General features: G+C 36.1%; 1 protein-coding gene across 1 annotated transcript; it reads left to right on the plus strand.

Annotated features, from left to right (window-relative positions):
* Positions 1–11,122: 11,122 nt before the first annotated feature.
* LOC107531134 (charged multivesicular body protein 1B2) lies at positions 11,123–47,502 on the plus strand. Its single transcript, XM_016205130.2, has 8 exons — positions 11,123–11,262; positions 34,551–34,648; positions 36,641–36,787; positions 37,597–37,665; positions 37,741–37,848; positions 41,681–41,724; positions 44,744–44,816; positions 45,236–47,502. The coding sequence occupies exons 1-8, from the start codon at positions 11,247–11,249 to the stop codon at positions 45,278–45,280; spliced, it is 600 nt and encodes a 199-aa protein (XP_016060616.1). The 5' UTR covers positions 11,123–11,246; the 3' UTR covers positions 45,281–47,502.
* Positions 47,503–72,089: the final 24,587 nt, after the last annotated feature.

A 72,089-nucleotide genomic window follows, 5' to 3' on the forward strand; every position in this document is an offset into this window, starting at 1 on the left:
GATCGAGCCCACAATCCGGGCATGTGCCCTGACCAGGAATCGAACCCCGATCGCCTGGATCCTAGGTCAACGCTCAACCGCTGAGCCATGCCCGGCCAGGCTTGAATAAATTTTTATACCTCAAAATTAAATTACTGGGTGGGGAAATGGAGTGATGCAACAATAGAAAGTATGTCAGGAAGCCACAAAGCATACAGAGTAAATATGCATCAGAGTGCTAGATATATTTTGGCATTTAAATGGATTGTCTAGATATTTCTTAAAATCCTCAGTAATAAAAAGAAAAGCACATTAAAAGACTTTATATTTTTCTTGGATGTTTTTTCAGGCTTATTATTTTATGATTTCAAATTTCAAGGCAAGAAATAATAAACTATAGCCAAAATACATATTTTTTTTTTTTTACTTTTTTTGGAAAGTATTACTGTTTTAAGTGCATTGTAATAAGAGGGTGAAATTCTGAAGTTATTTTATCCAGGGTGGGGAAAAAGTAGGTTTATAGTTGTTGGTATGGAAAATAATATAATAGATAATAATACAAGAATAAATTCTGTTTTGTGTACTCACAACCATAAACCTACTTTTGTCACACTCTGTACAGTAAATAATATTAAGATCTATATGAAAACCAAAGTGCTAGAAAAATAAGACATCTTACTATTTTCTCAATAACACTTATTCCATTATTAAGGCTTCATAATACATTGTGGAATAAATTCCATAAGGAATATACTCACAACTGGAGCTATCTAGTGCTATAAATAAATAATGACACTGACAATTCTATCAACTATTTTTTAACATACCACGAGAAACTATTAAACAGAACAAGTGAGACTTACGAATTAATCAGTAAACTAAATGTCTATTAAGAGATCTAACATTTGCTATGACACATTTCTAGGACAAAAAAAATATGGTGACAAGAACAATACTACTATTACAATTATTCTACTATTGCTGCTGCTTCTCTTAACAATAATATAATAACTCCTCTCTTTTATTGAACATTAGTTGTATTTCTTGTGATCTGCTAAATACAGTCATGTATCATTAAATGACACAGATACGTTCTGAGAAATGTGTCGTTAGGCAATTTTGTCATTGTGGGAACACAATAAAAAACACACAAACCTAGATAACATAGCCTACTACACACCTAGACTACATAGTATAGCCTATTGCTCCTAGGCTACAAACCTGTACAGGATGCTACTGTACTGAATGAATACTGTAGACAACTATAACACAACGGTGTTTGTGTATCTAAACTTTTATACAACTGGAAGCCCCGTAAGTTGGTTTACATCAGTATTACTACAAATATTTGAGTAATGCGTTTTGTTATGATGGCTACGATGTCACTAGTTAATAGACATTTTTCAGCTCCACTATAATCTTATGGGACTACTGTTGTATATGTGGTCCATTGTTGACTGAAACAGCATTATGTGGCACACAACTGCTCTGTTAAGTGTTTTATTTCATTTAATCCTTACAATAACTATGATGAAGGTATAACTACCCTCATTTTATAGATGAGGAAACTAACAAGAAGTCACAGGTAGCAGAGTCAGGATAAAACAAAGCAAAACAAATAAGAGGTGTAACCCTAAAGCTGACAATATTAAAAACTACCTTTTACTGATTCCTAATATCTCTAGAAACTTTAGTTGCAGACTACTATAAATAAATATATAATTTTCCAAAAATCTTGTTTCTTTCACAAATTTTTAAAACAAAAACAAAGCCATGGAAATTTATACAGTGGATAATTCCAATATTTCTTATATAAAAATGAGCAGAATACTTACTCTGTATCAAGCAAGTTTCCTTAATATTAGCTACACTACTAATTTAATTGAAACATTAAAAATGTACTTTGAAAACCTAGAAATATAATTCCTGGTAATCCTTTTCTGATCCCACAAAAATTTTCAGTTATAAAGTATACTCTACAATGTTTTGCTAAGACCAAATTTGAGTACCAGCATATAAGTGTCATATTCCCAAATCTTCATAAAAATAGCCAAAGAAATATGTAAAGAGGGGAAAAAACCCTTGCATCATCACAAATCTCTGGAGTGATATCTATATACCAGAAAGAAATTTTGAGAAATTTCTGTTTGATATAGACTAAATCAAAGGCCAGGCTGAAGGAAGGCACCAAAGACTTCCTGATAAAGAGAAGTGGTATCAAGAAGTGAGAACCTTACCAATAAGTTCACACACAGGATTTTCCATCTGGAAGGAAGGAAGGAAGAAAACAGGAAAGAAGAAAGAAACCTCTTTTGGAGATAAACTATATATTTGTATTTGTAAACATAATCTCTGGAATGATATTTAAAAGTAACAAAAGTAATATGTTACCTATTTGTGGAGGAGGAAACAGAGATTAGGAATTGAGGGACAGAAATGGGAGGGAAAGAGACAGACATATATATGGTGTGTATGTGTTTTCACTTTGAGTCTATTTATTCAAACTAAATAAAACAAAAATAAGCAAACAGGAGGTCCCAGATCTCTCCTCCTCTTCTACAACTACCCTATTCACTCAATTTTAATTCTTCATATGGCTTCTACCTCCCCCACCCTAATTGCACTGAAACTCTTAAGTTCATGCACAGAGTACCTAGTGAGAAACTTAACAGACACTTTCATATATAGATAAATGAACAGATTCAGAAATGATTTTTGAGGTAGAGTCCATAGTACTTGGTGATAGACTCAATGTGGAATATAAGAAAGAGGAAGGTGTAAAGAATTAATCCCTGCTTTCTGGTTTCAGCAGTATGGGCAAATGTTTGTGCCATTTACTGAACTGGAGAAAAGAGAGCAAAACAGGCTTGTGGAGTGTGTGTGTGTTGCAGTAGGGGGAATCACTAGTTGACTTATAGACATGTTAAATAGGAGATGCCTAAGAGGCATCAGCTTATAAAATAGACAGTGGGGTTTTTGAGGCTGGAGTTCAAAGGAGAAGTTTAGCCTAAAGTTCTAAATTTTGGAGTATTCTTTGTATAGATGGAATTAATAGTTATAGAAACGGAAAAGCCAATCAAGGAAGAGAGCATACAGAAAAAAAGAGGAACCAAGACAGATGCTTCATGACCTCTAATTTTATTTTATTTTTTTAAAAATATGTTTTTATTGATTTCAGAGAGAGGAAGGGAGAGGGAGAGAGAAATAGAAACATAGATAAGAGAGAAGCATCAATTGGCTACCTCCTGCATGCCTCCTACTGGGAATTAAGCCTGCAACCCGGGCATGTGTCCTGACCAGAAATTGAACAAGCAACCTCCTGGTGCATGGGAGGATGCTCAATCAACTGAGCTACACAGACTGGGCTGAACTCTAATTTTAGAGGGCAGATAGATCAAGAGGAGCCAGCAAAGGAGATTGAGGAGTGGCAGAGGAGGGAGTAAATCAAGGAGAATATGTTATCATGGAAACTAAGAAAAGAGAGCACTTAAAAAACAAGGGTGTGACAGGCCAAGACAAGGAGACAACCAAAGTGTCCCTCGATAGATGACTGGATAAAAAGATGTGCTACAAAATATACAATGAAATACTACTCAACCATAAGAAAAGATGAAATACACTGTTTGTGACAACATGGATGGACCTTGAGAATATGCTAAGCGAAATAAGTCAGACTAAAAAGTTAAGAACCATATAATTTCACTTATATGTAGGGTATAAAACTGAAAGCAACAAATAAACAAACAAGAACAAACAAACAAAAACTCATAGACACAGACAATAGTATGGTGGTTACCAGAGGGAAGGGTGGTGGTGGTAGTAAAGGCTAAAGGGGGCCAAATATATTGCGAGGGAAGATGATTAGATTTTAGGTGGTGGGCACACAATTCAATATACAGACCATGTATCATAGAATTGTACACTTGGAACCTACATGATCGTATTAACCGTTACCCCAATATATTTAATAAAAAATAAAATAAATTGAAAAATCAAAAAAACCAAGGGTGTGGCTAAATTTTTGGCACATTCCAATGAATGAACAGTAGAAGATATGGTTTATAAAAAAAAAACATTTAATTAAGGCCACTGAAAACATTTTGTAAGAAAAAACATGAAACAATGTACCTTTTGAAGTTACTTTTTAAAAAACAAATGAATGACTTATAAAATTCATGGCAGTAAAGATAAAATTTTAACAGTTATCAAATTCTGCTCTAACCTGGATATATTAAAAAATGACTACCATGCCCCATTTTGTGTTAAGGATACTTATGAATGCAACAGGAAAGTTTGGTTTTATATTCAATGACTTCTAAGTTAATGCCATTAAGTTAGGAAAAAGCAGTAATTGGTAAATTATGAAGTCAATAATATTAACCTGCCATGGTATTTTAAGACATTTGCACACAATACAATATACAGATGATGAATCATTAGAATTGTACACTTGAAACCTATATAATTTTATTAACCAATGTCATTGCAATAAATTGAATTTAAAAATGTGTCAAAGACTTAAATGTAAGGCCTGAAACCATAAAACTCCTAGAAGAAAACAGGAGCAAACTATCTGATGTTAGCCTGAGCATTATCTTTTTGGATATGTTACCATGAGCAAGGGAAACAAAAGCAAAAATAAACAAATGGGACTTCATCAAACTAAAAAGTTTCTGCACAGTGAAGGAAACCATTGACAAAATGAAATGGGGAAACCTACTGAACAGCAGAATATATTTTCAAATATATAAGAAAGTCACACAACTCGGTAACAAAAAAATGAACAATCCAATCGAAAAATGGGCACAGGACATAAAAATATATTTCTCCAGAGAAGACATACAGATGGACAACAGACATATGAAAAGATGCTCAACATCACTAATCATCAGGGAAATGCAAATCAAAACCACAATGAGATACCACCTCACACCTGTCAGAATGGCTATTATCAAAAAGTCAACAAATAACATGTGTTGGGAGAAGGTGGAGAAAAGGGAACCTGTGTGAACTGTTGGTGGTACTGCAGATTAGTGCAGCCATTATGGAAAACAGTATGAAGATTCTTCGAAAAACTAAAAATAGATATACCAGCCTAGCCAGGCGTGGCTCAGATGTTGAGCATCGACCTAGGATCTAGGAGATCAAGGTTCGATTCCCGGTCAGGGCACATACCCAGGTTGTGGGCTCTATCCCCAGTTGGGGGCGTGCAGGAGACAGCCAATCAATGACTACTCTGTCATCATTGATGTTTCTATCTCCCTCTCTCCCTCTCCCTTCCTCTCTCTGAAATCAATAAAGATATATTTTTAAAAAAGGAGAAAAAAGATATACCATATGACCCAGCAATTCCACTTCTGGATATTTACCTAAAGAAAATGTAAAAAAAAAGAAAATATATACACACCCCTCTATTCATTGCACCATTATTTGCAATAGCCAAGATATGGAAGCAATTTAGGTGTCCACTGACAGATAAATAAATATGCATACACACACACACACACACACACACACACACACACACATACACACAGGAATATTACACAGCAATAAAAAAGAATGAAATCTTGCTATTTGTGACAATATGAATCCAGAGGGTATTATGCTAAGTGTAAGAAGTCAGACAGAGAAAGATAAATACCATATGACCTCACTTATATGTGGAATCTAAAAAAAACCTAATGAACAAATAAAACAAAAATAGAAACAGAGACAAAAGGGATGGTTACCAGAAGGGAGGGGGTGGGGATAGTTGAAAAAGATGAAAGGTAATATAGTCAATAATATTGTCATAAGTTTGCATGGTGACAGGTGATTACTAGCATTAGTGGGGTAATTGCATTGTAAAGTGTAAAAAATGTCGAATCACCATATTTTACACCAGAAACTATTATAACTAATATAATATTGTACACTAACTATACTTAAATAAAAAATAAACAAAAATATCCATTTCTACCCTATATCCTAGTAATTCCACTTCCAGTATATACCTTAGAGAACTCTTGCAAATGTGTACAATAAGATACAGTGAGTTACTATAGTATTGCTCATAATTGAAAAAAAAATGAAAGCAACCTATAAATGTTCATCAAGATAGAAATAAATAAAATGCACCATATTTACATGATGGATTATTACATACATATACGAATGTACATACATCAACATGGGTAGATCTCAAAAACAATGTTGAGTAAAAAGTATGGAAGCTAGGCAATATTAGTGTAAATTTCAAAACACATACGCATATTTATGCATAGAAACGAATACCCAGTACTTCATGAAAGTAGTTGACTGCAGAAAGGAGAGCAGAGAATAAGATGAGAGAGTGTGATCTAAGGGGATTTCAACTTCATCTATATTGTTTTACTTATTTTAAGAAGGACTTGACACAAATGTGACAAAATATTAACTGTTGTAAATTCTTAGTGGAGGTGAAAACGTGTATTTAATATATTATTCTTTATATTTTTTATATTTAGAAAATTTATCATAAAATTAAAATTTCTTACAAAACTGCAGAAAATCATGTAATATTGAGAGAATATGCTATTAAAATTCTTTAAAAAAAACAACCAATATTTCCTTCTAATATTGAGGAGGCTGATAACTACATATTACAATCACCATTTATTATTAAATAGCAATGAAATCTTAGAAATCATTATATAAATGGTAAGTATGTGGATGTATTTTTCCTAAGTATTCAAGATTATTTTTCATTTTTTTCTAGTCACTTGAATCTTACATTCAGCTTTTCATCTGTGTTCCTTGTGCTCATCTTCCTATGGAAGGCACTCAAACCCATTCTTCTTGTCTTTGAACATCTGTTCCTGCCTCATCTATTTGCCTCAGCTGATAGAGTTTTACCTCTTCTGCAGCTCTAATCTCTTTCACCTGTCACTTGAAGAGTTCTAGGTTAGACAATTTTGCAAAAGAACAATGAACCTGGCTGGTTCATTCTGGGTCAAGGCACATGCCAGGTTGCGGCTAGATCCCCAGTGGGGGGCATGTAGGAGGTAGCTGATCAATGACTCTCTCTCATCGTTGATGTTTCTCTCTCTCTCTCCCTCTCCTTTCATCTCTCTGAAATCAATAAAAACATGTTTTAAAAAACAATGAAATCAGGAAGTTGTTCTCTGCTTGCCTAGTGAAACAATTTTTCCATCATGAACAGGAAAGACCTTCAGTTTTTACCACTCTAGTATTTCTAGGAAACTGAATTTTCTTATGGAAACCAGAAAGACTGCCAACCAGCTGGAGTAATTCTTCCTTTTACTTTTACACTAAATGGGCACCTGAGCTACAGAAAGCAAGAAGTAGAAGTGGTCTTATTTATGATTCCTCTTTTACAATCTGCTATACACATTAAAAAGTACTGAAAAAAAGGGGACATCTGTAATGTTTTCAACAATAAATTTATAAAAAAGTACTGGATTAGGAATCAAGGAGGCCTGAATTGAAGACAAACTCCGTTTCCTCAAAACTTGCTTGAGCAAATCATATTATTTATCTGTGCCTTGTTTTTCCTCTTTTAAAAAATTGGTGCCCGGCCTGGCGTGGCTCAGCAGTTGAGCCTCGACCTAGGATCCAGGCGATCAGGGTTCGATTCCCGGTCAGGGCACATGCCCAGGGTGTGGGCTCGATCAATGACTCTCTCATCATTGATGTCTCTCTCTCTCTCCCTCTCCTTTCCTCTCTCTGAAGTCAATAAAGATATATATATATTTTTTAAAAAATTGGTGAATAGAGGATAATGCCTACCCTGGTTGCCTCAGATTACTTTAAGTATAAGAAACATTTTGTAAATTATGAAATTCCATCCAAATCGAGTTATATTAGGCAATATGGGATTTATATCACTCTATATTAGAATGTTCATTTCCATTACACAAACAGAAGCAAAATATAGACTTCTAGTCTCAATTCCAAACTTATTCTATCAGAATCTATAGAGGTAAGGCAAGCCATCTGTATTTTTAACAATTTGAGAAATACTATATAATACTACACCATTTGCATTTCTGGTGCACTCCTTTCTTCCTACTTCAGTGGAAGTTTAACTGTTATGTACCATTTAATTTTCTAATCATCTTGAAATAATTTACTAAAAAGTAACAAAAATCTTGTATTGTCACAAAACCACCCAAATTAACATTAAAAATTAAATAATTTATATTTCAATTGCAAATTATTTTATAAAGGTTTTTAACTTTAAAAAAGCAAAGCTTGTTACGTGCAACACAGTGCATTGCAAAATATTTAGAGAACTAAGAATGATTAATCATGAAAATAACTCAATTTCCTGGGGGAATTATAATTTACCACATTAACTTCGTTCATGTCAAACATTAACACATTCAGTAGTGGCTGAGTTAAGATACTGCATTGGTTCTTTACATCTCAATTATCACAGTAAAAATTCACAGATACTTTAAAACACATCTTTCTAACTATCAATTTATCAATACATGACTGATATTGCTTCAGTTAAACCTTCATGTTTAGCGTTAGCTAAGTTCCAAAAGAACAATTTGGGAGGTCCTATGCCTATCATCTTCATAGCCCTGTTATACAGGTGAAAGAGGAAAGTAGTTGCCTGCTTAGGTGAGACAGGGTAGGAGTTATTACTAAATCCAGTAGAGTGTAAGAAACAAAGCTAAGATCCAAGATAACCCAAAACTATAACAAATATGAATAAATTTCCAGATTTCATCCTAACATGTTTAGGAGACTGAAGTTATTGATCTTAAATGTTTAACCAGTGTATCCAATAATAACACTTAATATATTCTCAGAGACTATATTAACCTGAACAACACAAATATCCATCAGGAAAATGGGTGAATAAATTATGATATATTCACACAGTGCGATACTCTCAAACAGTGAAAATTAATGAACTATGGTCACATGCAATAACACAGGTAAAGAACATCATGAGTTACAAAAGCAAGTCAAGAAGAAAATGCAGTATGATTTCATTTACACCAAGTTGCAAAACATGCAACATTAAATAACATAATATTTAGGTACGCAAATACTATGGTAAAACAATAAAGAAAAACAGGAAAATTATAAATTTGAGACAGATTGCCTCTAAAGAGGGAAGGAAAGGAATATGATTAGGAAAAGGGGTACACAAGGGAATTTAAAGGGAATGCCCATTTTCTTAAATTGGGTGACAGGCCACAGGTGATTCCTGTATTGCATTTGTTTATTCTGTACTCATGTTTTGCAAATACTATTTTATAGGTATTCAATATTTAACAAAACAATTAAAATTTGATGTCTTTCCTTTCTATATTTTCTTGTAATAAAACAAGTTTACGATTTTAACAAATTTCAATTCCTTGTTTTCAACAGCAGCAGTTACAATTGAATATAGATATATATTTTAGTTCTATTACTATGCCTAAGATTAAAAAATCTAAATCTAACTTTAAGAAATAAGATATTCAATAAAAATTAGAGTAATTTTTGGAGTCAAAATTAGTTCAGAACTCATTTTTTATCTTAAAAACTTAATCTTTTAAGATATAGGCTATGCATATATTTTTTTCACTTCAGATGGACATAAGTAACAAATTTCCTTACTGAACAAAGGTCTTCAGATCTTGATTTTACTAAAAACCTAATCCTATCCTAAGGAAGCCTTTCTTAAGAAATTCAACAATATGGAAAACACTTTAAAATATTTTTTTTAAAGGCTTGTTCTTATTGGTTACCTAATTATAACTACAAAATATTTACATAAAACCTCATCATGCTTAAGCTTTAGTGGATTCTTCTGGTGTACATGTGGATTTATTGAAAGGACTGTGTTAATACATATTAAGCTCCTAGGGAATAACTTTAAAAAACATTTTTTTACCTTTATACCAAATTCTCAAACAGTGAAATACATTGGTTAGCATGGAAAGTGATAAAACAATGAAACCTACCAAGTTTTGTCTGTCTCTTTGGAAATACATCTTACTTCTCAAATACACACACACACACACAGATAAAAAAATAAAAATAGTATTTATACTGTTTCATCTATGGAAGTGGTTTCCAGATTAACCTTATAGTCAAAAAGGTTTGTTTTCTCAGCATCAAGGATTTATAATTAGGTACTAGTCTGAAGCCAACCAATCATCATTTACTGAAGAGTAAAACAGTAGCTTTTAGAACCATTTTGGATCAATAGGAAAACATCCTAAAAATAAAAAGCAGCTCAGCTTATTATGTACTCATTATTTTCCCCACATATTGAAATTTTAAAGATGAGGGAAATTTTAAAGCCAAACTTATAAAATTCCTCACTAAGAGAATGACTATTCTAGCTATTTCCCCCAAAGTAACATCCCTTATCTCTTCCTTGGAATTTCCAATAGTTCTTAATTAAAATGCAGTGACAACAGCGTCAAAAATCCCCTTCGTTCCCATAAATCTAGAGATGGCGTCTTATAAATTATCTTTAGTTTTAATAAGTCACATATAAAACACCAACTGCTGTTTAGTATCTCGATTAACCTCCCCGCCCACTATAGTTTAGAGATTGAGTAGTAATTTTCGTATTTTACACCATCTATTGTAAAAAATAATAATATATTACGAATATATATATCTCACAGCAACTTTACCTCTTAAAACTAAGTTTACTTTTCCGTCCTCCCCTTCTAACCTAAAAGTTTAAGGATCACGCTCCCTTTTAAAACTTCAACTGAATGAACATCACGTTTCGAAATTGCCAACCCCGTTTATCCCTTAGGTTCTTATTCCATGATTATAACTTTAAAAAAAAAAGTACTTAAAAGCCCTATACCTTTTTCCTTCATCCGTAAGATTTAAGCTCTGAGAACAGAATTGAGGGACCAAAGATAACATCAAATCTGAGGGAAAAGGTGGGGCGGAAGGGTAAGAAGAGTTCGGAACTAGTTGAGCTGAGTGAGGAAAACCGTTAGGCGCAGGTTAGGCTACGGGGCAGGAGGGGGAGGGGCGTGACCTCTGGCCCTAGAGTTCTCACGTCCCCTAAGCGACAGCCTTCCTCTCTAACTGCCTCAGCCGGCGGCAGCCATTTTGGCATTGCCTCAGCTCCGCCCCTAGAGCGCCGATAGCTCCGCCTCCCAGCCCGCCTGCGCAGAAACAGGAAGTGGGCTCTCAAACCGAGCTGCTAGGCGGGTCGCCGGTCTGTACCCTGACGGAACTCCGAGTGCCCTCACGTCAGACCCGTGCCGCTGCCCGGGCTGTCGCCTCTCAAGAGAAGTCGTGGGACCATGTCGAATATGGAGAGTATCCTTTCGCGTCTGAAAAGCTGCTGCTCGGGCTTAGTGAAGGGGAGGCAGGGGCTAGGGCCCTGGGAAGAGCTCGGTGGCGGTCATCTTTTAGGTCTAGTTGTGAAGGGGCGAGGTCGCTGACGCCTATTGGTAAGCGCTAGCAGCTTGTTTTGTTTGTTATTGTTTTCTGATAGCCGCCGCCATCCTAGAATCGGGGGACTTGGAACTGTTTTGGTGAGAGGCAGAGTCGCCGAACTGGTTTGAGAACATTCTTCAGCTTGAATCCTCCCTTGTTGAGGGCTTCTGTCACCTGTTCTTTCAGTGGATTTATCCACTGCTTAGAAATAAATCCGGGGGGATGGTGTGGAAACAGAGGCGGCAGGAGTTTGCTAGAGGTTTGGGGTGGAGGTAGTAGGTTTAGAATGCAGTAGCTTCTGTGGAACTCCTTCCTTTTTCTGGATGGAGGTGACTGGTAATAAGGTGTAAGTGCTTAATATCAGCCCTCCAAAGTAAGTTGAGTGCGTGTGTGTTAATCTGATTTAGCACATGAGTAAACTCATGTAGTTACTTAAAGTATAAAAATTAACCAGTTGTACCTGCGTTCCCACTTAAGCAACGGGGTTAGGAACCAAGCTGTGTGAAACCCTGAATTGAAGAAGGATGAATTGCTTTCCACAACTGAAATACTGTACTATCACAGGTTTTCCATGTCGCTGTAATTCCTCCCTTTTTCCAGGAGTTGGCATTATAGAAAATGGAGTAAGTTGGTATCTTGCCATTGAATGAAACTTGGCAAAAATGACAAAATGTGAGTAATAGTATTTTATAGCTTATTTTAAAGCTCTTTGCCTTCATTAGTTTGTAAGTCTGAAATATGTCTAGAAAGACTTTTGTGAGAGGATTACATTATATAAACCATACTGGGAGTATCGATAACACATACTGGTGTGAACTATCCAAGATAAACCAAGAATAAAATGTGAGGAGGTGCAGAATAGATCATTTTATGAACAAAGTAGATAAGTAAAAGGCTCAGTTATCACTGCAGTTTAAAGGATATAATTTATGAAAGTGTAGCCCTGTTAGATGATCTTTTAAAGCAGTGTCATAAAGGAAAGACCACTGAAGATCAGTTTCTAATTCCAGTTTTGCCTCTTAAGAAACATGTGAGTTAGAGCGAGTCATATAGTCTCTGCAGTCAAAGATGTCTCATCTGTTCATATACTAACCAACCTGCCAACCTTATAAAGCTGTTACGAAGATAAAATGAAGTGGAGGTGCATACTGAATCATAAAGTTTTGAACAAGCTGTTAATTATTAAGAAATAGAGTATTAATTGCTATGTCTTTCCCCAGAACTTTTGGAAGGATTTGAGGTAATAGCTCTAAAATTGCTTTTTCTACTCTGATAATGCAAATTAATTTTCCTCTACCTAAGCCTACCCTATGTGATTTTCAATAACAAGATAATTGGTTACTAATTTCTTTCACTGAAATTTATGTATGCCTGACCATAATTAAAATTAATAGTACTGTTATCAATAGTTTATACCTTAAAATGAACTGTTAACTACCCTTCAGTCTGTCAGAAGAAGTGAGGAGGTCTTGACTGATATCATGTGCCAATGATTCCTTGGTTCCATTTTGTAGATTCCAGACCTTTTCCTTATAGTAGAGGAGGAAAATGACATACTGACTCAGACCTGTTTTTCATAAATAACTTGAACTGAAACTTGAGTAATATTTATTACCTATGTATAATGCAAAAAATTCATTGTTACAGTATATAAGAAGATTAAATGTGCTAACAATCGAATTAGCATGGTAATTGTGACTTCTTTGTTTGAACAGTTAAAACACTGAATTTATCATGGTGGATTAGATCAAATCTCAATTTAAAGAACTCAGCGGAATGACCAAGTTTATTGTAACATGTTCATATAGGTGTTTTATAAGTTTAGAATTAATAGCAATATGTGTGCATTATTAGTGTTTCAGGAGTAGTGTTTGATTAATTATAGGAGTTATACAATTGAAGAGGAATAATTAAGGATACTTTCCTACTCCCCTACACCATGCTCTTATTTATTTATTTTTGCTTCTCTCTGTTATTACCCCTCATTTTGTTGTTTTGTTGGATCAAGAATGTTTTCAGGAAGTTTTCCATGTCATCTTTCTAATCTAACCCACTGTCTCCAAAAAACTAGAAATCTGAGAGCACCAGTTCCCACCAGTTCCTACTCTGTGGTCCCTTTTCCCCCTATGTTTTCCTTTCCATTTTAGCCATTTTTTCACTATTTTAATCAAATGTTTACTTATTTATCTCTTACATTAGATTGAGTTCCTTGAGGATGGGGTCCTTACTTAGTCTTTGAATCCTCATTTCCTTGCACAGCACTCGGCCATTAGTGGACACAAAGTGGGTAAATTACCTTCTGCTAACAATTCATTATTAACATATATTGAGTCTCTTCTATAGGCTGAGCAATGTAGCCAGGCTGTTGATACAGAGGGTTATAAGACCCATTCCCAACTCTGAGCAACTGTTGATCAAACTAAGCCAGGACACACTTGGGTGGGGATAAATAGCAATATAAGGTAGCACATACTAACTTAGATGAATACTAGAACAGTGATTCTTGATCCCATGTGTGGATTTACTAAACTCCTTGAAATTGTATGCAAAATTTTCTGTGTTAGTATGTGCCTTTTTCCTGGGGGAAATATCTATAGCTGACATCTGTTTTTCCAAGGGATTCTAACCTGAAAAAGGTTGAGAAGCAATGAAGTAGGTAATAGGTACTGCATACATTCTGGGAGTACAGAAAGGGATGTGAACTGGACTGGTATCTTTGTCTCCTTTTGTAGTCTCCCAGACAGATGAGACTGTGTTTTAGTCAAATATTGCTAGCTATCTTAAAAATGTCTGTTAACCACTATAAATGGTTTTATATCCTAAAGCAGAAGTAATTCTCCGACGAAGTCACTGAGGCTTTCCTAGTGTTGACAAATGTGATTTTTTTACCAAGATATTAATAATATTTTATATTTTACCTAACAGTAGTCTTATAATTTATGGACTGGCTAGCTAGTAGAATGTTGTGTCTTATAAGAAGTATTGCAAGTAAAGATTACTTATGGTTCATCATTTAATGCCATTTGAGTACCAATTCTGAGCAATTCACTATGAAGTTAAAATGTAAACAAAAGTTGAGCCAGATTGTGTTCGTTTTTATCTTTTATTCAGCAATTGCTCCTCAATTATCCATTTCTAGGCTTCAGTTTTCCCATCTGTAAAATGGGGAAAGTTAAGTGATCTCTAGGGTTCCTTTTTTTTTTTTTAATATGTCTTTATTGATTTCAAGAGAGGGAGGGAGAGATAGAAACATCAATGATGAGAGAGTCATTGATCGGGTACCTCCTGTACACCCCGGACAGGGGATCAAACCCTCAACCGGGGCATGTGCCCTGACCGGGAATGGAATCTTGATCTCCTGGATCCTATGTCGATGCTCAACCTCTGAGCCACACCCGGCCAGGCTCTAGGGTTCCTTTCAGTTTTGATGATCTCCCTGTTTTTCTGTGATCCTCAACTCTACCTTCCAGAAACACACAGGGATGATCAAGATGCAGGTAGCTGAAAAAGGGGAAACTGATATGTCATAACATTTCTCATCAAATGTATGCATAGACATTCTGTGGTATTGGTACCACTGCTTTATTCTGGAGCAGGCAGGCACTAGTGGAACATTTTTATTTTCTTCCTCTTACCTCCTTTTTATTTTTATCCTCTACTTCCCCCCGACCAAAGGATTATATAATCCTACTTTTGGCACTTGGAATCAAAGAGCCTTCTGCCCTACTGTGTTTGAATAACTTACTTTCACTTGGTGTTGCTCCACCCAAACGGACCTGAGATTTTTACTATGAATTTCTTCTAGGAATCTTGAAGCAGATTGAAATCTTAAAGCAAGGCTTGCTTCTCTATACATAATGAATATGTTTAACCCTAATGATTCTTATTTATTTAAATTTTAAAGCAATAATATATTAAGACATAGCTGATTATTATCCTTTGCCTCCCAGTAGTGTAACTGCAAATAAATGAAACCAGATATAATTTTATTTTATTTTATTTTAATTTTATTTTATTATTTTATTTAATTTTATTTATTTTTAAATTTTATTTTATTATATTTATTTTATTTTATTATTTTATTTTATTTTAATTTTATTTTTTATTTTTGTTTAAAATATCACAGATATCCCTTTTTCTCCCGAATGACCCGTTCCACCCCATCCCACCCTGTCCCATCCCCCTCCCCAGGCCCTCTCCTCACCATTGTCTGTTTCCTTGGGCTGTGCATCTATGCATACAAATTCTTTGGTTACTCACTCCCCCTCCACCCACCTGTCCTCCTCCATCTGCTGTAGAATGTTTTAAACAGACAATGGGTCTTTTTATTCCCTGACTAATCACATTACCCAATTAAGATGGATGACTTAGCAAAGTCATGAAGTGGTAATGATGGTTTATTGAACACCTACTATGTGCCAAACTTTGTGCTGGGGATTTTGTATATATTATCTCAAACTCAGAACAACACTGGAAGACAGGTAGTAGTATACTCATTTTATAGAAGAGAGAATTAAAGCTAAGAAAGCCACAGCACTTGTAAGCATACAGTAAAATATCTGGCCTGGGCTCCAAAGTCTCTGCTGTGTTCACTTTTGCACAGTGACTCCACAACTTACAGTGAAATCCTGTTATGTTTGATGGAGTCCTAGGGTTATGTAGAGCTACTTTTTCTATATATTGACATTCAACTTGAGATTTTGTTGAAAAGAGTGTGGAAAACCATGAGTCTCCATAATCACTTTAGGAATAGCCTAGTTTAGATTATCATGAAGACAAGTCTGGATCATAGATATTTTCTATTAAAAGGTACACCTTGATGTAATGTTTTAAATTTTAATTTTGTAGAATTGGAAGGTGAGGAATTATACTTTCAGAAAATTTGAAATAATTGAAATGGTCAGATGATTCATTTGATTTCCTTATTACTTCCTTATCAATCCCAAGGACCAGGTAAATTAGGTTTTTGCTTGTGCATGGGTTTTGACAGGAGGAGGGAAACCTTTTGCCATTAATGGAGGTGTTTGAGAGACCAGTTTCTCAGTCAGTGTTATTGTTTATGTTAGCCAAAAAGCAAGTATGATGTCATGTGCTAAACTTCACAGGAATTAAGAGGAGGGTGGTAGGGAGGGGAAAAAAGAAGGGTACATTAGGCAAAGGAACTATGTATGGAAGCCACAGTCAGATAACCGTTGGAGGCCAGCATCACTGATGCACAGGGTGCTGGAGCCTGGGATAACTCAACACCTAGTTTAGGGCCTTATGCATCTTTCTATACATGTTAATAAATATTACTGTTCAGCCTGACTGACATGGCTCAGTGGTTAAGTGTCAATCTATGAACCAGGAGGTCACAGTTTGATTCCCCATTAGGGCCTGAGTTGTCAGCTCGATCCCCAGGAGGGGGCATGCAGGGGGCAGTCGATCAATGACTCTCTCTTATCATTGATGTTTCTATATCTCTTTCTCTCTCCCTTCCTCTCTATGAAATCAATAAAAACATATATTTAAAAAAATATATTACTGTTCATCTTTTTAAACTTTCAGTCCATCAACAATAAAGTATTTCAGCCATTGCTTTTCCAGTCGGCAAAGAAAAACAAATGTTGTCTTAATACTAATGACTTTGCCAAGTTGAATTTATGATTAGTCAGCGAAGGAGATTATTCTGCCAGTGTTATTTTTCCAAATAGAAAAATACTCCAGGGATTTATGGCCAACTAAAATATTGCACCGTATATCAAGTCTGGTTCATAGCTCAATTTAGTAGCTGAATTGATTCCATTGTTTTTCACATCAGCAATTAATTCCCCCAGCTCAGTATAGAGGATATTCACTTATTGTAGTATACACCAAGGGCTATGATTTGAATTAGCAGACACCTGAATCTAAGAATCTCATAACCTGCATGTAAAAAGTACCCAAGAGTTAGAGGCAAGGCTTTAGATTCAGGGATGTTTTGATTTCTGGTATGGGGCAAAATATTTGTTATCAGAAAAACACTGGTGTTACAAGTTGTCTGGACTAGATAGACACACATGAAGATATTTGGTGGTGGTGATAATCTAGGCTATGTAGTCGTTTTCTGTGTATTCATGTGATTACACTTATTTCTACTTAAACTGTACTAAAACTGTTGGCAGTCTTGTCTCTACCATATTCTTTTGTAAGGTTGAGGTCAGGGTATTCATCTCATTCATTGCTGAATGTATAGAACTATTTGGAATAGGAACTTAATGTACATCTAGCGTCATGATAGTTCCTATTTTTTTGAAAAAATATATCTTTATTGATTTCAGAGAGAGGAAAGGAGAGGGAGAGACAGAAACATCAATGATGAGAGAGTCATTGATCGAGCCTGCAACCCGGGCATGTGCCCTGACCGGGAATCGAAACCCGATCGCCTGGATCCTAGGTCATTGCTCAACCACTCAGCCACGCCTGGCCGGGCGATAGTTCCTATTTTTTTAAATTGAAATTTTAATTTAGCTAGAGAGAGAGGGAGGGAGGGAGAAAGAAAGAAAAAGAATGAGGGAGAGAATGAGAATGAATGTATATACACATGCATTTTCTGCTTTTATGGGACTGAATTGTTAACTCTGAATTTATTACAAGTGTAATTTTCAGAACTGCTAGTAATTATGGTATAATCAAATTTCATGCTTTATTTCACTAATCATTGTTGCATTATATGAAGGACTTTTCATAATTGACATATCCTTCCTGGCAACTAAAAGTAAATTACATTTTAAATCATTTGAGTTCCTTTAAAATTTATAAGTATTCAGGAGTGTTAAGTTTTAGACTATTTACTAAGCCCAACATGTCCCCCCCCCCATGTGGTTCTTTTGCATTTATTTATTTATTTATTTATTTGTTTATTTTTAAATTTGAAAGTAAAACAGATGCCCCGTATTTCCTCCAACTGATCCCCTCCACCCTGCATCCGCCCCACTACTAGGCCTTCCCCATAGCATTGTCTGTTTCCAGGTATTATGCCTTTATGCATATAAGTTCTTTGATGGATCTCTCCCCACCCACTTCCCACCCCCACCTTGCCGCTGAGATCCCTTAATCTGTTCCATGCTTCTATGTATCTGGATCTATTCTGTTCCTCAGTTTATTTTGTTGATTATAGTCCACATATGACTGAGATCATGTGATACTTGTCTTTCTATGACTGGCTTATCTCACTTAGCATAATACTTTCCAGTTCAATCCATGCTGTCCCAAAGTGTAAGAGATACTTTTCTTTTTTTTACAGCAGCATAGTATTCCATGGTGTAAATGTCCCACAGCTTTTTTATCCACTCATCTATTGATGGGCACTTGGACTGTTTCCAGATCTTAGCTATTGTAAACTGTGCTGCTATGAACATAGGGGTGCATATATTCTTTCTGATTAGTGTTTCAGGATTCTTAAGATATATTCCTAGAAGTAGGATCACTGGGTCAAAAGGCAGCTTCATTTGTAATTATTTGAGGAAACTCCATATGGTTTTTCGTAGAGGTTGTACCAGTCTGCATTTCCACCAGCAGTGTACTAGGGTTCCCCTTTCTCCACATCCTCGCCAGCACATGTCATTTGTTGATTTGTTGATGGCAGCCATTCTGACAGGTGTGAAGTGAAGCCTCATTGTGGTTTTAATTTGCATCTCTCTGATGATTAGGGAGGTTGAGCATTTTCTCCTGTATCTTGACCATCTGTATGTCCTCTTTGGAGAAGTATCTATTCAGGTCCTTTGCCCATTTCTTAATTGGGTTGTCTTCCTCTTGCTGAATAGTATGAGTTCTTTGTACACTTTGGAAATTAGCCCCTTATCAGTTACATCCTTGGAAAATATGTTTTCCCAGACCATGGGGTTCGTTTGTATTTTGAGGCTGTTTTCTTTTGCTGTGCAGAAGCTTTTTAGTTTGATGTTGTCCAATATGTTTTATTTTTTCTTTTGTTTCTCTTTCCCTAAGAGATGTATCAGTGAAAATTCCACTACGTGCCGTGGGATGTCTGTGACTTTATTGCCTATGTTTTCTTCCAGGATTTTTATGATTTCATGACTTACGTTTAAGTCTTTTATCCATTTTGAGTTTATTTTTGTGTATGGTGAAATTTGGTGGTCTAGTTTCATTTTATTGCATGTATCTGTCCAATTTTCCCAGCACCATTGATTGAAGAGACTGTCTTTACTCCATTTTATGCTCTTGCCTCCTTTGTCAAATATTAACTGACCATAATGGCGTGTGTCTATTTCTGGGGTCTGTTCTGTTCCATTGGTCTCTATGTCTGTTGTTGTATCAATACCAGGCCGTTTTGGTTACAGTGGCTTTGTAGTACGTGTGATCCCTCCCACTCTGTTCTTTTTTCTCAAGATGGCTGCAGCTATTCGGGGTCTTTTTTGGTTCCATATAAAGTTTTGAAATGTTTGATCTAGATCTGTGAAATATGCTGTTGGTATTTTAATAGGAATTGCATTGAATTTATAAATTGCTTTGGATAGTATGGACATTTTAATTATATTAATTCTCCCAAACCATGAGCATGGTATATTCTTCCACTTGTTTAAATCTTCCTCTGTTTCTTTTTTCAGTGTAATGTAGTTTTCTGAGTACAGGTCTCTTACATCCTTGGTTAAATTTATTCCTAGGTATCCTATTTTTTTAGTTGCAATGGTAAATGGTATTGGTTTTTTAGTTTCTCTCTCTGAAAATTCATTGTTGGTGTATAAGAATGCCATTGATTTCCAGATGTTGATTTTGTATACAGCTACCTTGCCAAATTCGTTTATCAAATCTAGTAGTACTGTGATGGAGTCTTTAGCCTTTTCTGTGTACAGAATCATGTCATCTGCAAATAATGACATTTTTACTTCCTCCTTTCCAATTTGGATACCTTTTATGTTTTCTTCCTGTCTGATGGCTGTGGCTAGGATTTCCAGTACTATGTTGAATAAGAGTGGTGAAAGTGGACATCCCTGTCTTGTTCCTGTTTTTAATGGAAATGGTTTTAGTTTTTGCCCATTGAGTATGATGTTGGCTGTAGGTCTGTCATATATGGCCTTTATTATGTTGAGATATGATCCTTCTGTTCCCACTTTGCTGAGTTTTTATCAGAAATGGGTGCTGGATTTTGTCGAATGCTTTTTCTGCATCTGTTGATATGATCATATGATTTTTGTCCTTCATTTTGTTTATGTGATGTATCACATTTATTGATTTGCGGATGTTGTACCAGCCTTGCATCCCTGGAATAAATTCCACTTTGTTGTGGTGTATGATCTTTTTAATGTATTGCTGGATCCGATTTGTTAGTATTTTGTTGACGATTTAAGCATCTATGTTTATCAGGGATACTGGCCTGTAATTTTCTTTCTTTATAGTGTCATTATATAGTTTTGGGATTAGGGTGATGCTGGCCTCATGAAAAGAGTTTGGGAGTTTTCCCTCCTCTTGAATTTTCTGGAATAGTTTGAATAGAATAGGTTTTAATTCTCTGAATGTTTGGTAAAACTCGCCTATAAATCTATCTGGTTCAGGACTTTTGTTTGCTGGGAGTTTTTTGAGTACCGTTTCAGTTTCATTAGCTGTTATCATCCCATTCAGGTTTTCTACTTCTTCTTGATTCAGCTTTGGAATGTTGTATGCTTTAGGAATTTGTCCATTTCCCCCATGTTGTCCAATTTGTTGGCATATTGTTGCTCATAGTATTTTCTTACAATTCTTTGTATTTCTGTTGGGTCAGTTGTTATATCACCTCTTTCATTTCTGATTTTATTTATTTGGGTCCTTTCTCTTTGTTTCTTGGTGAATCTGGTTAAAGGATCATCAATCTTACTTATCTTTTAAAAGAGCCAGCTCTTGGTTTACTTGATTTTTTTGGTATTGTTTTTTCACTCTCTATGTCATTAATTTCTCCTCTGATCTTTTTTATTTCCTTCCTTCTGCTTCCTGGGGGTTTTTCTTGCTGTTCTCGTTCTAGTTCTTTCAGTTGTTGTGTTACATGATTCATTAGATCTTTTTCTTGTTTCTTGAGATAGGCCTTTAATGCTATGAATTTTCTTTTCAGGACTGCTTTCCCTGTGTCCCATAGATTTTGGGTTGTTGTCTGTTGATTTTCGCTTTCCATGAAAAGAGAAAATGAAAAAGTTATACCAATGGATCGAGAGGAGAGAGATAAAGCCTGGACAGAGAGGGAGTCCAATAAGAGATTTGGGGGAGACTATAGAGGAAAGCAGTAAACTTGTTGGTTATAATGATAAAGTCCCAGTCATTAAGCAGGGATATCAAGATAGTAGAAGCAAGGATAAAACAAAACAAACAAATAAACAAAACAAAGTAGAGAAACCAAACAAAAAACAAGCTAAGCAAAACAAAATTCTATTATAAAAAAAAAAAAAAATTAGTTAAAAAATATTTTAAAAAATAATTAACAAATAAAAAATAATTTTTATAAAATTTAAAAAGAAGGAAAAACATAATTTTTCCCCGTTCTCTTCTTCCTAAGGGAAAAAGAGAAAAAACCAAACAGAAACAAAACAAAACGAGAAAAAAAAACGAAAGAAGAAAAAGACGGTCAATCAGGTGAGTTTCTTCTGGGCAGCTTATGTTGTATGCTGCTCACTATTTTGTAAGCTGATTTCAGTTCTCCTGGGAGGTACTTGTGTATCAGCCAGTGTGAAGTGGTGTCTGGGTTTGGCTCTGGTGTCCTTCGGTAGATGGTTGATCTGAGGCTCTCTGTGGACCACCTCCTCTTGTCAGCTATTTTACAACTTTGTAGTTACCTGGTCTTACTCCAGAGTCTTTTGTAGAGTCTTTAGGGTGCAGGATGGCTAGTGTAGCTCAGGATATCACTTCCCTTAGAGGTTTCACTGTCAGGCACTCACTGTGAGGAAGTTAGTCTCTGCTCCACAGCCAGTTCCTCAGTCCCTACCATATCCTCTGATTCTAATTCCCCATGCACTGGCCTGCTGCAGTTTCAGATTGATTTCAGCCTGTTGCCTTTTCTGTGTGGGCCCTTTCAGCATCCTGGGCTCAGTGGGTTTGATTAAAGAACATTGCAGTGAGCTCATTGCCTGCCCAGCCCCCAGCAGGAGTTTTCAGTGTTTCCTCCAGTTCCCAAACAACAGTCCCTGAGAGTCTTGTTCTTGTAATGTCCTCCTGTGAGCTGTTCTCCCTTCCCCCTCAGGACTGTGTCATGTGGGTGTGTCTGGGGCCTCAGTGATCGGACCAGCCCCTTTCCTGTTGAGGGTGGTGCTCCCAGGCTGCAGGAGAGGCAGGTGGGCTCTGCCCCTCCCTTCCAGGCTCTGGTTGGCTAGTTGCACCAGGCCCACCCCACCAGGCCCACCCCTCAAACAGGCTACTGTGCAGACACCAATACCAGTTCAGCTGGTCTGTCTGCCCAGTGCAGGCACAGAAGGTGAGAACCAGTCCCGTGATCAGAACTCAAAAACACACAAAACAACACACAAGCAGAGAGTTTGCCCTGCAAGGTCCTGCTGCCCGAGTGCCAAGGCACCCAGCAGGAGGGGCCCCAAAGTCAGCTCCACGCAGCTTCCCGCACTGCTAATCTCAGCAAAGCTGGGGTGGCTTCCTGTACCACCAGGGCGCCCCTCAGGGCTGTTCACAAATCCCAACCACTCCACACTGGGAGCTCAGGGAGGGAGGGCTCTCCTCTTCTTCCCCGTCCCACGCTGCTCAAATGGTTTCTGGGGCTCAACCCAATGCCTTATAGGGAGGCAGAGGGTCCCTGTATGTGGCTGCTCAGTCCGACCTCTGGTCCCTTACTACTGGAGTGCCACACACTCTGGGACCCCCTTTCCTATGATGAGGGCCCTGAGCTTTAGACACAGGTCCTGTCAGCTATTAGAAGCTTTGCTTCCCTATGAAGGCACCTTCCCCTCCTTGCAGACTCACCACTTCCCTGGGTCCCTCTGCCTTCCACATGGGGTACACTGCTCACCTCTCCTCCACTCAGGCTGTGAGATCCCCTCTTTTGGAGGCCGGTCCACACTCTTGAGGGGAGGGAACTTTGCAGCCTACAAGCCTCAGGGCTCGGAGCCCAGCACAGACTTCAGGGGGGACTCCCCTTTTCTATGTCCCCCCTCTCTTACCAGACTGTATGATGTCTCTTCAGTGCTCCCTACTTGCACTCTTTCCACTCAGATCTGTTTCTCTGGTTTTTCCAAGCTGGCTACATAGTATTTTAGGAGTAAACAGAGTCTGTGGCTCGGAGTGGGAGCGCTCTGCTGCTTTTCACAGTGCCGCCATCTTCCGTCTCCCTGCCGTGGATATTTTAATGGGGATTGCACTGAATCTTTAGATTCTTTTGGGTAGTATGGTGATTTTAATGATGTTAAATCTTCCAGTCCATGAACACGATATATTCTTCCACTTGTTTGTATCTTCCTCTGTCTCTTTTTGCAGAGTCCTGTAGTTTTCCAAGTACAGGTCTTTTACCTCCTTGGTTAAGTTTATTCCTAAGTATCTTAATTTTGGGGTTGCACTGATAAATGGGATTTTTATTTTTTTTTTAGTTTCTCTTTCTGAGAGTACATTATTGGTGTATAAAAATGCCATTGATTTCTTGGTGTTAATTTTGTATCCTGCTACTTCATTGAATCCATTTATTAAATTCAGTAGGTTTTTGGTGGAGTCTTTAGGGTTTTCTATGTACAATATTATGTCATCTGTGAATAATGAGAGTTTTATTTCCTCTTTTCCAATTTGAATGCCTTTTATGTTTTCTTCTGTTCACTGTGGCTAGGATACTGCGTTGAATAAGAGAGGTGAAAGTGGACACCCCTGTCTTGCACCTGTTTTTAGGGGGAAAGGTTTTAGTTTTTGCCCACTGAGTATGATATTGGCTGCAGGTTTGTCACATATGGCCTTTATTATGTTGATGTATGATCCCTTTATTCCAACTTTGCTGAGTTTTTATCAAAAATGGTGTTGGATTTTGTAGAATACATCACCTCAAGTTTATTGATTTGCAAATATGTACCAGCCTTGCATCCCTTGAATAAATCCTACTTGGTCATGATGTATGATCTTCTTAAAATATTGCTGGATCCGATTTGGTAATATTTTGTTGAGTATTTTAGCATCTATGTTCATCATGGATATTAGCCTGTAATTCTCTTTCTTTGTAATGTCTTTATCTGGTTTTGGAATTAGGCTAATACTGGCCTCTTCAAAAGAGCTTGGAAATGTTCTTCCCTCTTGGATTTGTTGGAATAGTATGAGGAGAGCAGGTGTTATTTCTTTGAATGTTTGGTAAAACTCCCCTCTGAAGTCGTCCGGTCCAGGGCTTTTATGTGCTGAGAGGTTTTGTTTTTTTTTTATTACTGCTTCAACTTCATCAGTAGGTATTGGCCTATTCATGTTTTCTGACTCTTCCTGATTGAGTTTTGGCAGGTTGTATTTTTCTAGGCATTTGTCCATTTTGTCCAGGTTGTCCAGCTTGGTAGCGAATAGTTGTTCATAGTATTTGCTTACAATCCTTTGTATTTCTGTTGAGTCAGTTGTTATTTCACCTCTTTTGTTTCTGATTTTGTTTATTTGGGTCCTCTCTCTTTGTTTCTTGATGAGTCTGGACAACGGTTCATCAATCTTGTTTATCTTTGCAAGGACCCAGCTCTTGGTTTCATTGATTTTTTTGTATTTTTTTAAGTCTCTCTGTCATTTATTTCCACTCTGATCTTTATTATTTCCTTCTTTCTACTTACTCTGGAGTTTTCTAAGTCTTTAAGTTATGGATTATATAGTTTACTAGAGCTTTTTCTTGTTTTCTGAGGTAGGCTTGTAGTGCTATGCACTTCCCTCTCAGGACTGCTTTCATTTTGTCCCGTAGATTTGGAGTTGTGTGTTCATTTTCATTTCTTCCCAGGAATTTTTTGATTTCTTCCTTGATCTCTTTGGTAACCCATTCATTGTTTATAACATGCTATTTAGTCTCCATGTGTTTGAATGTTTTTTAGTGTTTTTATTGTAGTTGACATCTAATTTCATGCTGTTGTGATCTGAGAAGATGCTTGATATGATTTCAGTCTTCTTGAACTTGTAGAGACTTGTTTTGTGTCCTAACATGTGGTCTCTTTTTGAGAATGCCTGACATGCACTTGAGAAAAATGTATACTCTGTAGCTTTGGGGTAGAATGTTCTGTAAATGTCAATTAAATCCATCCAATCTAGTGTGTCCTTTAGGGTCACTATTTCTTTGTTGATTTTTTGTCTGGAAGATCTATCCATTGAAGTCAGTGGGGTGTTAAAGTTCCCTATCATGACTGTATTGCTGTTAGTCTCTCCCTTAAAGTCCTCCAGAAGTTTTTTTATAAATTTCGTTGCTCCTATAATGGGTGCATATATGTTTATCAGAGTTATATCCTATTGTTGGATCCACCTATTTAGTATTATATAGTGACCTTTCTTGTTATAGTCTTCCTTTTGAAGTCTGTTTTTTCAGATATGTGTATTGCTACCCCAGTTTTTTTTCATTTCTTTTTGCATGGAAAAATTTTTTTCCATCCCTTCACTCTCATCCTGTATGAGTCTTTTGTTTTGAGGTGGGTCTCTTGTAGACAGCACATATTTGGGTCATGATTTCTTATCTACTCAGCTACCCTGTGTCTTTTTATTGAAGAATTTAATCCATCTACATTCAAGGTTATTATTGATAGGTACTTATCTATTTCCATTTTATTTCTTTATTCCTATATTTCTCTTTCTGTTTCTGCTTTTTATTACAGCAGTCTCTGTAACATTTCCTGAAATGCTGGGTTGGTGGTGATTAACTCCTTTTACCTTGTTTTGTCTGGGAAGCTCTTTATTTCACCATCTATTTTGAATGGTAACCTTGCTGGAATGAGTTGTCTTGGTTTCAGATTCTTGCTTTTCATTACCTTGAATACTTCATGTCATTCCCTTCTGGCCTGTAGAGTTTCTAATGAGAAATCAGCTGACAGCCTTATGGGAACTCCTTTGTAGATAGCTGATTGCTTTTCTCTTTTTGCCATTAAGATTCTCTTTTTGTCTTGAATTTTCGGCATTTTAATTATGATGTGTCTGGGTATGGGCCTCTTTGGATTCTTCTTGCTTAGGACTCTCTGTGCCTCCTGAACTTGTGTGACTTTTTCCTTGACCAGGTTAGCGAAGTTTTCTGCCATTATTTCTTCAAACAGGTTCTCTAACCCTTGCTTACTTCCTAGATCTTCTGGCACTCCTGTGCTGCAAATATTGTTACTTTCATGTTGTCTCCCAGCTCCCTTAAACTGTCCTCCTGTTTTTTCTTTTTTTCTTTTTGTTTCTCTGATTGAGCGATTTTTTTCTACCCTGTCTTCGATTTCACTGATCTGATCCTCTGCTTCCTCTAATCTGCTGTTTATTCCTTCCAATGTATTCTTATTTCTGCTTTGTCATTCTTTATTTCCTCCATAGTTTCCATATTTTTTCTTATCATCCTTACAGTCAGTATTCTGAACTCTGTATCTGATAGATTGCTTATCTCCATTTCATTGAGCTCTTTTTCTGGAGACTTCTCTTGTTCTTTCATTTGGGGCTTGTGGTTTTTTTTCTGTTTGTTTGTTTCCCCATTTTGGCTGCCATTTTGGGTTTGTTTCTATGTATTAGGTAGATCTGCTTTGACTCTCAGTATTTTTGGAGGTTCTCTGGTGAAGGCCAATATCAGATGCTGTTTTTGACTGGCCTTGATTACCTTTTTTTTGGAGCTGTCGATAACCCATGGCTTATGCTTCCGTCTGCTGAGGCTGGGTGCCTTTGGACAGGACCAAGATGCACATCAAAGTCTGCTTTACCATGGCCAGGGTCCAGAAACAGATTAGGCAGACTCAAAACACCCGGAGGTCTGCATCTGCCTGCAAGCTGAATAATTTGAATCCCTTAATGAGCTTCAGCCTGTAAAGTAGAGGAAGGTGTAAACTTCACAGGGTGGGGCAAAAGGTTTTTCAATGGGTGGGGCAGTTGTTTCTGCCCCAGGCAAGAACTGCCTGGCTTACAAAGGTCTGTCTGAGAAAGATGTCCTATGTAGTGTGTGGGAATGACTCAGCATAGGAATCCAGATTGCTGCCCTCTGAGCTCTATTTCAAGAACCCACATCCCTGAATTCTCCTCACACAGCTCAAGGTGAGTGGCTGTACAGTAATCTTTGTGCATTGACCCTTTAAGAGTGTGCCTGCATTTCTAGCCAGTCTCTCCCTGACAGAAACTGCTGCTTTTCACAGCCAGATATTATGTGGGCACCTTTCTCAGTTCTTGTGCTCTGTGCTGGGTATCCCAGCTTGAGGTTTAGACCCCAGAGTTCTTATTGGGAACCCCCCACAGCTGAGTAATCCCTCTGGACCTTTAGCTGCTACCTTTAGGAGCCCAGCCAGCCCTCTTGTGCCTCCGCACTTCCTGCCAGTCTCTGTGCAGTCTCCACTTTAGGTCCTGGGTTATGAGGATCCTCTCCAGCTGGTAGTCTTCAGTTGATTATTCAGAATGGTTTTTCTATATTTTAATTGTAATTCCAGTTTGGTCCTGGGAGAGTGCCATTGTAGCATCCACTTAATCCTCAGCCCCCTTGGAATCCCAGCCCAATATGTTTTCAAAGAGAAAATATTTCTGGTAGGAACATAGAAATAATTTGTGCAAGGAAGTAACTGTTTACATACAGCTCTTTTCCAAAATGAACATTTAAAAACTGTGTTATTGCTCATTCTTAGGTAATTTTATACTTTTAAGGTATGAACAATTTAAACAATAACCATTTCATATAATGGATAATTGAGAAAATTGCCATACACAGGGAAACAGATTTTGATTTGAGTTGCAATTTGTTTTAATATTCAAATCAGAATTATACTTCTGTATACTTAAAATGCCAATAGGGCACATACGCCATACATTGCATTATATCTTGGTTGCTTTGGGAATCATCTTATAATCACACAATATTTCTACAGTGAAATATGATAAATTAAAGACTGTATAACTTGTTAGTTGAGATCAGGATTTGTCATCATATTTTTCAAGTCAGGTTTTGTTTTGCTACCAAATACTATGTATAACTTTCAGTTTTTAGAACTTTTTGAATTTTGGAATTGTGGATAAGTGATCATGGAGATAGGTAAACAGATAGGAAGGGAGGAAGGAAAGAAAGAAGGAGCAACAGATGCATTTCAGCATATACCTATATATTTATAAGGCTATGTATGTATATCATAAGACTCAAATAGAGATCCATGATCTCTTTTTTTTTTTTTTTAATATATCTTTATTGATTTCAGAGGAAAGGAGAGGGAGAGAGAGAGAGATAGAAACATCAATGATGACAGAGTCATTGATCGAGCCCACAACCCGGGCATGTGCCCTGACCGGGAATCGAACCCCGATCGCCTGGATCCCGGTCGACGCTCAACCGCTGAGCCACGCCCGGCTGGGTGAGATCCATGATCTCTTATCATGTTGCTTATGATAGCAACAGAGACATTACAGTATTTCAACTATTCCTGCAGAAGAGTATACTGAATCAGTATTTTATAAACCTAGATGTTCATGAAAATCACCTGGAAAACTTTTAAAAACTACAGATTTCTGATTCCCATGCCATATCTACCAAATTGTACATTCCAGAGGTTAGGTTCAGAACTCTACTTTTTTTAAAGAGTGTTATTGATAATTATTATATTGCTCATCTGTGATGAGATTTCAAGATCAAGTCAAAATGGGAAAACTAAAACAGGACAGTTGTAAAAAGCATTTTCCAAAGCTAAATGTAATTTTAAAATTCAGTTTTAAAAGCTGTCCTTTATTCTGTGTCTATTAAATTAAGCTTCTTAATAGGGCATTTTCTAACTTTTATATTCTTAGTTTTGTCAGTTACTAGAGAGTTTTGTTAAAATCTTCCAAGCTTGATAATTTCCTCTTTGTCAGTTTTATATATGTATGTACAAAGATACTTGGAGGCTATGTAGAGGTACATGGACATTTAGAATTATTTAAACAACTTGTAAATATACTTTTTATCATTTTTTAAATTTAATTTTTTCCATCACCATTTATCCCATCTATGCCCTCTTCCACCTCCCCCCACTCTCCTCCCTTCTGCAATCACCACGCTGTTGTCCATGTCCATGATTTTTTTTGTCTTTTCTTTTTGGTTCACCCTTCCCTCCAACACTTCTCTACCAATCAGAGCTGTCTGCCTGCTCTTTATCTATGAGTCTGTCTCTATTTTGCTTGGTAGTTCAGTTTTTATAGTAAACCCCGCTTTTTAAAAATTTCAAACACTACTTTAGGTAGTCCATTTTGATTGATACTAAAACATATACACCAGCATTTTAGGTTAATATTTGTCTGTTACAACTTTTTCTGTCTTTTTACATCCAACCTTGTCTTCTTGATGTTTTCAAGTCCTGTTTCCCAGGTACGTGCCCTTGAACGGGAATTTAACCTGTGACCCTTCAGTGCGTGAGGCAACACGCTAACCATTGAGCCACACCTGCTAAGGCAAGAGTAGGGATTCTTGATTTAAGTTTAATGAGAGTATTAGGAGTTGCCAGAAATCTAAATCCTGTATTTCCCCTAGGTGCAATTAATTCATACTCACTAATTCACTGTTTGCAGTGGCTTCATGAAACAACCATGATAATGTGAATCCATTATACATCCTTCGAAAGTTACCTTAGTGGGTTTTTTTTAAATTAAATTTATTGGAGTGACATTAAAATTTTATAGGTTTCAAGTGTACAGTTCTATAGTATATCATGTGTATATTGCATTGTGTTCCCACCACCCAAATGCAAATCTTTTGTCACCATATATTTGACTCCCATTACCCTTTTCTACTCCACCCCCTCTTCCCTCTGGTAACCACCATAGTGTTATCTGTGCCTGAGTTTTTGTTTTTTGTTTTTGTTCATTTGTTGCTTTCAGTTTTTTATCCCCCTTTGTTTGAAAATTCTGCTCAATTTGATTTTTGTAAGTAACCTGAATTTTCACTATGGTTCCTTTAAAGTTATTTTAGTCTTTGGTATTCTGAGGTTTATATGATGTATTTAAGTGCGGATTTTTAAAAATTTATCTTTATTGTTGAAAGTATTAGAGATGTCCTCCCTTTTCCCCCCATTGACCACCTCCTCACTCCTGCCCCCTCCGAAGGCCTTCACTGCACTATTGTCTGGGTCCACGGGTTATGCATATATGCAAATAAGTTCTTTGGTTACTCTCTTCCGCCCCCGCCCCTTCCCTCTGAGATTCATCTGTCTGTTGCATGTTTCCATGTCTCTGGATCTATTTTGTTTGTCAGTTTATTTTGTTCATTAGATTCCACATGTAAGTGAGATCATGTGATATTTGTCTTTCTCTGTCTGGCTTATTTTGCTTAGCATAATAATTTCCAGGTCCCTCCATGTTGTCTCAAAGGGACAAAAAAGAGATCCTTTTTTTACAGGTGCATTGTATTCCATTGCGTAAATGTACAGCAGCTTTTTTATTCACTCATCTGATAGGCACTTGAGCTGTTTCCAGTGCGGATTTATTTTTATTCATCGTGCTTGGGATTTTTTCGGGGGGGGGGGGGGGGAGTGGCGGTGAAATGCTTCCTGAATCTAAAGTCCCCTCATCTGTTATGAAAGACTCAGACATTATCTCACTGAATATAACCTTTCACACACTGTTTATTATGTCTTCATGTGATTCCTAATATTAGACCTTTTTCTGTTTTCTCATTTTCTCTTTAATATAATCTTATTTTTTCACTCTAACCTCAAGTCAGATCTATATTCAGTGTGCTAATTTTCTCTCCAGTTTTATCTAGTTTTCTTTTATCTCCTTTGCTCAACCCCCAGCTGTGAACCAAGGCCCATAATGACAGTTAATCTTGTCATCTCCTTTACTAGGCTCATAAGACTGTTTTCTATCCCACCCTTATGCTAATGTATCCTTCAGGAGTTCTAGCTTTGTTCGGAAAGTTCAGTTCTAGCACCTCATCTTGTGTGGGCCCAATAGAAGACTTTGGTTTCAGGGCCTTCAGTGCTTACCTAGTACTGATGTGTCACTTTTCTTTTTTGATTCTGTTTACTGAGGATTTTCCTTCCTATTTTGTAAGCTAAGTTCTGTATTTAAAAGGCCATTGTTGTAGTTTATCCAGTATTTCAGGGGTTTTTCTAAATCTCTAGGCTTCCGTATTTATGGGAGTGGTTCATGTTTTCTTAGAATGAAGGAGAAAAAAAGCTTTTGATACTAAATGGACTTTTGTAATGGATCTTTTTTTTTTTTTGACAGTATTTTATACCATGATCAATCTTATCTATTAATGTTAAATAATTCAGCAGTCAGTCCTCAGTATTTGCGGCTTATAGTAATTTTCAAGTTTAAGGGAGTTGAAATTATTCTTTAGAAACAACGAAGAATATATTAATTACAGAAATTCATCTAAAATAATTTGCTTCTTTTTTTTTATATATATATATCTTTATTGATTTCAGAGAGAGGGCAGCAGAGGGAGAGAGAAATAGAAACACCAATGATGAGAGAGTCATTGGGGATCGAGCCCGCAACCCGGGCATGTGCCCTGACCGGGAATCGAACCTCGATCTCCTGGATCCTAGGTCGATGCTTAACCGCTGAGCCACGCCTGGCCGGGCATAAAATAAATTTTCTTAATTCAGTGTTTATAGTGACTTGTTCTACAGAGACAGTGATTCTATTTGGAGGATGCTTTGGGAAATGAAAAATTAATTTATTTTCCTTTTATTGCCATGTGTATTAGTGATTCAGATTCTCAACAGGGTTTAATTTTGTCCCCCCCCCCCCCCCAGTAACCTTTGACAATGTCTGTAGACATTTTTATTGTTCCAGCTGCAGGGTAGGGTGCTTGTGTCATCTAGAGGATAAAAGACAGGGATACTCATAAACTTCTGGAGTTCACAGGACAGCCCTACAACAAAATATTTTCTGACCCAAAATATCAGTAGTGTTTAGGTTGAGAAACCCTATTTATAAAAGGAGCTATAACTTTCAGTCATCTAGCTAAAATTGATAAATCTTGTAAAGTATAGTTTCCATTAAAATTACCCAGAAATTCATGCACATATACTTATTTTTTCTTGATGAAAAATACAAAGTAGCAAAGTTATCCCTCTTATTATCCATAAATAAGGTGTTAAATTAGAAACATGAAGCCATTGAGAGATGAACAATGTAGCTTAATTTATGACTTATCTTTGGTGAATAAAAACTAAAATAATTCTTGTTTTCTGATAGTGATATAATCAGTACAGAAGCGAGCCCTTTAAGTTATTTACTACATGTGTACCTTTCAAAAACTTTTATAAATGTCCTGAAGAAATACAGAATCAAAATTAGAAAGAAAGGTGATTTTACCATTTTTATAAAGGGCAGAAAAACACAGAAACTTCCTAACTAGTGATGTAATCATGACACAAACCAGTTGTTTTTTCATATTCATGTGCATGTACTCTGTTTTAGAACCTCTGAATATCAGTACTCTTCCAGGGCTTTTTTCCCCTCTGCATGTAGAGCTTTGGATGGTTTGAGCTCCCTGGAGGCTAACGAATGTGATTAATAGTGTAAAAGTCCAAGAAAAATAGTTCTTGTACAAAGTAGGCCTATAATTACTTGCCTTATAGCTTCTAGAACTATTTTTCATATTTTTTTCTGTGTCATGAAAATGAAAGATTTATGATTTGGCTTATTGAGGTCATTGAACAGAGCACTTTTCTTCCCATAGTTATTATTATTATTTCAATTTATCTTTATTGTTGAAAGAATTACAAATGTCCCTTTTTCCCCCCCATTGACCCTTTCTACCCCATACCCACCTCCCACCCCAGGCCTTCACCACACTATTGTCTGTGTCCATGGGATATGCATTATTATTTTTAATATGTTTTTATTGATTTGTTTTAGAGAGAGAGGAAGAGAGAGGGATAGAGAGATAGAAACATTGATGAGAGAGAAACATCATTGATTGGCTGCCGCCTGCACACCTCCCACTAGGGATCGAGCCCTGAACCCGGGCATGTGACCTGACCAGAAATCAAACCCTGACCGATTGGTTCCTGGGTTGACACTCAACCACTGAGCCACACCCGGTTGGGCCCCATTGTTATTTTTTTAATTTAAATTTTTAATCTTAAAATAGTTCTAGACTTAAAATTGCAAAAATAATGCAGAGTTATGGCATTCCCTTTATCAAGCTTCTAATGTTAATATCTTACAAAACCATAGTATAATTATCAAGAAAGAGAAATCAACATCACTACAATATTATTAACTACAGCTCTTACTTGAATTTCACCAGTTTTTCCACTAATGTCCTTTTTCTGTTCCACAGTCTGATGCAGGATCCCACATTCCATTTAGTCAGCCTGTTACCTTAGTCTTCGCCATTCTGTGCCAGTTCTTCAGTCTTTCTTTGCTTTTCATGAACTTTAACTTGAGAGTGCACTGGTCAGTTATGTCATAGAATATGTCTTAGTTCACGATTGTCTGATGTTTTCTCTTGAGTAGATAAAGGTTTTGTTTTTGGCAACAACACCATAGAAGTGATGCTGTAATCTCAGTTCATCATTTTAGAAGGTAAATGATGTTGAAATGTTTTGCCTCTAGTGATTTTATCCTAGGTAAAGTTTGTGTCTATCAGGTTTCTCTACTATAGAGTTACTATTTTTATTATTATTTTTAATCCTCACCTGAGGATATTTTTTCCATTGCTTTTAAGAGAGAGAGACAGAGAGAGAGAGAGAGAGAGAGAGAGAGAGATGGATGGACATCAGTATGAGAGAGACATCATTTGGTTGTCTCCCCCCCGTGCCCTGACTGGGGCTGGGGATCCAACCTGCAACCCAGGTACCTGCCCTTTGTCGAAAATCGAATCCAGGACCCTTTAGTCCATGGGCCAACGCTCTAACCACTGAGCCAAACCAGCCAGGGCTAAAGTTGCTATTTTTAATAAATATTTTCTTGCTGTTAATGTAATGAAGTTTTTAAATAGAAAATGTGGAATAGATAAAGGTTTTTCTGTTTTCTTAAATACTTTGTGAATAGTTGGTTTAAATAGCATAATCTTATTTGATAAGTTTATAAATTTAACGTCTTGTTTGCAGTTAGTTATTGGGAAATGACTTTTTTTGAATAGCCTTAACATATATTTACAGAACACCTATTTAACTTGAAGTTTGCTGCAAAAGAGCTTAATCGGAATGCCAAGAAATGTGATAAAGAAGAAAAGGCTGAAAAAGCCAAGATTAAAAAGGTAAGCTATTTTAATATTTTTATCTTTTTTAAAACTCATGACGTGAACACAATCAATCATGGAAGAGTGGACGTTTCAGTTTATTTTACATTGAAGAAAGATGTATCACATGATCTCACTTATATGTGGAATCTAATGAACACAATAAACTGATGAATAAAATAGAACCAGAGACATGGAAACGTGGAACAGACTGAGGAATCTCTGGGGGAAGAGATTAACTGAAGAACTTATATGCATATATGCATTACCCATGAACGCAGACAGTAGGGTGGTGAAGGCCTGGAGCAGGGCGGAAACTGGGGGGGGGGCAAGGGGAAAAAATGTGGGGGACATTTGTAATACTCTCAACAATAACAATAAAGATAAAGATTACTGGTTTTAGCATTCCAAACCATATACATATATATGTTTAAATAAATTATTTATTATCTGACAGTTAATAAAGGCTCCTTTTTGTTTATTAATACTTGTATGTTCAAGTATGGCTCGCATTCAGAGTATAACTTTTCTGTTGACTATGTCTAAAGATTGCCCTTTGATTTGTAGCCCAAACTACTTTTACTTAGAAGTATAAAGCTTATATATAAGAATAATATTTAATGTTTTTTGGCTCATTTAAATTTTTATAGTCTCTGAAGTTTTATATCTAAACAGTGCTTTGCATTAATGTGTATTGTGCTTTTGTATTTCCTAGGAGGGTGAACAGGATCAGCTTATAGCTGTGATGTATTTTACACTAAAGGGATAAAAGCAAAATCAACAAAAAAGCCATAAAAAAAGAAGGAAATCCTTCCATTTGTAATAGTGTGGATAGATCTTGAGGGCATTATGCTAAGGGAAAATAAATCAAACAGATAAAGGCAAATACATGTGATCTCACTATGTGTAATCTTAAAAATAACTCATAGATAAAGAGAACAGATTGGTGGTATCCAGAGGAGGGGGATGGGGGTGAGTGAAAATGGGAGAAAGTAGTCAAAAGATACAAACTTTTGGTTATAAAATAATTAAGTCCTGGGGATGGACTGTGCAATGTGGTGACTGTAGTTAATAATACTGTATTGTATATATGAAAGTTAAGAGAATAGATCTTAAAAGTTCACATTATAAGAAAAAAATTATAACTGTGTATGGTGATGGATGTTGAATAGGAAAAAAACTTGGAAAGTGTGAAGTTTCATGTACTGGTATCTTTATTACATTGCTCTTTATATTATTGAAGACTTGGAAATAAACTAAATTCCCAGCACTAAGGGATCTTTTTTTAAAAAAATTTATTAAATTTATTGGGGTGGCATTGGTTAATAGGATCATATAGGTTTCAAGTGTACATTTCTTTGACAAAAGATCTGTATATTGCACTGTGTACCCACCAGGATCTTAATCGATGCATATTCTCAAATTTCTGTTACTGCTGTACCTTCTCCATTTTGCTGCTTTGCAGGTCCATGTGAGCTATTTAATATTTTCTTCTAAATTGGCTTTTGCTATTAGAGCAAGAAAAGCTTAAGTCTGTGTTATATTTATTTAAAATAATACATTTAAATAAATGCATAATTAAGGTGAAGATGCTTGTCTGTGTAACATTCAAAGTCATTTTATGTACTCTCTGTAGTGTTTGTACCAGTCATGAGGAAAGCCCTGGTTAGTGGCACTTGCATACTACCAGCCTTTAGAAATGATGATGTAGTTATATATTTGACTTAAAAAGATGTTTCTTTTTAAATTAGGTGAGAAAACAGTATGCTTTATGCATTTAATTTGTAATAAATTGATATTGTAATCTATAGGCTTATGTACTTGGAATACCATACACTAAAATATTAACAGTGGTAATGGCTCAATGATGGGATTATGGGGAATTTTTAAAAATAGGTTAATTTGGGGTTGTTTTCCTCTTTTTAAAATATCTTTTGTTCCCCTTTTTTGCCAATATTTACTTTTACTCTTTGTTTTCACTACTATTTACTTTTGCTCTGTGTAAAACAGGCTATTCAGAAAGGGAATACAGAAGTTGCAAGAATACATGCTGAAAATGCAATCCGCCAGAAGAACCAAGCAATTAATTTCTTGAGAATGAGTGCTAGGGTTGATGCTGTGGCAGCCAGAGTTCAAACTGCAGTGACAATGGGCAAGGTAAGGTTTAATATCTCTAAAAATATCCTCATCTGAGGATATTTTTTCCATTGCTTTTAGAGAGAGTAGAAGGTGTGTGTGGGGGGTGAGAGAGAAACATCAATGTGAGAGACACATTAATTGGTTGCCTCCGGCACGTGCCCTGATGGGCCAGGGATTGAACCTGCAACCCAGCTACATGCCCTTGACTGGAAATTGAACCTGTGACCCTTAAGTGCATGGGCCGACACTCTAACCACTGAGCACACTGGCTAGGGCAACAGCAGGAACTCTTGATGTAAGTTTAATGAGAGTATTAGGAATTGCCAGAAATCTAAATCCATTTCAAGGTGCTGTAGGGTGTTAATAAAGGCCTTTATGGGCAAGAGAGACATAGTCAGAGTGCTTAGTGAGGAAAATGATTTTGGCTGTGGCTTTTAAACTAAAGTCTATGAATTGTCTTTCAATGAAGAGTCAAAGACCAAAATACATATTGTACTTTTATTATTAAGAAAAAGGTAGCCCGGCCGGGCGTGGCTCAGCAGTTGAGCATCGACCTAGGATCCAGGCGATTGGGGTTCGATTCCTGGTCAGGGCACATGCCTGGGTTGCAGGCTCGATCAATGACTCTCTCATCATGAATGTTTCTATCTCTCTCTCCCTCTCCTTTCCTCTCTCTAAAGTCAATAAAGATATATTTAAAAAGAAAAAAAAAAGAAAAAGGTAGACAAATTTTATAAGTTGATCTGTAAGTAATATATTTAAGAGACTACCTAAAATTTGAGATTACTTATAGCATGCTCAATCTTTTTTTTTCGTACTCCCAATAGGTAACCAAGTCTATGGCAGGTGTAGTTAAGTCTATGGATGCTACACTGAGGAGTATGAACCTTGAAAAGGTAAAAAAATTATTTTATGTTCAGATAGCATCTTTTCAGTGTAACTTTTTCTTATGACCATATTTCTTTTTACAGATTTCTGCCTTGATGGACAAATTTGAACACCAGTTTGAAACACTGGATGTTCAAACACAACAAATGGAAGACACAATGAGTAGCACTACAACCCTAACAACACCACAAGTAAGAATAGTTTCTTTACTTAGAATAACTTTTTAAAATTACCTGAGTTCAAAATATAGTGGCTTTGTGAGCCAAAATCATGTCTAGTATGTGAAGTAAACATGGGGTAGCCCCAAAATGCAAGTAAGAAGTTATGCTCTGCCCCTGGATTCCTGAGGACCTGTTGGAAGATGCCATTCCCTATCTTATTTTGAAGTTCTAAGAATTATACTAGGTCACATGTCTAGAGAGTTTGGTTCTACCTGGGTGCCAGTGTTCCTTACTGATGAAGGCATTTATCTAGAGGCTCACTGAGGCCAATAGGTATTGGGTATTGTCCTAAGCCTCAGCAAATTCATCTCATTGCAAATATTTTTTTGCTTTCTTCCTACTCTTTAGGTTGTGTTATTTTTGCACAAGTCACAGGTGAACAAATAGTAAATTACAAGGTCAGTTATTTTTCAGAAAACTACGATGTTTTCTAAACCTGCAACTTAGAGATGTGCTACAGAGAAAATTAAAATTTGAAAATATTTTGCATGTGACACGAGCCAGAAACAAAGTTTTGTGAAATTTAGATATTCACATAGAGGATTTGTTTTGTTATCACTCTTTTTGATCCCGATACCTATCACATGGTTAATCAAATGAAAAAGAACTTGGTACTACTACTTTGCTAATATGGAGAAAATGTAATTTACAGAATAGGAAGAAATTAACAATTGTCCATCAATATTTTAATGCCAGTGACTCTTTTTACAAAAAGGTAAATAATAAGAGAACAAGCTTATATTTAGGTTTTAGAGTAAAGAAAGAATTCATGTGTATGTTTATAGTGAGCATATATATTTAGCCATTACTTTTATACCTTCTCTAGAACCTTGATCCCCAAAATGTGGTTCAGGAATCAAGAACATTTGTATCATCTGGAAGCTTATTAGGAATTCAGAAATTTAGACCCCATCCACAGACGTACTGAATCAATCATTTTAACAAGATTCCCAGGTGAATTTTATGTACCGAGTTCGAGAAACACTGTCTTGGAGTTTCTGATTCTTATGCAAGCACCTTAGGTGATCCCCAGGTGATTATAAGCTGTTCAGATAGCATCTTTTCAGTATAAGTTTTTCTTATAACCACAAGTTTGTGAAACACAAATGAATTGGAATAATGACTTGAAATCAGGAACACTTGGATTTCACTCTACCACTAATTAACTTTGGGAGCTTAAGATATATACTACCCTGGGCCTCAGTATATTTAGCTGTAAAATGTAGAGGTTGGATCCAATGATATTTAAATCCCTTTTACCTCTGAAAAATCTTCATTTATTCACCCAACATTTGCTGAACACCTTGTGCTTAAGGTATTGTGCTAGGTGCTGGGGATAGTCAAATATATACAAAACATTCTTCATAAAAACTCAATCAAAACTTACAACAGAAACAGAAGAATTTGGTTTAACACAGTTCCCAAATTTTCATGCCCTGCTAATGAGCAGGTAGAATTTAAATTGGCATATCCACTTTGGAAAAGCAATTGGTAATATCTACAGTCTGTTTTTAACGTAACAGCCAGAGTGATCCTGTTAAAACATGTCAGATCATGCCACTTTTCTGCTTAGAATCCTTTAGTGCCTCCACATCTCCCTAAAAATAAACGCCAAATCCCTTACAATGGCCTGTAATGCCCTATAGGATCTGCCTCTCTCTGCTTCTCTTACCTTATCTCCTGTCACTGCTTAGCACTCTGCTCAGCCACTTGGCCTTGTTAATTCTCAAACACACCAAGTACATTTCTGCCTCAGAGCTGTTCTCTTGCAGTTTCCTTTGCCAGAATATTCTTCCTCCATCTAGCAGATATCCTCATTGCTGACCCTGCCTCCTTCAGTTCTTTATCATTTTCTCAACAAGGTCTTCCTAACCATCCAACTTAAAAGTACATCAAGAGCACACCCACTATTCTGTATACTCCCTATATCCCTGCTTTATTTTTCTTCATAGTACTTATCACCATTTAATATACCATACACTTTTTAAAACTTTTTATTTGCCCCCCCTTCATGTGCACACACTAGAATGTAAGTTTAAAGAAAGCAAGGATAGCCCTGGCTGGGTAGCTCAGTTGGTTAGAGCATTGTCCTGGTATGCCAAGGTTGTGTGTTCAATCTCTGGTCAGGGCACATACAAGAATCAACAACAAATCGATATTTCTCCCCCCCCACTCCTTTCTCCCCCTTCCTCTCTCTAAACATCAACTTTTTAAAAGGCAGGGATTTTTATTATTTTTGTGCACTGATGTATTCCTGGCACTTAAAATGATATCTGGTATAAAAAAGGTTCTCAGTATTTGTTGAGTAAATCAGAGTATATGAAAATATATGTAACTTGTAAGCTAATACTTCTACTTCCAAATTTATACACAAAGAAACCCCTATGTGTGTACAAAGATACTTATACATGAGAATGTTCATGGCACCATTGTCTATAATTGGAGGAAATTAGAGGAGGGGAATCTAAATGTCTAGAAATTAATGGGTAAGTGAAATTGAGTGTATTTCTATACTGTAGTATCATACAGGAGTGAACGTGAGTAAACTAGATCTGAACATAATTAGATCTTAACAAGGTTGAATAAAAAAAGCAAGTTGCAGAATAGTGTGCATGGTATAATACTATTAAGTAAATTTTGAAAACATAAATAATGCTATTTTAGATATAAAGTCAAGACAACAAAGTGTAAATACACGTAAGTATTCAATCTATTATTTTCAGAACTTTTCCTGCATTTTGGGTCACCTCAATAAATTCAATAAAAAGGGAAAAAAATAAAAATTAAAAAGTTAATGAAAGAGAAACTAAGGCCCAACAGCAAGATTAGTGAGTTGCTTAAAAATCATACACCTTGTTAATGGTAGAGCTGGGGCTACATCTTAGAACTCCCACCAGTATCTCCAAAATATTTTTTAACAAGTTAAAAACTAGTTGTTTTGGATTAATAAGACTCTATTTCCTGAGAACTCCTGTACTGTAGTAAATATCTCAATATACTTATATTTTATTTATCTCTAAATATTTTAAAGAGTAATCCTGAATATCAAAGTTGTATTAACTAGCAGAAAGAACAATTATGATTAATATAAAATTCAAATCTATTACACTTCGAATACAAGCAAAGTGGTTTAGAAAGGAGCTTTATAAATTGGTTCACTTTGTTAAAAAGAGCTACATTGCCCAGGTTTCAAATTATATGTGAATATCACTGCTAATATCTATATTTTTTGAGTATAAGTGCTTGGGGACTCAATTTTTAAATTTTATTTTATTTTTTCCATCACCATTTATCCCCTCCATGCCCTCTTTCACCTCCACACACCCCCTCCCCCCACAATCACCACACTGTTGTTCATGTCGAGTTCTCTCTTTTTTTCTTTTTTGCTCACTCTCTCCATTCCCCCCCCAACACTCCCCCTCCCCTACCAGAGCTGTCTGCCTGCTCTCTGTGAGTCTGTCTCTGTTTTGCTTGGCAGTTCAGTTCATTAAATTCCACATATGAGTGAAATCATGTTGTACTTGTCTTTCTCTGATTGGCTTATTTCACTTAGCATAACTCCATTGCCATACATTGCTGATATTTTTAACATAACCTCATAGTTTAAGGCTTTGTTATTTAACATTACTCAGAAATAAATCTTTTTGAAATCATTCAGCTCCCTCTGGTGGTAAAAAATATTTTTTAAAAATTTTCTTTTAAAAATTGTAGACCCGTTTCCCCTTTTAAAGCAAAACCAGGAACAGAAACCACCCAAACAATAATTGTCATTAAAATACAAATTCTCATATTCTTGTTCTAGAGCCAAGTGGATATGCTGCTTCAAGAAATGGCAGATGAAGCTGGGTAAGAAGTTATTCAGGGGATTTAGTTAATTTTGATTTAGTATCTGGAGGTCCTAAAATTATGTAATGTGGATAAAAATATTTGTCATTGCCACCAATGATCAGAGTTAGGTTTTTGGCCCTAGAAGTTAGTGTTGGAAGGGCCTTTGAAATGGCATCCATCTCTTTGCCATGCTCATAAAAATGTGACTTTGTTCAGATCATTCTATTATTTTCTTAAAAATCTCTGATGATACATTCATTTATGGTGTGATAAGAGATGGAGGAAGGTAATTGAGAAGCAGGAGTGTTTGAATATTTTCTCAATACCTTCTGTATTTATCAAATATAGCAAATGTTTGGATTCTTTTTATTAAAAGAGTCTTCCAAAAGAATTCTTCTGTGATTAGGCCACTAAGTGTTAAGCCCAGTTTGAGTCCTGCAGACTAAGTGATATGTGCAAAATGTCCAGGGGTTTTAAAAGATGGCAGCATTGCATCGTTGCAGGTAGTCATATATATATTTAAGTAAATAATTGACACCCTTTGTTGTACTGTTGTTAGAGATAGGGTATTTTTCAAACCCTTCGTGTTCGAGGGGAATGACTTGCCCATGATAATACCTGTGCTATAGAAGTCATGTTATATCAGTATTCTCTAGTATATTACAGTCTCCCATCTCGAACAGTTTGGTTCTCGACCAAATTGTTCATGGAAAAAAAGTCTCCATTGTCAAACAAAACTTTGAAACTTCGGTTCTCGAACTGATAAGCCTTCCATGCTGATACCTGTATGATCAGTCACATGTCTCTCAGGTGACAAACAAAAGAGAGAATGTGCAAGTAGCTAAACCTTGTGTTGTTAACGTCTCAGGAAATTGTGCTGTGAATATTTTAATATTTTTTTGTTTTTGTTACTGCTTGTTATTATTAAATGTGCACAGTAAGTCATCATGGGTCCTAAGAAGGTTAGTGATAGCAGCAGCAAAGTGAAAAGGAAAGTTGTGAAAACAAGGTTAGAGCTTTAAAAAGAAATACTGTAATTGTAAAGTATGATCGAGGTGTTCACGTGTCTGCTCTGGCTACCTAGTATGACATGGCGAATTGGACGATTAGCACAATTTTAAAACATAAAGAAGCCATCAAGAGTGCTGATGTTGCTAAGGGTGTGAGAGTGCTTGAGAAAAACGATCACAGGCAATTGAGAAAGGTTAGAACGGAATCATTTGGGAGTCTGGAACGGATGAATTCAATTTATACTATTTCTAATGAGGAAAACAATGATTCACTTCTCAATGAAGAAATCACTTTTCAAACAGCTTTCTGGAACGAATGAAGTTCAAGAACCAAGGTTCCACTGTATTTAGTTTAAGAGACCATTGTAGGTAAAGAATAAAAATATATTTTCTCAAAATAAAGATTAAAATTGGGTGATATTGAAGTTTTTATACTTCATCCTCAAAGGTAGAGTAGTAGATTGGAATAGGGTTTATATACTCTATCCTTTTCTCCTGGAAAGGGAAGAATTGAAGACACCCAGAAAATAGAGTTGATGAATATTATTTTAGTGTCTAAGCTAATACCGGATTAGAATGAACAGTTAAGTTTATCAACTGTTTAGATAAGTAATGTATCAATAATGAATTAAAACCCAGGTTAATAAATCAGATTTTGCAATATTTGAGAACAGTCCTGGCGGTTAGGTTGTACACTGTTTTGCTTTGTTAGTATCTTGATGTAGCCCACATACCAACAGGGAAGATAGCAAGAAAGGTGATTTTTGTTAAATAGTTAAGAGACCAAAGCATTGTGTGTCAGAAGACATCATCTTAGTAATATGAAGCTAGTTTTTGTTCCTACCAAAAACAAAATAAGAAGATTGGGCTTGAAAGTACAGCAAAGGAGGTCTTGTAAAATGAATATTGCCACATTACAGCCTTGCTGACCCTCAGTGGAAATCAAGTTCAGTAATAATTTTTTGAGGAGATTTAGAGCAGGATTTCTCAACCTCAACACTATTGACATTTTGGGCTACATAATCCGAGGGGCTATCCAATGCATTGTAGTATGTTTAGCAGCATCTCTGGCCTCTGCCCATAAGATAATATCCCTACCCCATTGTGACAGTCAAAAATTCATCCAGACTTTGCCGAATGTTTCCGGGGATGGGGGGGATGTTGGGGGCCAAAATCAAGAGAAATTAGTTATGTCAGTAATGGATGTTGACTGGAGCAGTAGAAATAGATAGAATCACTAGAAATACTGATACCCATCCTTAAAGATATTTAAGTATCCGAATTCTGTTTGAGTTTATGATTCCCTCAACAAAATTTTAGCATAGCATATCTTTACTTTTATTGTTACTTAAAAGGTAACAATCTGTCTGTACACTCTCCTAATGACTTTTAAAGTTACTATATTCCTGTAGTGTTCTCACACTGAAGTTGGCATACACTGGTCTAGATATAGGCAGAAGGCTAGTTTATATCCTAGAGGAGTAGGTGCAATGTAGATTAAAATCACAGGCCTTGGAGGCAGAAAATCCTGGGTTCAAATCCCGTTTATCACTAGGGCGGATCTTGGGCAAGTGAACTTAATTTTTCTACGCTTCAGTTGTATGAGGTGGATGCAAGTAATGATTCCTGCTAAGCGTGGCTCAGGAGCTAGACACACTGAACTTGAAGTTAACTCAAATGTTAGATATGGATCCTGAGGCTACATTTATCTAAACTGTTTTATCTTTTTTTTGGCATATTAAACTTCCTTTATAATAGGAGTTATATAGTAACCTCAGTAAATTGAATATATTGTATGATTTTTATTTTGGTCTTTTGTTCAGATGACCAATCATTTTCCTACCTTTTATTAGCTTTTCTATTTACATTTTAAAATTTAACCAGTTTTATTTTTATTTAAATTAAGGTAAAATGCTAGGTGGAATATTCAAATTTGCAATAATCCTATTTTATTACTTTTATAATTACATAAAGGAGTAAAATGCCTATATTCACATTCATTTATGCTAATTATTTTTAAATTGTAGCCTTGATCTCAATATGGAACTACCACAGGGTCAGACAGGATCTGTCGGCACCAGTGTTGCTTCCACAGAACAGGTAGAAGTTGTGTTTTATCTTGATTAGTATGAACTTAAAGTGTGAATTAAATACATATTGTATAAATATTTATTTTTATATATATGTAAATGTATATACACTTTTTTTGTAAAGAGTACTTTCTACTATAATATGACATCATGAATTAGCAAACTATGATTAGCCTTTATTTCTCAATAATGGACATTTTCCATTTCCATCCACATTTCATTTAAAGATTGAATTTGCTCCCCTTCATAGTTTCTGCTTTATTTTGTTCTCCGTTTATTCTGGAATATTTTAAAAAGTATATTTTTACTGTTGGTTTTTGTGTGAATTTTTGAGACAATATTTTAATGTCATTTAAAATGTGAGCTATTTAAAATATTAGTGATTTATATTTGTCACAGCCTTCTGACTTTTAAAATTTTCTTCTTCAGGATGAACTGTCACAGAGACTTGCTCGTCTACGTGATCAAGTGTAAAGAATTGGTGCTTTTTACTTCACCTGCTTCAGAAAAATTTCGTGTGTATATATAGATAAATTGCACTCCAGTTACAAAAGAATGCTTAAATGCTATTTATATTTAATGCTTTCTTTTGCCATCTTGTACTTTCTAATAATTCCAGAGGGTTTTCACCATGACATATTTTAGTTTTGTATATTATATTGAAAAGTGTGAGGAACATTCTTTTTTGTAGATGACTTTGACCAAGCAAGCATTAGTTTGTTGTATATGATACATTTTCCTCAAAAATTGCATCAAAAATCTGGCAACAAAGTACTACAGAAGAAAGTACAGAATAAAGGTTTTGGTTTCTTTTTAATTCAAAGTTGTTTTGAATCTCTGCATTCACATGCGATGCATAAAAATAAAAGCAGGGAAAACATGTTTACTTAACATGCTTACATAACCCAAAATACCTCAGTTAGTGTCATATGATGGGCAATGCTATTTTTTTTAATACATTTTTTTATCTTTAGAGAGAGAAGGGAGAGGGAGAGAGAAATATTGATGTGAGAGTGAAACATCCATCAGTTGCCTCCTGCATGCGCCCTGACCTAGAATCAAACCAGCAACCTTTCTGTGCATGGGAGAACATCCAGCCAAGCCACACCAGCCAGTGTGACAATGCTGTTTTTTTGTTTTATGTTTTGTGTTGTTTTTGCTGTTCAAGCACAGATGCAGTTGACTTTTATTTTTGTGTTCACCAGCTTTTAAATTTAGGTTATTATTACAATTTTTACCCAGTAACTTAATGACTATTATTTGAATTCCTGAAATTTAAAAAAATTTTCATTGATAATTTTCCAATATAACTAGAAAAAATATACAACATTAAATTAAAGAAATTAAGGTTTGCTCAGTTTTTAAATTTTTTCTTTGCTAAATCACTATTGTTAAGACTCAGAGAAATTTAACCTTTCATACTTTCAAATGAAATTGAAAACACATTTTAAATGATTCTCCTATTTCTACTCTACCCTTAGTACACTGTATTTAAAAGATTAATTCACATGGCTTTAATATCATTTACATTTTCCATAGGATTACTGATTGCTTTTTGAAAATCTTAGCCTACATTTTAAAAACAGCCAACAAACAATAACAAAGAAAACAAAATTGAATCTATTCAAGTTACAGTTACCATAAGCCCTGGTCAAATGTATTTTTCCTTTTATCTTAAACATTTTTTAAGTATGTCTTTTTATTGATTTCAGAGAGAGGAAGGGAGAGAAAGAGACATTGATGATGAGAGAATCATTGATCGGCTTCCTCCTACACAACTCTCACTGGGGATTGAGCCTGCAACCCAGGCATGTGCCCTGACTGGGAATCGAACCGTCACCTCCTGGTTCATATGTCGATGCTCAATCACTGAGCCATGCTGGCTGGACTGTTCTTTTATCTTAAGCAAAAACTCTTCAATAACTGGGAAAAATGAAGTAGAAATAAACGTTAGAGTAAAATCTTTTGCCTAGCCATGTGAATAACTTCCAGAGCAATGGAAGTTGGGTGTACAACATAGGGGGTGGGGGACACAGAAAAGTACTATGGTCAAAAAAAGATTTTGGGGAAAAGCATTTCCATTAGTTCAATTTCCATATTAGAAAATCCATTGTTAAGTCATGAAGGCATTCAAAGTGCAATTATGGAGACTTTTTTGCTAAGTATTCACCATTCATATATGTTTCCTATTGTAAATGAGAGTGTGTATAAATGAAGATTATTTTTACTGGTTAATGAAATGAGAAGTTACTCTTTTGCTAAGTTTCAGTTAAACTTACTTAACTTTCTTGGTACTTGAATATATGGTATGACCTCAGTGTGGTAATCTTTCATTTTGTTTATAATTGATGTTTTATCATTTTTACTGAAAGGGTAAGTTGTTTATATTGGAACATCCTAGGGAGGCATAGATTATTACTGACTAAAATTGCTATGAAATAAGAGTTATCTCATTTTCCATTGGTGGGATTTGTAGCTTTTGTTCTTTTAAATTTAATAAAAATTGTTTGTTGTGAATATGGCTTACCTAAATCTAGAAATATACATGGTTCTGACCTAAAAATAAATATTCATAGTTTTGTTTAACAGCCATATCAGATTTGTTTTTTAAAAACATTGTTCTTTGATTGACACCGAGTTTTACTTTTGGATTTATTGATTACCTTGCAAATATAATAAAAATTTTTTTTTTGCAATTTGTTCTTAGAGCCACGCAACCTGTGAACTCTTACCTCGTTAGTATAAATTGCATTTTTAGTTTGATAAGTGATTTAATAATTGAAAAGTAACACATGCCAGATTATACTATCTTGTATACTGTCTTGAAAGATGGACATCATAGCACCTTTCATTTACCTTCAGTTTTATCAGTCTAATTTTCTCCTGATTTTTTTCTAAGTATTTGATTATATCATTTGAAAGAATATATAAGGTCAAATGCTCAGAAACATTTTACTGCACTTTCACCATATAGACCATGTGCATATTATTTAAAGAGGTCTTAAAAAGTGCCCTTGACAAAACTAATATCCCTGATCCTATTCTTGATGCCTAATTTTTTTTACCTTCCTATGAACCAACCTAGATAAGCATTATGGGCTTTATTATTTTATCTGGTTAATTTATTACCAGTCATTGCTACAGAAAGGAAACAGGAACAGGAGATAGAACAGGTAAATTATGATAAGAGGTGAGTTTTCTTTATAATTTCGAAAGTTATGGGAATGGAACCTCTGACCAGACAATCTAAAGAGAATCTAAGTGTAGTATATCTATAAAGAAAATAAGAACACAATGATTGATAGGATGCCAAAGACAAACTTAGCCTAATTTTTTATGGATTTACTGAAGTTGATACATAAGAGCTCCAAGATAGTCTTAAATTGGCTCTAGTGTAGATGGTGGAGGAAAAAAGCCCTGAATCCAGTCTATAGTGATTGATGTGGGTTTCTAGCTGTGGCTCTGATATTAACTTCTAATTTGGATAATTCTCTTAACCCATTCTGGGCCTTGATTCCCTTTCTACAGATATTTTCAGAGTACAATAGGTCCTTATTTAAAGTCATAAATACTTTCTGCAGCTTTAAGTGAAACAACATATAATGAAACCTGTTTTACTGTAGGCCAGTGATTTTCAACTGGTGTGCCACAAGAATTTTTAAAACATGCAATACCTGACTATTTAGTCAAGGGCATTGACTGCTTTTCCCTTAGATTGTCAAATGAAAAATAACAGCCGACACTACTAGAGCCATCCGGTGTGAATGACTTAAAACTATACCTATTTTTTTGTTGTTGTTGTTAGAATGGCAAAAATATATTTTTTGGTATTGCTGCAGAATTTTAGTAATTAGTTTATGTGTGCCCTGAGATGAAAAAGGTTGAAAATCACTGATATAGGCCAATTGATATAAACAGGGGTTAAATTCTTATGGCACTGCATCAATATTATAATAAAACAAAACATCATTCGATGACCTGTTGTATATTGGTTGTATAAATTGAAATGAGTTGTTGTAGTGTAGTACATTCCCTCTATTCTTCTCTGTTTTCTACTATCCCCCCAAAAGAATTCCAAATGCCTTATTAAGGTGTTAATGGGTCTTAGAATCTTTTGTCTCAGGAGACCTAGAGAACATCTAGTTCACTCTACCACCCATTTTACAGAAGAGGAGATCAGAGGTTTAGATCCACTATATTTGTTGACCATCTGTTGTGTGTGAAGAATGGTTCTGGGTACTTTGATATACTGTAGTTTATTTAATCCTCAAAAGAATCGTGTGAACTGGTGGATTATTGTTATCCCAATTTTTAGAGAAAAGGATGTGTTGATTGAGTAAATTGCCAAGATTTATGGAGTTGCTAAAAATCAGAGCTAGGATTTTATTACAAATACATCTGACTTCAAATCCAGTGCTCACGGCACTGTACTACACCTGGATTCTAACTGGAATTACAAAACAGGTCTTCTTATACCTCATCCACATTTTATCCCCACTGTGTAATTTTCTGATTCTATTGCTGAGACAGATGGTGAAAGATAATCAATTCTTGACTAGGGGTAGTTCACCTCAAGACAAACAGGTGTTTAGCAGAGTGTTCTTAGGAAAGGATTGGTTCTTTTTTCCTGAGCCATCTGAGCTATCAGAAAAAAACATGACTTTCTTCCAAAAGTTAACAAATGGAATTAATTTGTTACAAAATCAGCTAAGTTGTATTCATAATAAAGCTTTTCATTTTCCACACTGGAAAAGTTTCCAAGCAAAAAGATAAATTGGTAAAAATCATTAGACTGAAATTGCAAAAATAAAATCTATCCAACTGACTGATGATATTGTATATATTCTTGTAAATACACTACTTTCCTATGTAGTAGCAGGTACAAAGTTTTTGAAAATGCCTTACTTCAAATAAATGACTAATGTGCCTGTGGTACTTATTAAGTATATGTTTACCACTCACTCATGAGTTATTTGTCTGCCAGATAGCTAAAATCCTTCCAACCTTCAGTTAGAAAAGTCCAAGTAGAACACTAAAGGAAAATTTATGCCTACTAAAATAAATTACTTGTTCTGTTTTATGTTTGTTCTCAAATTTAGAAAGGAAAGGAAAAAAGTCTTCATTTTATATGTCACTTGATCATTAAAATGAAGTTGGGTCCCATGTTCCAAATGAAAGATTATAAAATGAACTCTGTGTTTATTTCTTAGAAACCTTACTTAAACTTGATCATGCCAGCAATTGACATATTTAGCTTTTGCTTTATAAAAATGACATGAAATCATTGGGAGGAAAAAAGATTAAAATTTTTGGAAAACAACATCACACAGTGATTTTATGTCACTTCCATAAAGGGGTTTTGTTGTTGAAGTAATGCAATAATTAACAAGGCCTTTCTATATGGACTTTTGATCATTTCTTTTTTAGATTCAATCAAACATAAAGTCTAAGAGTTATTGAGATTAAATGAATGATGTAACGGGAGAGTGAGATCACCAACATGGAAACAGGTTGCCCCTGACTTTGTGCGCCCTCAGAAGAATAACAACTATTCAAGAATAAGACACCATTGAGAAAATTCTAGAACATGGGCGTGAAGCTGAAGCACCCCTCCACCCCCACACCACAAAGAACAAGACAGACTACATTAGAAGGGTAAGAGAAGTGGCTCCATGTTGACCACATTGCCCATTCCTCATTCCTGCACCATGCAGAGGTCTCCCCTGAGCCTCAGCTTCTAGTAGGAAGAGAATCCCAGGGGGTGGGAGTCAGCACTCCCAGCATTGTGGGTTGCTTTGTGAGAGCCCCTACTCAGATCTTGCACCACAGGGATTTTAGGGGAATATGTAGGGCTCAACCACTGTGAATCTGACTGTGACAGAGAAGGGGGAGGAGTTTGCAACAACCAGCGCAAAGATCTTGGCAGACCAAGTTCATACCTGCAGTGTGTAAGTAGTAATCACAAACAGTTGCTTTGCTCATCTTCAGAACAAAGCCCATGGGGCACTTTGACCAGGGAACTTGGCAGGGTGCAGATCTGCCTGATTTGGATCCTCAGTTAGTTTTACCTACCTTAGAGTCAGGTTTGCCCACACCCAGGCAAGGAGCCAAATTACAGCCCCACCTCCTGTATGGTTGATATTTTAACAATATTAATTATTTCAATCCTTATAAGAAGTGCTAAAAGGAATACTTTGAGTGGAAGTAAAAGAATGCTAATTAACAAAAATGTAGTGCACATCTCAAGGTAATGGTAAATATGTAGTCAGATTCTGCAATATGGTAATATCAGTGCACAATTCATTTACATCTCTAGTTTAAAAGTTTTAAAAACAAATGAGTAAAAATAACCATAACTACAGTCTGTTATTAGTTATACAATACAAAAAATATAAATTGTAACATCAATAACCTAAAATGTGACAGAGAAAAGAAGTAAAAGTGTAGTCTATAAATTCTATGATAAGTTATTAACTTAAACTTATTAATATTATAAGTTTAAGATGTTTTGTGTAAGCCTCATGGAAACCACAAGGAATAATCCTCTAGTAAGTATACAAAAGAACATGACAAAAAAGTTAAAGCATACTGATCAAAACACACACAAAAAAGACAAGATAAGGAACAAGGGATCTACAAAACTACCAGAAAACAACAAAATGGTAATTGTAAAGCCTAACCTATCAATAATTACTTTAAATATAAACAAACTATCTAAAGATGTGAGTAGCTGAATGGGTAAACACAAACAAAAAAAGCCAAGATCCAATAATATGCTATCTATAAGAGACTCAATTTAGCCTTAAAGAGACATAGACTGAAAGTAAGGGTATGGAAAATGACATTTCAAGCAAATTTTAACAAAAGAAAAGGGGGGGGGTAGCTATACTTATATTAGGCACAATAGACTTTAAACCAAAAATGGTAAAAAGAGACAAAGTAGTCATTATATAATGATGAAGAAGTCAACACATCAATAAGATTCAATAATTGTAAATATTTATGTTCCTAATATTAAGAATACCTAAATATACAAAGCAAAAACTAGCATAGCTGGGTGGAGAGATACACAGTTATACCGTAATAGTTGAGGACTTTAATACCCCACTCTCAACAATGGGTAGATCAGGCAGACAGACAGAATCCATAAGGAAACAGTGGATTTGTACAACACTGTAGATCAATGGACCTAACATACATATATAGAGCATTCTATCCAACAACAGCAGACTATACCTTCTTTTACATAAAACATTTTCTAGGATAGACCATATGTTAGACCACAAAGCAAGTCTTAGCAAATTTAAGAAGATCGAAATCATACCAAGTATCTTCTACAACCACTATGAGAACAGACTGACAGCTGTCAGAGGGGATGGAGGTTGGAGGCTAGGTGAAAAAGGTGAAGGGATTAAGCAAAAAACAGCAAAAAACACAGACAACAGTATGGTGATTACCAGAGGGAAAGGGGGGTGGAAGTAGGTAGAAGAGCATAAAGGGGATAAATGATTATGAAAGACTTGACTTGGGGTGGTGAACATATAATATACAGATGATGGGTTATAGAATTGTACAACTGAGACCTATATAATTTTTTTTATTTTGTTTTAATTTATCTTTATTATTGAAAGAATTACAAATGTCCTCCTTTTCCCCCCATTGATACCCTGCACCCCAACCCCTAGGCCTTTACCCCACTATTGTTTGTGTCCCTGAGTTATGCATATATGCATACAAGCTCTTAGGTTATTCTCTCCCCACCCCCTCACCTCCCACCCCTGCTTTCCCTCTGAGATTCCTTAGTCTGTTCCATGCTTCTATGTCTCTGGATCTATTTTGTTCATTGGTTTATGTTGTTCATTAGATTCCACATATGAGTAAGATCATGTGATACTATCTTTCTTTGACTGGCTTATTTCGCTTAGCATAATGCTCTCCAGGTCCCACCATGCTGTCTCAAAGGGTAAGGGATCCTTTGTTTTACAGCTGTATAATATTCCATGGTGTAAATGTCCAAGATTTTTGATATGATTTCAGTCTTCTTGAACTTGTAGAGACTTGTTTTATGAACAAACATGCGGTCTATCTTTGAGAATGCCCCATATGCACTTGAGGAGAATGTATATTTTGCAGTTTTGGAGTGATATGTTCTGTAAATGTCAATTAAATCCATCTGATCTAGTATATCATTTAGAGTCACTGTTTCCTTGTTGATTTTTTTGTCTGGAAGATCTATCCAGTAAACTCAGTGGGGTGTTAAAGACCCCTACTATGGCTGTACTGCTGTAGATCTCTCCTTTAAAGACCTCCAGAAGTTTGTTTGTTTGTTTGTTTTCAGTCTGTGTGAGTCTTTTGTTCTGAAGTGGGACTCTTGTAGACAGCATATATTTTGGTCATGTTTTCTTTTCCATTCAGCTACCCTATGTCTTTTGGTTGGAGCATTTAATCCATTTACATTTAAGGTTATTATTGATAGATACTTATCTATTGCCATTTTATTTCTTTATGCCTATGTTTCTTTCTCTATTTCTACTTCTTATTGCAGCAGTCCCTTTAAGATTTCTTGCAATGCTAGTTTGGTGGTGATAAACTCCTTTAGCCTTGTTTTATCTGGGAAGCTCTTTATTTTACCACCTTTTTTCAATGATAGCCTTGTGGGATAGAGTATTCTTGGTTTCAGATCCTTGCTTTTCATTCCTTTGTATACTTCATGCCATTCCCTTCTGGCCTATACATTTTCTGATGAGAAATCAGCTGACAGCCTCATGGGAGCTCCTTTATAGGTAACTGATTGCATTTATCTTGCTGCCTTTAAGCTTCTCCCTTTGTCTTGAATTTTTGGCATTTTAATTATGATGTGTCTGGGCATGGGCCTCTTTGGATTTGTCTTGCTTGGGACTCTCTGTGCCTCCTGAACTTGTATGACTTTTTCCTTGACCAGATTAGGGAAGTTTTCTGCCATTATTTCTTCAAACAGGTTCTTTAACCCTTGCTTACATTCTCCCTCTTCTGGCATTCCTGTGATACAAATATTATTACATTTCATGTCACAGTGTCCTTAAACTGTCCTCCTGTTTTTTCATTGTTTCTTTTTGGTTCTCTGATTGAGTGATTTTTTTCTACCCTGTCTTCTAATTCACTAATCCAATCCTCAGCTTCCCATAATCTGCTGTTTATTCCTTCCAATGTATTTTTTATTTCTATGTCATTCTTAATTACCTTCATAGTTTCCATTTCTTTTCTCATGCTATTGAGCATCCTTATGATCAGTATTCTGAACTCTATATCTGATAGATTGCTTATCTCCATTTCATTGAGCTCTTCTTGTGGAGAATTTTTTTTCTTTCACTTGGGGCTTGTTTTTGTTGTCTCCCCATTTTGACTGCCTGTTTTCATTTGTTTCTATGTACTAGGTAGATCTGCTAGGACCCTCAGTCTCTTGGATAGTCTCTGGTGCAGGCCAATGTCAGGTGCTGTTGTGACTGGCCTTGAGTACCCTGTTTGAAGCTTTCCATACTTCACAGCTTGTGGTTTCCTCTGCTGGGACTGGGTGCATTTGGAAAGGACCAAGATGCACACCAAGGTCTGCTTTTCCAAGTGCTGGGTCCAGAAGCAAATCAGGCAAAGATTCAAAGCTCCCAGAGGCTGCTTATTATTCAGTCTTCTAATGAGCCTTAGGATGTAGAAACTCCACAGGGTGGGGTAAGCAGTTTTCTAGCAGGGCGGGGCAGTTGCTTCCCCCCCTAGGCAAAAGCTGCTTAGACAGTAAGCATCTGCCTGAGAAAGATGCCCTTTGCTGTATGGGGGAGTGACTCAGCACAGGAATCCAGAGGGATGCCCTCTGAGCTCTACTCCCTTGAGCCAGCAATCCCCGACTCTCCTCACACAGTTCTAGTCCACTCTGCCCTCCCTCCGCCAGAGCCCAAGGTGAGTGGCTGCACATGAAACTGTGTGTTGGTCCTTTAAGAGGGTGCCTGTGTTTCCAGCCATCTCTCCCTGGCAGAAAGAAACCCCTCTGCTTTTCACAGCCAGATGTTATGTGGGCACTTTTCTCAGTTCCTGTACTCTGGGCTGGGGAATCTATCTTTGGGTTTAAACCCTAGAGTTCTCAGTGGTATCCCCCCACACCTGAGATATTCCTTCAGAACTTCAGCTGCTGCCTGTGGGAGCCTAGCCAGCCCTCTTGCACCTCTGCACTTCCTACCAGTCTCTATGTGGTCTCTGCCTTACGTCCTTGGTTATGAGGGTGCCCTCCAGCTAGTCTTCAGTTGCAGTTAATTATTTAGGATGGATTTTCTATATTTTAGCTGTAATTCCAGTTTGGTCCTCAGAGTGTCAGTGTAGCTTCCACTCAATCTGCTGCCATCTTGAAATCTCAAACCTAAATAATTCTATTAACCAATGTCACCCCAGTAAATTCAATAAAAATTTAAAAAAATACCGAGACTTGTGAAATGTGGCAAAAGCAGTCCTAAGAGGGAAGATCATAGCAATAATTACATTAAGAAGCAAGAAAGATCCCAAATAACCTAACTGTATGCCTTATGAAACTAGAAAAATAAAAACAAAATGACCCCAAAGTTAGGAGAAGAAAGCTAATAAAAATCATTGCATGGCGGGGAGGGGGGTGTAGGTGGGGAGAGATTAATCAGGGAACTTGTATGTTTATGGGCATAGCCCATGGACACGGACATTGTGTGGGGAGGGCCTGGGGGTGGGATGGATGTGGGGTGAAGGGGATCAGTGGGGTTAAAAAAGCGACATCTGTAATGGTCTCAACAATAAAGATAAAGAAACATTTAAAATATGTATATATGAAAAGAACTCTTTGTGACCAAGAAAAAAAATATATATATATTGATAGAATATTATATCAAATATGCTGCCTAATAATATTTTTTGTATAGCTGTTTATCTATTGTATAGATATATAAGTAAATGAATGGATAAGTGCAAGAAAAAAATAAATAAAATACTATAATGCAATTGTGTCTTCTATGACCTTAGAAAATAAAATTACAAGAATCTAGATCAATAGCAGTACTTGACAACATTACTATGCATTTTATACAGTGTATCAATAACTAAATTATATTCTCTAAATTTGATTCTAATTTGTAGGTTGAGGTCCTGTATATCAGAAAACTTTTTCTTCAAGACTTAGAAACTAAAAAAAAAAAAACAAACAAAAAAAATCATTGCAAATGCAAATTAGAGAACAGAAAAACAATAGAACAGGATAATTAAACTAAGAGTTGGTTCTTTGAAAAAATAAATTGACAAAACCTTAGACTAACTACAGCAAAAAAGATAGGATCCAAATCAAGAAAATTATGAATGAAAAAGACATTATAACATGTACCATAGAAATTGAAAGACTCATAAGGAACTACTATAAACAAACTGTACTACCTAGAAGAAAAGGGAAAAAAATTCTTAGAACCATGCAACTTACTAAGATTGAATCGGGAGGAAATAGAACAACTGAATAGACTATTTATTAGTAAAGAGATTGAATCAGTAATCAAAACTCTCCCAAAGAAGAAAATCCCAGGACCAGATTGTTTCATTTGTGAATTTGACCAAACATTTAAAGAAGAATCAACACCAATCCTCAAATTCTTCCAAAAGCTCAAAGGAGAGGGAACACTCCCAAATTTATTTGATGAGGCCAGCATTATCCTGATGATGCTACTAGAAAAGAAAACTACAGGCCAATATCGCTGATGAATATCCCTCATGCAAAAATGTTCAATGATATTGAACTAACAAACCAATTTTAACAACACATTAAATGTATTTTTTACCATGATCAAGTGGGATTTATCCCTGGGATATAGGATGATTCAACATAGTCAAATCAATCAATATGATACATTAATAGAATGAAAGTAAAGAATGGTATTTATCTCAATAAATGCAGAACAAGGATTTGACAATTCAACATCCTTTCATGATAAAAAACTTTTAACACATTAGGCATAGAAGGAATATATCTCAACATAATGAAGGCTATATGTGACAAGACACAGCTAAAATTATACTCAGAGGTGAAAGGTTGAAAGCTTTTCCTCTAAGATAAGGAACAAGACAAAGGTACCCACTCTCACCACTCCTATTCAACAGTACTAGAAGTCCTAGCTTGAACAATAAGGAAAGAAAACAGGCATCAGAATTGAAGTAAAATTTCTCTATTTGCAGGTGACATGATTTTATATATTAAAAATCCTAAAGACTTGCCTGGCTGGGCATGGCTAAGTGGTTGAGTGTCGACCTAGGATCCAGGAGATCAAGGTTCGATTCCCAGTCAGGGCACATACCCAGGTTGCAGGCTCAATCCTCAGTCGGGAGTGTGCAAGAGGCAGCCGATCAATGACTCTCATCATTGATGTTTCTATCTCTCTCTCTCCCTCTCCCTTCCTCTCTCTGAAATCAGTAAAGATATATATATTTTTTAATCCTAAAGACTCAACCAAAACACTGTTAGTTCTAATCAATGAATTCAGTAAAGTTGCAGGATACAAAATTAATATGCAAAAATCAGTTGCATTTTTATATACTATTTTCTGAAAAAGAAATCTATCTAATTTGCAATAGCATCAAAAACAATAAAATACTTAGGAATAAATTTAAGGAGGCAAAAAATCTCTACTTTGAAAACTATAAGACATTGAAGAAATTGAAGAAGACACAAATAAGTGAAAAGGGATCTCATGTTCATGGATTGGTAGAATTAACATTGTTAAAATGTCAATATTACCAAAAGCCACCTATAGATGCAATGCAATCTTTATCAAAATTTCAATGGCATTTTTTACAGAAGTAGAAAAGATTACTCCTAAAATTTACGTGGAACCACGAAAGACCCTCAGATGGCTAAAGAAATCTTGAGAAAGAATAACAAACAGGAGGTGGCACAGTTCCTGACTTCAAGGTATACTATAAAGCTATAATCATCAAAGCAGTATAGTACTGACATAAAAACAGACAAATAGAACAATGGAATAACATCAAGAACCCAGAAATAAACCCAAGCATGTACAACTAACTAATACTTGACAAGGGGACCAAGAATATTCAATGGAGAAAGTACAGTCTTTTCCATAAATGGTACTTGGATAAATTGGATAGTCACATGTAAAACAATGAAACTGGACCTATATCTCACAGCACTCACAAAATGGATTTAACTCAAAATGGATTAAAGATTTAAACATAAAACTTGAAACTAGGAAACTCCTGGAATAAAACAGGAATAAAGACACTTGACATGGGTTTTGGTAATGATTTTTGGATATGACACACCTAAAACACAAAATAAAAAACAAGTGTGACTGCATCAAATTGAAAAGCATCTGCACAGCAAAAGAAACCATCAACGAAGTGAAAAGAAACTTATGGAATGGAAAAAAATTGTAAACCTCCTGATAAGGAGTTAATATCCAAAATATAAAAAGAATTCATAAACTCAGTAGCAAAAAAAACCCCCAAATAACCCAACTTAAAAATGGGCAAAGGACCTCAATAGATACTTCTCCAAAGAAGGTATAGGAAAGGCCAACAGGTACATGAAAAGATGCTCAGCATCACTAGTCATTAAGGAAATGCAAATTAAAACCACAATGAGATATCACCTCATGCCTGTCAGAATGGCTATCATAAATAAATTAACCTGCAGCAAGTGTTGGCAAGGATGTGGAGAAAAGGGAACACTTGTGCACTGTTGGTGGGATTGTAAATTATTACAGCCACTATGGAAAACAGTATGGAGGATCCTCAAAATAGAACTAGTAATTAATTCAGCAATTCCACTTCTGGGAATCTGAAGAAAACAGAAACACTAATTCAAAAAGATATCTGCACTCATGTTCATAGCAGCATTGTTTGCAATAGCCAAGACATGGAAATGACCTAAGTGTCCATAGATGGTTAAATGAATAAAGAAGTTGTAGTAAATATATGCAATTGAATATTATTCAGTCATAAAAAAATGAAGAAAACATACCATTTGCGACAGCATGGATAGACCTTGAAGACATTATGCTAAGTGAAACAAGTCAGAAAGACAAATACTGTATAATTTCATTTATATGTGAAGTTAAAAGAAAACTCAGAAAAAGATCGGATTTGTGATTCCCAGGAGTGGAGGGTGGAGGAAAGAGGAATTGGAGAGGAATTGGTAGTCAAAAGGTACAAACCTCCTGTTATACGAAATAAATACTACAAATAAATAAGTACAACATGACGGCAAACACTGCTGTATGATATATAGGAAAGTTGTTGAGCGTAAATCCTAAGAGTTCTCATTACAAGCATTTTTTCCTTTTTTAATTTTATTGTATTATATGAGGTGGATGTTAGCTGAACCAAATATGGTAATCATTTTACAATATATGTAAATCAAACCATCATGCTGTACCTTAAACTTATACAGTGATGTATATCAGCTATTTCTCAATAAAACGGGAAGGATGCTTTTCCAGATAATGGAAAGAAAAGATAGATACCCATTGTTTGGAAAAAGATAGCAATAGAGACTTACCAGTTCAGTATGCCTTTTTGAGATTCTCCAGGTAGAACTATTTACAAAAAAAAGAAAATTGAATCCAGAGTCAAATTCATTATTCCCATTAGTGTTGCACCCATTGTAAGCTTCGTGAAGAACAGTCATTACTTAGGGTGAGGATAGCAACACCATTCCACTTATAAGGGTCCTGAAACTATCTTTCTTCTAACTGACCAAGAAGGACTGGACCTGTGGAAGAGACTTCCTTTTGCCATAAATCTCCAGGTAGAACCATGCCTGAGCCACCCCAATTCTTATGAGGCTGGGTGTGAGGGTATAGAGTGAGAAAGAGGTTCAAAAGGGTAACACTCATTGAAATAGGAGCTTATCTTATTAAATAACTATTTATTCAGTACTTACTATGCACAAAGCCCAAACTTGTTTTCATTGTACTGCCCAGATAGGTGTTGATGGTTCCAAATATTGAAAGATTTTGTTTTTGAAAGATGAGGCAATAACATATATGAAGTACCAGTTATATAGCTATGCACTATTTTACCTGTGTTACTTCATTTAATCCTCCCAACAACCTCATGAGGTGAATGTAATCTAATTTTACAGATAAGAAAACTGAAACTCAGGCTGTTACTTGTCCAAAGTAATGATAATTAACACTTTTTGAACACTTGCTATTTGTCAAGCACTATTCTAAATGTTCTCCGTCTATTAACTCTTTTAATCCTCACAACTTCTATATTACAGATGAAGAAATTATTAAGAGGCATGGCTGAATTCACACCAAATTATTAAGTTCTTTCCATTTTCAGGGACCCCAGATAAGCTCAGATAAGATCTGCTAAAGAGGGTTTATTATAAAGATATGTAGAGAAATACAGAGGTCAGAACACCATTTTTATAATCATAAAACCAACCCTCCTAGATAACTGGAATCTTTACATACTCAGGATACAACAGTAGTTCTAGAAGTCTAAGAAGATATATGGATTATGAAAAACATATCTTTTGACCCTACCTCTAATATTACAGCATTTTGGTGATGCAATGATCACCATTATCAACTTACTCTACCTGTTTCTATTGCTCCAGTCAGCACCAATTATTGCTATACCACTCTGTTTTTCTATTTTTCATGCCCCTAATCCCTCTTCCTCATCACCAAATTAATTTGAGGATCTGATGGGCTCATCATTCCACTAGGCCCCCTGCTGGGTGAAACTCTTCTGTTAGACTGTCTCATAGCCAATTGAAAAGCCCATTATATATGCTGTCTGGGTGGGATAGTCACCTAAGGATAAGAAAGTCCTCAGAAACGATACAGTGAGCATAGGAAACACCTTAAATGTCCTGTCCTGTTTATTGACTGACTCATAAGCCCATAAATGGTTGTACCATGTCACTTCTTTTATATTTTGGTATAGTAACATTTTCATGGCATTGGGTCCTGACACCTTTTCCATTATTTTGATAGTACAATACTAAAATCCAAGATCAGGCCCAGAAGGCATGAGTTTGTCTCTGGTATCCCAGATTTCCTTTTTCTTTTTTTTAATCCTCACCTGAGGATATTTTTTTCCATTGATTTTTTAGAGAGACTGGAAGTGGGGGGAGAGAAACATTGACATGAGAGAGACACATTGATTGGTTGCCTCCCACATGTTGCCCCAGCCACGGCCAGCGATCAAATCTGCAACCGAGGTATGTGCCCTTGACCAGGAATTGAACTCGAGAGTCCTTGAAATAAATATTCCATTAAGCAATATCAAAATTCACACATTCAGTTTGAATTTCTTTATCTATATACAGCAGCAAGTCAACTGCCTAGCTAGATATTAGAGAGATAGAAATTAAGTCAAAATAGGTTTTGACTGGGGTGAGGGTTAATGCATGTAATGCCCATTGACCAGAACTAGTGTGTTAGAGAATTGGATTGCCAGGGCTGGGCAATGTGAGGAGAGTGTCTGGCAGAGTCACAAAAGAAAGGTGGGAAGTGTATGCTGGAGACAGACTTTGTCAACCTCCCCACTGCGCTTAGTCTATCATCCCAGAATTGATTACCCCACTTTTCAGTGGGAAATGATCTGATCCCAACCATCCTGATGTGTTTTACAGGCCTTAACATATGTTTACACATTTATTTCATCCTTCTATAAATATATGCCATTTTAATGCTATCTTTTCCAAATTGCAGGGCAATGTGAAGAAGTGAAAAGGGCAGCTCTCACAAAATACCGCTGAAAAGAAAGAAATCTTCCAAATCTGCCCCTACTCTGTTACAAAAATCCCATTCAGAGCAGCCTCTGATCTGTCCACTGCTTTTTAAATATATACTTACTTACTCAATAATGTGATTTATTTAGTGACAATATAAGTTGACATATAAGATAACATGCACAGTAAATGATGGGGAAGGTCTGCTCAAGTTGAAAAGAATCAAGAGCAATATATTCAACCAATCTGACTTTGATGCTACCAGTGATGGGCTGCTTCTTGAGTCCCGGAGTGGGCCATATATTTTAAAACAGCTCCCTAAAAAACCATTAAATATAAAGTTTAATACACTGGTCCTACTTCTACCATGTGAAAAGCTATAGAAAAATAAAATTCCTTTCCACATTATAATCGTTCAAACAATTCTCTGAACACCCTGCTTATATATATTTTTAGTGTAATAACACTTTTTAAAATACTGAATTTATTGAGGTGGCATTGGTTAGTAAAATTATACAGATTTCAGGTATACAAAACTACAATAGATCATCTGTATATTGTATTATGGGTTTGCAAGCCCAAGTTAAGTCTCCTTCTATCACCATTTATCCCCCACTTTCCCTTCTCTACCTGCCCCCATCCTCCTTCCCTCTGGCAATCACCATGATGCTGTCTTTGTCCATTAATCTTGTTTTTCTTTACTTAATCCCTTCACCCTTTTCACATAGCCCCCAACCCCAAGGAGAGGACCTGAGTAGACATTTCTCCAAAGAGGACATACAGGTGAAAAATAGACATATGAAAAGATGCTCAGCTTCACTAATAGAGAAATGCAAATTAAATATGAGATATCCCCTTACGCCTATTAGAATGGCTATTATCAACAAATCAACAAAGAACAAATGGTGGCCAGGATAAAGAGAAAAAGGAACCCTCCTGCACTGTTGGAGGGAATGCAGACTGGTGCAGCCACTGTGGAAAACAGTATGGACCTTCCTCAAAAACTTAAAAATGGAACTGCCATTTGATCCAGTGTTCCTACTTCTGGGAATATATCCAAAGGAAACAGAAACACTTGCATCCCTGGAATAAATCCCACTTGGTCATAGTGTATGATCTTTTTAATATATTGCTGGATTCAATTTGCTAATATTTTGTTCAGGATTTTAGCATCTATGTTCATTGGGGATATTGTCCTGTAATTCTATTTCTTTGTAGTATCTTTATCTGGTTTTGGAATTAGGCTAATGCTGGCCTCCTAAAAAAACGTTTGGAAGTGTTCCTTCCTCTTGGATTTTTTGAAATAGTTTGAGGAGGATAGGTGTTAGTTCTTCTTTGAATGTTTGGTAAAACTCCCCTGTGTAGCCATCTGGCCCAGGGCTTTTGTGTGCTGGGAGTTTTTTTTTGTATGTGTTTTTATTTCGTTTTTTTTTTTTTTTTTTTTTTTTTATATCTTTACTGATTTCAAAGAGAGGAAGGGAGAGGGGGAGAGAGAAAGATAGAAACATCAATTATGAGGGTCATCATTGATCGGCTGCTTCCTGCACACCCCCTACTGGGGATCTAGCTCGAAACCGGGGCATGTGCCCTGACCGGGAATCGAACTGTGATCTCCTGGATCATAGGTTGATGCTCAACCACTGAGCCACACCTGGCCAGGCTGTGCTGGGAGTTTTTTGATTACTGCTTCAACTTCATCAGTAGTTATAGGCCTATTCAGGTTTTCTGAGTCTTCCTGATTGAGTTTTGGAAGGTTGTATTTTTCTAGGAATTTGTCTATTTTGTCCAGGTTGTCCAGCTTAGTGGTGTATAGTTGTTCATAGTATTTTCTTACAATGCTTTGTATTTCTGTTGCATCAGTTGTTACTTTGCCTCTTTTGTTTCTGATTTTGTTTATTTGGGTCCTCTCTCTGTTTCTTGATGAGTCTGGCTAAAGGTTTATCAATCTTGTTGATCTTTTCAAAAAACCAGCTCTTAGCTTCATTGATCTTTTTTATAGTTTTTTTAGTCTCTCTGTCATTTATTTCTATTCTGATCTTTATTATTTCCTTCCTTCTACTTACTCTGGGCTTTTCTTGTTCCCTTTTTAAGTCTTTAAGTTGTAGGGTTAGATAGTTTATTAGAAGTTTTTCTTGTTTTTTGAGGTGGACCTATAGTGCTATGAACTTCCCTCTCAAGACTGCTTTCATTGTGTCCCATAGATTTGGGGTTGTTGTGTGTTCATTTTCATTTCTTTCCAGGTACTTTTTGATTTCTTTCTTGATCTCTTTGGTAACCCATTCATTGTTTAATAACATGCTATTTAGCCTCCATGTGTTTGAATGTTTTTAGTGTTTTTATTGTAGTTGATTTCTACTTTAATGCCATTGTGGTCCGAGAAGATGCTTGATATGCTTTCAATCTTCTTGAACTTGTAGATACTTGTTTTGTGTCCTAACATGTGATCTGTTTTTGAGAATGAATCCTGTGCACTTGAGAAGAATGTATATTCTGGAGCTTTGGGGTGAAATGTTCTATAAATGTCAATTAAATCCACCTGATCTAGTGTGTCATTTAGGATCACTGTGTCTGTTGATTTTTCATCTAGAAGATTTATCCAGTGATGTCAGTGGAGTATTAAAGTCTTCTACTATAATTGTATTGTTGTCAGTCTCTCCTTTAAAGTCCTCCAGAAGTTTTTTTTTTTTATATATACTTGGGTGTTCCTATATTGGGTGCATATGTTTACCAGGGTTATATTATCTTGTGGGATTGATCCCTTTAGTATTATGCAGTGACCTTCATTGTCTCTTGTTATGATCTTCATTTTGAAGTCTATTTTGTCAGATTTAAGTATTGCTACCCCAGCTTTATTTTCATTTGCATGGAAATTTTTTTTCCGTTCCTTCACTTTCATCCTTTGTGAGTCCTTTGTTCTGAGGTGGGTCTCTTATAGACAGCATATATATGGGTCATGTTTTTGTTTTTGTTTTGTTTTGTTTTTGATATATCTTTATTGATTTCAGAGAGAGGAATGGAGAGGGAGAGAGGGATAGAAACATCAATGATGAGAGAGCCATTGATTGGCTGCCTCCTGCATGCACCCTACTGGAGATCAAACCCGCAACCAGGGCATGTGACCTGACCTGAAATTGAATGACAGTCTCCTAGATCATAGGTCAATAATTACTGAGCCACTCTGGCCAGGCTATTTGGGTCATGATTTCTTATTTATTCAGCTACCCCTATGTTTTTTGATTGGAGCATTTAAGCCATTTACATTTAAGGTTATTAGTGATAGGTACTTATTTATTGCCATTCTTTCTTTATGTCTATATTTCTCTCTTTCTCTACATTTCATCTACGTCTTTTTATCCCAGCCTCTTTAGCATTTGTTGTAGTGCTTGTTTGGTAGTAATAAACTCCTTGAGCCTTTTTTTTTGTCTGTGAAGCTCTTTATTTTACCTTCAGTTTTGAATGATAGTCTTGCAGTAGAGTAGTCTTGGATTCAGTCCCTCACTTTTCATTACTTTGAATACTTCCCACCACTTAGTTCTGGTCTGAAGTGTTTCTATTGAGAAATCAGCTGTCAATCTAATGGGTGCTTCCTTCTAGGTAACTTTCTGTCTCTCTCTTGCTGCTTTTAAGATTATTTCTTTATCTTTAATGTTTGCCATTTTAATTATGATGTGTCTAGGTGTGGATCTTTTTGGATTCATGTGGATTGGAACTCTGTTTCTTGAACTTAAATGACTTTGTCCTTCACCAGTTCAGAGAAGTTTTCTGTCATTATTTCTTTTCTTTTTTTGTTTTAAAATGTATCTTTATTGTTAAAAATATTACAGATGTCCCCCCTTTTCCCCACTGACCCCTTCCACCCCAGACCCACTCCCTGCCCCAGGCCTTCACTATACTTGTCTGTGTCCATGGGTTATGCATATATGCACATAAATTCTTTGGTTAATTTCTCCCCACCCACCCACCCCCGCCTTCCCTCTGAGATTCATCTTTTCCATGCTTCTATGTTACTGAATCTATTTTGTTCATCAGTTTATTATGTTCTTTAGATTCCACATATAAGTGAGATCATGTGATATTTGTCTTTCTCTGCCTGGCTTATTTCACTTAGCATAATATTCTCCAGGTCCATCCATACTGCCCCAAAGGATAAGAGATCCTTCTTTTTTACACCTGCATAGTATTCCATGGTGTAAATAACCCTACAGATTTTTTATCCAATCATCTATTGATGGGCACTTGTGCTGTTTCCATATCTTAGCTATTGTAAATTGTGCTGCTATTAACATATGGGTGCATATATTCTTTCTGATTTATGTGTCAGGATTCTTAGGATATATTCCTAGAAGTGGGATAACTGGGTCAAAAGGCAGTTCCATTTACAATTTATTTTGAGGCTCCTCTATACTGTTTTCCATAGTGGTTGCACCAGTCTGCATCCCTACCAGCAGTGTACCAAGGTTCCCCTTTTTCCACATCCTTGCCAGAACGTGTAATTTGTTGATTTGTTGGTGGCAGACATTCTGACAGGTGTGAAGTGATACCTCATTGTGGTTTTAATTTATGTCTGTCTGATGATTAGTGACTTTGAACATTTTTTCATATATCTCTTGGCATCTGTACGTCTTCTTTGGAGAAGTGTCTATTCAGGTATTTTGCTTTTCTTCCTCTTGTTTAGTTGTATGCATTCTTTCTACACTTTAGAAATTAGTCCCTTATCAGATGTATCTTTGGCAAATATGTTCTCTCATACCGTGGGGTTCCTTTGTATTTTGAGGATGATTTCTTTGGCTTCGCAGAAGCTTTGTAGTATGATGTCATTATTTCTTTTAACAGGTTCTCTAATACTTGCTTGGATTCTTCTTCTGTTATCCCTATGATGCAGATGTTGTTACGTTTCATGTTGTTCCAAAGCTCCTTTAAACTGCACCAATTATTTTTCTGATTACTGCTCTGATTGGGTTTTTTTTTTTTCTTTTTTCTACCTTGCCTTCTAATTCACTGATTTGGTCCTCAGCTTCTTCTAATCTACTGTTAATTCCTTCCAGTGTATTCTTTATTTCAGCTTTGTCATTCTTCATTTCCAATGGATTCTTATTCAAGCTTATGAAGTTCTAATTAAGTTGCTCATAATTCTCACTAAGTTGTTAGAGCATCCTTATAACAATTACTTTGAACCCTATATCTGATCAATTGCTTGCTTACATTTCACTTAGTTCTTTTTTCATTTGGGTGTTGTTTCTTTTTCTCCCTATTTTATTGTGCCAGTTTTCTGGGGTACCTGGTCAAGGCTGCAGGGCATGAACAGGGCCTTATGCCCAGTTGTCCCATCTCACCGGGTCAGGCAGCTAGGTTCTGATGGCAGGTCTGTGTGTCTAGGAGGCATTGGGTCATGATGATAGCACCAGGTGCAATACATCAATGCTGTAGGCAAGTTAGGCAGGAGGTCAGTCCCACTATGTAAAGGAGCCAGGAAGGCAGGCAGGCATGATGGGTCAGGTCAAGAAGGTGCTGCAGGCAGGCCATGCCTGCCATGTCAAGGAGGCACAGCAGGCAGGCAGGCCAGCCATGAATACCACATCAAGGAGGTGCTGCAGGCAGGCAGGCCAGGCATACTCAGTCAAAGTGGCAGGCTAGTCAGTCAGGCAGGCCATGTGGGATGTGTCCAGGAGGCACAGCAGGCAGGAAGGCAAGCCATGTGTGCCAGATCAATGAGATGGTGCATTTGTCCAGGAGCACTAGTTCAGGCAGGCTGGGTCATGGCATCAGGCTGGTTCAGGTAGTGCTGTTTTTTCACCCCCAGGGCCTGAATGCTGGTCTGTGGCCTTGGGCACTGGGTCAGGGCTGTTCCCCACAGCCTCCTCCTGAAGAGGACTGTGAGGATCCTCCAAAGTAGTGTACTCTTCCCTCTCAATCAGAGAGAAGTGCCCAGCTAAGAACCTTGGCTGCTGCCAGCAGCTCCTCAGCCACAAGTTCCTGAACCTTTAGGGAGCTACCACACTGACTGACAGATACCTGCCATACTTACACCCACACACAATCACCCTGACACACACTCACCCACTCACACTCTCATCCTCAGTCAGTTCCTGTCTACTGCCACCTTCTGAGCCTCTTGAGCATTTTTCATATGTCTTTTGGCCATCTGTATGTCCTCTTTGGAGAAGTGTCTATTCAGGTCCTTTGCCAATTTTTTAATTAGATTGTTTGTCTTCCATTTGTTGAGTCATATGAATTCCTTGTATATTTTGGAAACTAACCCTTCATCAGATGTATCCTTAGCGAATATGCTCTCCCATACTGTGGCATACCTTCATATTTTGAGGATGGTTTCTTTTGCTGTGCAGAAGCTTTTTAGTTTGATGTAGTCTCCTTTGTTTATTTTTTCTTTGTTTCTCTTGCCCTAGAAGATGTATTGGGGAAAATTCTGCTACATTACATGTCTGTGATTTTACTGCCTATGTTTTCTTCCAGGATTTTTATGCTTTTGCAACTTACATTTAAATCTTTTATCCATTTTGAATTTATTCTTGTGTAGGGTGTAAGTTGGTAGTCTAGTTTCATATTTTTTTGCATGTACCTGTCAAATTTTTCCAACATCATTTACTGAAGAGACTGTCTTTACTCCACTGTATGCTCTTGCCTCCTTTATCAAATGTTAATTTTCCATAATGGTGTAGGTCAATTTCTGGGGTCTCGGTTCTGTTCCATTGATCTGTGTGCCTGTTGCTTTAGCAGTACCAGGTTGATGGGATTACAATGGCCTTGTAGTATCGTGTGATATCTGGTATAGTGATCCCTCCAACTCTGTTCTTCTTTTTCAAGATTGCTGCAGCAATTCAAGGTCTTTTTTGGTTCCATATAAATTTTTGGAATATTTGTTCTAGTTCTGTGAAATATGCTTTTGGTATTTTAATAGGAATTGCGTTGAACTTATAGACTGCTTTGAGTAATATAGACATTTTAATGATGTTAATTCTTCCAATCCATGAACATGGTATATTATTCCACTTATTTATATCTTCCTCTATTTCTTTTTTCAGTGTCCTGTAGTTTCCTGAATACAGATCTTTTACATCCTTGGTTAAGTGTATTCCTAGGTATCTTATATTTTTTAATTGCAATGATAAATGGTATTTTTTAGTTTTTCTTTCTGAGAGTTAGTGTACAAAAATCCCACCCAATTTTGGATGTTAATCTTGTATCCTGTCACCTTGCCCAATTCATTTATTAAATCTAGTAGTACTTTGGTGGCATATTTAGGGTTCTCTATGTACAATATCATGTCATCTGCGAATAATGAGTTTTACTTTTCCTTTCCAATTTGGATGCCTTTTATGTTTTCTTCTTGTCTGATCACTGTGGCAAAGACGTCCAGTCTTATTTTGAATAAGAGTCGTGAAAGCAGACAACCCTGTATTTTTTCTGTTTTTAAGGAAAATTATTTTAGTTTTTGCCCATTGATAATGATGTTAGATGTAGGTTTGTCATATATGGACTTTATGATGTTAAGGTATGACCCCTCTATTCCCACTTTGCTGAGAATTTTTGTCAAAAATTGGTGTTGGATTTTGTTGAACGATTTTTTGGTGTCTATTGATATGATCATAAGATTTTTGTCCTTCATTTTGTTTATGTGATGCATCACATTTATTGATTTGTGAATATTATACCAGCCTTGCATCTCTGGAATGAATTCCAGTATTTCATGGTGTGTGATCTTTGTAATGTATTGATGGATCCAATTTGCTAATATTTTGTTGAGGATTTTAGCATCTATGTTCATCAGGGATATTAGCCTATAATTTTCTTTCTTTGTAGTGTCTTTATCTGGGATTTTGGGATTAGAATAATGCTGGCCTCATAAAAACAGTTTTGGAGTCTTCTCTCCTCTTGAATTTTCTGGAATAGTTTGAGAAGAATAGGTGTTAATTCTTTGAATGTTTAGTAAAACTCGCCTGTAAATCCATCTGGTCCTAGACTTTTGTTTGCTGGGATTTTTGATTACTGCTTCAATTTCATCAGTTGTTATTGCCCTAATAAGGTTTTCTGATTCTTCTTGATTAAGTTTTGGAAGATTGTATATTTCTAGGAATTTGTCCAATTCATCAAGGTTGTCCAGTTTATTGAAAAATTTTTCATAGTATTTTCTTATGATTTTTTGTATTTCTGTTGGGTCAGTTGTTATATTGCCTCTTTCTTTTCTGATTTTCTTTATTTGGGTCCTCTCTCTTTGTTTCTTGATGAGTCTGGCTAAAGATTTACCAATCTTATTTATATTTCAAAGAACCAGCTCTTGGTTTCATTGATTTTTTGTATTGTTTTTTTTTAGCCTATATGTCATTTATTTCTGCTCTGATCTTTATTATTTCCTTCCTTATATTTACACTGGGCTTTTCTTTCTTTTTCATTCTTTTAATTGTAGTGTTTATTAGAGCTTTTTCTTGTTTCTTGAGGTATGTCTGTAATGCTATGAACTTTTCACTCAGGACCGGTTTCACTCAGGACTGTCCCATAGATTTCTGGATTGTTGTGTGTTCCCTTCCAATTGTTTCCAGGAATTTTTAAAAATTTCTTCCTTGATCTCGTTGTTAACCCATTCATTGTTTAACCCTTTGCAGTCGTTTGTCTACTCTCAGCCACCAAAGCTTTTTTACCGTTCCGGTCATATGTCTGCTCTCAGCCACCACAGCAAGGAACCGTACGAATCTTAACTCTATTCATTCATGTATCAGTTCATAATTTCTCTGAAAGCTCTTAATTCCGACCAGTACGACACCCATGTCCAAATTTAATACGACTGCAAAGGGTTAATAGCATGGTTTTTAGCCTCCATGTGTTTGAATATTTATTATTTTTTATTGTTGTTGATTTCTAGTTTCCTGCCATTGTGATCTTAGAAGATTCTTGATATTATTTCAGTCTTGAACTTGTAGAGACTTGTTTTGTGCCCTAACATGTAGTCTATTTTTGAGAATGTTCCTTGTGCACTTGAGAAAATGTATAGTCTGCTGCTTTGGGATGAAATATCCTGTAAATGTTAATTAAATCCATTAGATCTAGTGTGTTATTTAAGTTGTCTGTTTCCCTGTTGATTTTTTGTCTGGATGATCTATCCATTGATGACAGTGGGGTGTTAAATTACCCCAGTATGACTGTGTTGCTGTTGATTTCCCCCTTAAAGTCCACCTAGAAATTTTTTATATATTCAGGGGCTTCTATATTAGGTGCATATATATTTATAAGTGTTATATTCTCCTATTGAATTTGTACCTTTAATGTTATATAGTGACCTTCTTTGTCTCTTGTTATGGTCTTTATTTTAAAGTCTGTCTAGTCAGAAATAAATATTGCTGCCCCAGCTTTTTTTTTTTTTTCATTTCCATTTGCATGGAATAATTTTATTCCGTCCCTTCACTTTCAGCCTGTGTGAATCTTTTGCTTTGAGGTAGGTCTCTTGTAGACATCATATATATAGGTTACGTTTTCTTATCCATTCAGCTACCCTATGTCTTTTGATTGGAGTATTTATTCTGTTTTCATTTAAGGTTGTTATTAATATATGCTTATTTAACTCAATTTTTCCTCTTTTCGTTGATATACCTTTCTCTCAATATTTCATTTTTCTTCTTAAAGCAGTCCTTTTATCATTTCTTGCAATGCTAGTTTTGTGGCACTGAACTCCTTTAGCCTTCTTTTGCCTAGGAAGCTCTTTATTTCACCCTCTATTTTGAATGATAGCCTTGCTCAATAGAGCAGTCTTGGTTGCAGGTTCTTTCTTTTCATTACTTTGAAAACTTCATGCCATTCCCTTCTGGTCTGAAGAGTTTCTGTTGAGAAATCTGCTGACAGCCTTATGGGTCCTCCCTTGTTGGTCACTGCTTCTCTCCCTCTTGCGGCCCTTAATAGTTTCTCTTTGTCCTTAACATTTGCCATTTTAATTATCATGTGTCTTGGAGTGGTCTCTTTGGGTTCCTCTTGTTTGGCACCCTCTGTGCTTCCTGAACTTATCTGACTTTCTCCTTCCACAGCTTAGGGAAGGTTTCTGTGATTATTTCTTCAAACAGGTTCTTTATTCTTTGCTTATTTTCTTCTCCTTCCATAACCTCTATGATGCAAATGTTTGTTTTGTTTCCCTTTATACCAATGTTCCCTTAAACTGTCCTCTTGCTTTTTAAGTATTTTTTCTTTTTGCTGCTCTGAATTTTTTTCCTTATCCTCTAATTCACTTATATTCACTTATTTGATCCTCTGCTTCATTGAGCCTCCTTTAATTCCTTCCAGCATATTCTTGATGTTGGATATAGTACTGTTCATTCTACCTGGTTCTTATAATAGCTATATCTTTTTTCATAGTAACATAGCTTTCACTAAGTTTGTTGTATTTCTCACTTAGTTCCTGGAAGTTCCCATTAAGTGTCTTGTGGTTCGCACTAATTTCCTTGTGCAACTTTATAACCATTACTCTGAAGTCTATTTCTGATAACTTGCTATCTCCATATCATCAAGGTCTTTTTCTAGTGATTTTTCCTTTGCTTTAGTTTGGGAGTC

This window comes from Miniopterus natalensis, chromosome X (genome assembly GCF_054644295.1).
Source record: "Miniopterus natalensis isolate mMinNat1 chromosome X, mMinNat1.hap1, whole genome shotgun sequence".
NCBI lineage: Eukaryota > Metazoa > Chordata > Mammalia > Chiroptera > Miniopteridae > Miniopterus > Miniopterus natalensis.

What these genes read in the sequence shown, in the direction of transcription:
- LOC107531134 (XM_016205130.2), top strand. An exon ending in AAAAAGCCAAGATTAAAAAG is followed by an intron (nt 34,649 to 36,640) that starts GTAAGCTATTTT and finishes TGTGTAAAACAG; the next exon opens with GCTATTCAGAAAGGGAATAC. An exon ending in CAACCCTAACAACACCACAA is followed by an intron (nt 37,849 to 41,680) that starts GTAAGAATAGTT and finishes TTCTTGTTCTAG; the next exon opens with AGCCAAGTGGATATGCTGCT.